Below are 72,089 nucleotides of genomic sequence, written 5' to 3'. Positions count from 1 at the left end.
CGCCGGTCTGACTGTGTTTGTCTTTCTGTCTGTTGAGGCCTCTTTTTCTGAGGAGCGGATAGAGTTATGAAGTTGAAATTTATGTCGAATACTATAGTCTAATGTCCTTTGACGGTGAAAATAAATTTTCACAGTCAATGCAGGAAAGAAAACACCATATGTCTCACGTATTTCGATACTTGCAAATACAGTCAAGAACCTGTAGATGAAATGTTCACATACGTCTCTGTCCCGATGCTCTAGCGGAAAAGCGCGTGCCTGGAAACCGAGATGTGGTGTGACTGAATCTCGGTCGAACCATAGATTTTTCAGTTTTCGTTTCAGCATAGTCTAGTCGCTTCACTGTCCCCCTACTATATCTTGACTGAGCCTTTGCACTTCCTTTTCCAGACTTTCTAGCTTCCCTACTTCGTTCAAGCTTCTGACATTCCACGCCCCGAGCCGTAGAACGTTATCCTTTCGTTGGTTGTTCAGTCTTTTTCTCATGGTCGTCTCCCCTTTGGCAGTCCCCTCCCGGAGATCGGAATGGGGGACTATTTCGGAACCTTTTGCCAATGGAGAGATCGTCATGACACTTTTTCAAGTAGCCACACTCCTTGCGGATACACGTTATGTGTCTAAAATGCAGTGGTTTCCATTGCCTTCTTCATCCTCATGCTGTTGATCATTGCTGATTTCACCGCCTTTTGGAACAGTTTCCCAGTCCAAGGATAAGAGAGTGCCCTGAACCTCTACCCGCTCCTCCGTCCTGTTTAACAAGTCCATTGGCAGAATGAGCATGAATTCTTATTGCGGAAATCTTCGGCCGCCAACGCTGACTGTTAATCAAATTATATGCGATGGCGCATTTCGAACCCGGGACTGAGGATGTTTTGATTACTATTCAAAGACACTACCCCTAGACCAAGAGTGCTTCCTGAAAATTCTTAAAGGATTCTTTTAGTGTTTGTTCCCACTTCAAATGCTTGACCCTCAGCAACCGTAATTCCTCTCGAACGGCCTTCCGCACTTCGATGACTTTATGCTTAGTCTATATTTCATTACATATTAATCGAACTTCCGTTCAGTGTGAGGCTTTATATATCCGCTCTTCTTCTTCTTATACTGCTCCCCTTTCTTGGTAACAGCTATCTCCCTTCAGTTAGGTCGCCTACTCTTTCTTTCATTTGCATTAACCCGTTCATACAATGTCCTCTTCTCAGTAACAGGTATTTCCCCTTCAGTTAAGTCGTATACTTTCTTTTCGAGTCCATTAACCCAATCATTCAGTGTATTGTTAAGTTGCAGAAGGGTATGACAGTACGTCTCTAGTTCCTTGCGTACGACTCCTTCATTAGGTTCGAGAGTTTGAATTTTCGTGTCCATGTATGAGTGAATGTTTTTTCTATGCACACCCATACTATCACACTGAGCGCCCTACATGCGTGTGAATTTATCCGGGTAATGCGCATACTGATGAACACACCTCTCTTCCGTGGCTAAATATATTTAAACTTCTCGAAGTTCCATCTGTAGCAGGCATCATTTAATTTTGTCGTTCTGTCAATAACGAGGAACCCATACTGTGAGAGATACCATGAGTCTGTACAAACCTTTACAAAATCATTGAACGACATATCGGTGGCTATATGAGCCTGGTTCAAAAATGGCTCTGACTACTATGGGACTTAACTGCAGTGGTCATCAGTCCACTAGAACTTAGAACAACTTAAACCTAACTAACCTAAGGACATCACACACATCCATGCCCGAGGCAGGATTCTAATCTGCGACCGTGGCGGTCGCGCGGTTCCAGACTGTAGCGTCTAGAACCGCTCGGCCACCACGGCCGGCTATGAGCCTGGTAAATGTATTTTAAATTAAGACTGTCTTGTTTGAATTCTATAATTAGGCTTACATTAACCCTCACCAACTGTTTTGGGATTCTGGAATATGCCTGACTCGGAGAAAATATATCAACAGCCTATGTGGCGACCACAACAGAAATGCCGTCGAATTTGCTCTTGGTAATCCACAGCAACATCGTCAAATACGATCATTGTGTTTAGTTTTACTTCTTCCTGTAGAAGGATATTACTGCTCTCACTGAATATCGTGTAAGTCACACCATCTACACCCTGCAGTATCTTCTGTAATAGTTGGTATTTGGGCTGAAACAGTGTTTTCTTTTTTTTTTCTAAAGTACACATACGCTTAATGCGGACACCATCCAGATGGGTTAGCAGCGACATGACAAATTTTGTCTTGACGCAGTTGGATTGACCTATAATCACTGCACGTATGTTGTCAGGAAGGCGTACGCCATTCTTCTCCTTGTCTTTTTGCTCGCCCTGACAGCTCAAGTCATTTGCAACAAAGTCTTGATACTTCACCCGCCCTGCCATGATACCGACTACATCAGCTACTGGCGTACAATGATTTTTTATAAAAAAACAATGAACACTAGTCCCTGCCATGATAACGACTGTGCCAGGTACTGGTGTACAGTGGGCTTTTACAGCGAATTTAGTTATATGAAAATTTTGTGCTTTTGCACGATTGCAGTGAAAATAGTGGTACCAATAGCTTTATTACTTGCATTATAATGAGGGGTAAGAAGTAAAAGACATACATGGTTATACACATTTTTATTCAATAGTACACTACATCAACAGGTTCGTTCTTTATCTTAACACCAGTAAAGAATACAGTAAATAAAGCCTTCCTATAAGCACAGAATTCAGCACGTACTTCTTTCAAACTTATTGGCAGTCCATTAGGTCACGTTGGCACCATATTGACCCACTGTTCGAAATCGTCGACATGCACACTGTTCGTACGGTGATACTCAACAATGTCCGTATGCACTACTTTAATACAAGGCAGCCGTCTGTTCAGTCTTTCCAAAACATAGCGTCATCTGTAGACTGGACAAGTTTGTAATGGTGGAATGCTGCAGATAAATGGATGTGTTGCCCAGTTTCACATGGAGTGCAGAGTCATCCTACACTTTTGTAATGGAGAGAGCCGCACACTAAACGTCCGGAGGAGGATGGCTCGGATAATACTCGGTTGTCAACTGCTGCTAGACGTAGGCTTTTGCATGATACAATTCATCCCATTCCACCTCCGTAAACAGCACGTTAACACCTTTAGCTGCATTCTCGATCTCCATCAGAAGACGCTAGTGTCTGTCTGCGGATACTTCCTTTTCCTTTTGGGTGGGGGTGGGGGGGGGGGTTGCGGGGGTCATCAGTCTTCTGATTCGTTTGGTGCTGCCCACCACGAATTCCTCTCCTGTGCCTAGTAGCACTCTTTGCTGGATGTACTCCAATCTCTGTCTCCAGAGCACTCAGCGTGTGGTCTTGTTGACAATTATGCCAGCAGACGCACTGGAAATTGGCGACACCGCTCTTAAACTCCTCCCGGTCTGACATCAGCATCTCTTCGATAGAACACATTCCGCAGAGCACTGAGGATCGTGGCCGGCTGATGATGGGATGAGAGAATGGGTTAGTGTAGCGGAAAGTGGACGACAAAAATAGTTGTGCTCTTCAAAGATATATATTACATATACATACGCTTCCACTGAAGCGAATTAGTATCAACCTCCCGCCTCTTTCGTTTCGGAAGAGTAAATCCTTCAAACGCTTTTTATTTCAGTCTTTGATCACAATATGAATTCTTTAAACGATGAGCGGTTTCAGTCCGTAATGAACATCCTCAGATCGTTTTTATTTATTGTTCATTTATTTATTTATTTATTTATTGTTCCGTGGGACCAAATTAAGGAGAAGTCTCCATGGTTATGGAACGAGTCAATACATAAAATTATAACACGATAGTAGAAACAGATAAAATGAAATACAGGTGACAATTCGTAAGTTTAAATAAAGAAAATCAACATTGTAACACTGGAATTTGCTTAATTTTTCAGCTCTTCCAGGAGCTCCTCGACAGAATAGAAGGACTGAGCCATGAGGAAACTCTTCAGTTTAGACTTAGAAGCGTTTGGGCTAATGCTAAGATTTTTGAGTTCTTGTGGTAGCTTATTGAAAATGGATGCAGCAGAATAGTACACTCCTTTCTGCACAAGAGTCAAGGGAGTTCATTCCACATGCAGATTTGATTTCTGTCTAGTATTAACTGAGTGAAAGCTGCTAACTCTTGGAAATAAGCTAATATTGCCAACAACAAACGACATTAAAGAAAATATATACTGTGAGGGCAATGTCAGAATTCCCAGACTATTGAATAGGGGTCGACAAGAGGTTCTCGAACTTACACCACATATAGCTCGAGCAGCACGTTTTTTAGCCAAAAATACCCTTTTTGAATCAGAAGAATTACCCCAAAAAAGTAATACCATATGACATAAGCGTATGAAAATATGCGAAGTAGACTACTTTTCGTGTTGAACTGTCACTTATTACAGATACTTTTCTAATGGTAAATAAAGAAGCATTTAGTTTCTGAACAAGATCCTGAACATGATCTTTCCACAACAGCTTACTATCTATCCGAACGCCTAGTAACTTGAACTGTTCCGTCTCGCTTATAATATGCCCATTATGTCTGATCAAAATATCAGTTCTTGTTGAATTGTGAGTTAGAAACTGTAAAAACTGAGTCTTACTGCGATTTAGCATCAAATTATTTTCCACAAGCCACGAACTTATTTCATGAACTACATTATTTGATAATGTTTCAATATTACACACAAGATCCTTCACTATCAAGCTGGTGTCATCAGCAAACAGAAATATTTTTGAATCACCTGTAACACTAGAAGGCATATCATTGATATAAATAAGAAACAGCAGCGGCCCCAGCACCGAACCTTGGGGAACACCACACTTAACAGTGGGGTCCTAAAGTGATAAGACCATAATGTCATCGTCAAAACATATAAATATAATCAGCATAGCATCGTCATATAATCTAAAATAAGGTTTAGAATAGTCCTTATTTTAGGTCTATATGACGATGCTATGCTGATTATATGTTTTGACGATGCCATTATGGCCCTATCACTTTAGGACATGGTGTAAAAAAGATCTGAGGATGTTCATTACGGACTGAAACCGGTCATCGTCTAAAGAATTCATATTGTTATCTAAGACTGAAATATAAAACATTTGACGCTATTGGATCACTGTTTGCATACGCGACCATATCGCAGTTGGTGTAAATGCTTCATGTGGAATATTCCGGCAATTTACACATGCGCACGAGCATGTATGAGTTGCAACATGCATCTCTGTTTCATCCGTCTGCTGCATTCCATCACGTCGGGGATATGAAGTGGGTCCAGCAGCGCTGCAGCCTCAGCTGCAGTCAGTCAGCATGAAGTACCAGCCGAGATCGTCTAGCGCTGACCAGCCGTAGCAGCAGAATATGAAAAAGGAGAAAAGTAAGTACCCCTTGCTTAATGTCTGTGTCTACTGTAATTGTGAGAAAGATGGTCACGGTGATGCTATTACCGCTTGTACCACTTTTTTTTTTTGTTCATGAGTGGAATGACATTCTCTAGCATGTCGGGGCCTGCAGCAGCGACATATCCCAGCCTGTTGAGGCCTGCAGCCGTGGCGCCATCTGGCATGACGGGACCAGCAGCGACAGCAGCACCCTGGGATCCTGTAGCTTGTTGGAGTAGGACAGTGAGCTGTTATTGTCGGTTGGAGACACCCAGCCAGTCGCTGACTTGCACAAGTGCACCAGGGGTCCGAAACAGCATGATGTAGGCCAGTACTTGAGCCCATCATACGCGTCATCACAGAATATTCTAGGCATATTGCATCGACAGAGTGACAATATAGTGTATGAAAAGACACCAATCAAGCCTTGTGCGTCGTTGCTGTTCCCTTCAGCACACAATTTTACCGATAGTGGTTCGTCGCGTTTACAGGTTGGTATAGAAGGGAATAATGAGAGTGGACGACCAAGACAGAAGTGCTCGGCTTAAAAAAGGTGTAAGACAGGAATGTAATCTTTCGCCCCTGCTATTCAATCTGTGCATCGAAGAAGCAATGATGGAAATAAAAGAAAGGTATGGGAGTAGAATTAAAATTCAAGGTGAAAGCATATCATTGATACGGTTCGCTGATGACATTGCTATCCTGAGTGAAAGTGGAGGAGAAATACATGATCTTCTTAATGGAATGAACAGTCTAATGACAACAGAATATGGACTGCAAGTAAATCGAAGAAAAACGAAAGCAATGAGAAGTAGCAGGAATGAGAACACCGAGAAACTTCTCATCAGGATTAATGGTCACGAAATAGATCAAAAATCAAGTTAATGAATTCTGCTAGCTGGTCACCAAAATAACCAATGACGGACGGAGGAAGGAGGACATCAAAAGCAGACTAGAACTGGCAAAAATGGCATTCCTCACCAAGATAAGTCTACTAGTATCATACATTGGCTTTAATTTGAGGAAGAAATTTCTGAGAACCTTGGAGCACAGAATTTTACGGTAGTGAAATATGGACTGTGGGAAAACCGGAACAGAAAAGAATCGAAGTATTTGAGATGTGGTGCTACAGACGAATTTTGAAAATTAGGTGGATTAATAGGGCAAGGAATGAGGACGTTCTGCGCAGAATCGGAGAGGAAAGGAATCTGTGGATAACATAGACAAGGAGAAGGGACAAGGTGATGGGACATCTGCTAAGGCATCAGGGAATGACTTCCATAGTACTAGAGGGAGCTGTAGAGAGCAAAAACCATTGGTTTGTATGAGTTGCAGAATGCATCTGGGTAGCACTCTGCGGTATAGCCATTATCTGCTGGAGAGTATTGCTCTTCATCTTCAGGCACTCATCCAATATTACTCGTTTCTATTCTGCGTTTAGGAGGCTATGGACGCAGTTCTCAGCTGTATGCTACAATGTAGCGTGGTGCCAGGTGTTCGAAATTCCTGCAAAAATGGTTCAAATAGCTCTGAGCACTATGGGACTTAACTTCTGAGGCCATCAGTCCCCTAGAACATAGAACTACTTAAACCTAGGAACCTAAGGACATCACAAACAGCCATGCCCGAGGCAGGATTCGAATCTGCGACCGTAGCGGTCGCGCGGCTCCAGACCGTAGCGCCTAGAACAGACCCGCCACTCTGGCAAAAATTCCTGCAAGTGTGGTACGTGGGGGGAGGGGTGTGTGTAGAGGAGGTGTGTGGCAGGTGGCGGGGGAGGGCTAATTTGAATAATTAAATTGATTAATTTGCATAATTATATTGTGACATTGCCCCATCTACCACTACAACCCTGTACCAGGCTGGAGGAGGGGGAGGAGACTTGGCAATAATGCACACTGCTCTTAATGCTTAGTGATACAAGTGCGATCAAAAAGTTTCTTTTCGCAGCCCACACTAAACTCTTGCCCACACGTAGGCGCTTGTATATTCGCGTCGTAATACCGCGGAGTTGCATGTACGCTGCAGCAATGTTCTCAAACGGAAACATTTTGATCAAGCTTTGTCATATTGCGACGTTGTTGAGTTGCAGGTTGAAATTCCAGAAAAATAACCTAGTTTCGTTTCAAAATTTTGCATCACTTTAAGTAAAACGAAATTAAGCGTAAGGGAATGTTTCTCATCACATCCCTACATTTCGTGAAACAGAAAATGCTAGGAAGTAAAACAGTTGCTATATTCTTAATGAAATACATAAGTTCGGCATTTTCTGTAAACTTCCAAATATAAAGCAGTAAAACCAGTAGTTCTAGCCTAGGGCCACCAACATACACCAGTCTTGCTAACGTGAAAAGGAATGAATGACTATTATAATTTATTATAACATTGTCTAAAGAATAAGAGCTGGTTGCGTATGTTACCCCTTATATCGGACCCCTATCAGTTTTCCGGGTACTCAGTCCTCCGGTGGGCGATGTTAGGTGACGGTTCAGATATCCTTTGCCTGCCAGTTACGTGCAACATATTGTGACACACGTTCTACTAAAAGGAATTTCCCTGCTTGTTCCGCTTTTGATATTACTCAGCGAAGGATCATATTTTTATATTACCTCTTCCTTTTCAAATTATTGTTATAATGGACTAAAGCATCAGAAATAACTAGAACACTACGGAGAACATGCTACACGTACCTATACTGCTGTGTCTTTTCTTCGTAATTTCCTTGCCTCTTTTCAATACCCCCCGATTATCAAGATATGTCAGTTCGTACTGTTCATGTTTCTACAGAATAAGGGGCAAGATACATCGTAGTATTCTACTATTAAAAAATTTCATTGGACTTGCGAAATGTTCTTGCAGTTATTGATTGCGTTGCTACGATAACAAGAGATATTTATCGACTGCAGCGTAGTGACTTCAGATTATCTCTGTGTTTCAAAGCGATTATTTAGTAACAAGCTCGTAGCACTTTCACTTCAAAATATCTTTCTTGTGTGATCAATTATTAACAACTGACGTCGTACTTTCTGTAATACGTAGCTTATAGGTCATCTTATCTCGCTACAGATTGAAGAACGTTTCATATAAACCAGTAGTCGCAAAATCAGAAAACCAGAGATTACTTTAGTGTAGTATTTCGCCCTATTATTTGGACTTCAATTTCAATTCTGATCTATTAACGCCTTAAGGATTATTCCTTGGACAGTTACAGTTCAACAATTTTTCTGGTAAAGGCTTTCAACTAATAATTCATCACATAACAACAGATTAATTTTCAACACAAATATTTACTGCACTTTTGCAATATTCATCCTCACAATTAAAAAAAAAAGAACTTAATTCACAAATATGTGCAATCAAACGTGGCTAAAAGTGAACCGACACAGAATTTGTGTAGTACCAACAACATTCTTTTATTTGTTATTTTATAACAATTTGCAAAGATGTCTTCACACAGCTGGAAGCTGTGCGGGGAATGGCTGTGGGGTGCACATAATTTGATCTGGCATCTCAACGTCTACAAACCGCGCCAGAAGATTTCTTCATTGATGCCAAGGTTCATTGTTGCACAAGAAACAAACGAAAAAACACGCATGTTCGAAATATTTCACAAAGCATACTTACTGTAACAAGATGATTTATCTATCAACGAAATAATTAGCGATAACTTACTGCACCATATATCATGATGGCAGCGTAGCTCATAGTGGAGTATCGTCGAATGTTGTTAAACACTACAGCAGTTTGGTAACTGATGAGGCCAGCATGCTACTGAAACACATCGTGACAATAAATATTGGAAAATGAAAGTGGCTTAAGCTGAGAAAGAGTTATTGTACACATTTTTGTAATACAGTTGCAAATTTCGTGGAATACCATGCGACATGGACAGCTTTAATCCTTTGACTACCATGGGGACGTATTGGGTCCCTCGACAGTTTATCAGGGAACCAGTTGGTATTTGCTGCCTGATATCGTTAGTGTTTTACAGGTGAAGGGAAGCCTGTTAATGGTTTGAGAACGATGTCTTTCGCAACGGCAGTGTTGAATAAAATATTCAGGGACTTCTTGCCGCGTCATTTCATGATAAAGCCTAGAACTTTCGACGATTACCTCCATCGTCTTCGTCAGGTGCATCTGACTGTCTAAATGCTGCTACGGAAGACCTTACCTAGCCCACAGACGCTTGTGATTGGTCGTTAATTACGTAATACTATCATGGACAGTGTCAACATCTGCGCTGGTGACGCCGCCGCTCTTAGCCGGCCGAAGTGGCCGTGCGGTTAAAGGCGCTGCAGTCTGGAACCGCAAGACCGCTACGGTCGCAGGTTCGAATCCTGCCTCGGGCATGGATGTTTGTGATGTCCTTAGGTTAGTTAGGTTTAACTAGTTCTAAGTTCTAGGGGACTATGACCTCCGCAGTTGAGTCCCATAGTGCTCAGAGCCATTTTTGACGACGCCGCTCGCATAGTAGTGTAAGCATTGCGCTGATTACCTCTTGCCTCTTCTCTGCATCAAGAATTCGCTTCCATGCACCCTCAATATTATATCTGCTGTCGTGGTTGAAGTTCTTCTCTCACTTTCTTAATCCTACAGTAGCTCTAATCACAGAATCCCAGTATGTAGGAGCCTGAGAGATAAATGTTTCGCCATACAACATGTTTTTTTTTTTTTTTTTTTTTTTTTTTTTTTTGCAAATTTAACCGGTTCTCGAATTTTAGTATGTCTTTGATGTTCTGCACAGTGGTTGGAAATGGTACAGATGGACTCACTGATGCAAATACTGCCGCACTCATAAGGCATGTTATAAATTCCAGGGATCCTGGCGCCGAGACTGTCCTTAGCAGGAGTAGCATTTCATTTACTTTCTTAGAAGGTCGGAAAATGGGTCTATACCCAGTCTTCTCAGAACTCTGCCTATTTTTCTGGAGGAATACAATAGGAATAAAATAGGTGGCCCATAACATGAATCTTCAACATTTTCACGTGTTCTTTTTCTGGACAACGCTGACTTCATATCATCTGAACCATAACCGTTCTTTAGAATCACATACTTCAGTTGATTAATTTCGGAGTTCATATGGTCCTCGTCAGAAACAGTTTTTGCTATGTGTACCGATGTATTTAAAACTGCTCGCTTCTGCGCTGGATTATGAAAACTCTGGACGCAAAGATGTAAATCAGTATGCGTCGACTCGCGATACACTGAGTGGGCAAGACATCCATCCGACTTTCGTTGTGGTAAAACATCTGAATATGTCAGCCTTCCTTCTTTTCTCACTCGACTGTGAACTGGATGTTGGGTATATGCTGTTCGTATGTATGTTCAGGGAAATGGTCAAGGGATTCTCCACCGTGTGGCCTGATCATAAATTTGTCATTAACATAGTGCTAATATGAAGGTGAACAAAGGGGAGCCAAATTTATTACGCACTACTGCAATTTTCCATAAAAAAGTTGACCATTGCTGGCGACAAGGGAGAACCCACAGCCAATGCTTCTGTCATTCCATAAAATTTATCACCATGCAAGAATTAGGTGGTCGTCGTAACATGTTGGGGCAAATTTATCGTCTCTAGGGGAAAAAGCTCCGTCAACAGTTTTACTGCGCTTTCACAGTAAGTTTTGTAAATAGTGAGACCACATCCAGGATGATTAAAACACCGTTAATAGCCTACACAACTCCTATAACTGCCGCCTGCACCTGGAGGTTCTATTGCATTGAAGTTTCGTATTTAAACCTACGTTCTGTATCGTTGCGTCGCATTAGTTCATGTCTGCAGATAGGCACCCCAGTGAACAGACTTGCGAGGCGGGCTGATGTCGCACCTTCCTGGACAATTCGTGTCTATGAACCGCGCGCACGTGTTGACGTTTGCCGCGTCACAAATGGTGCTTACATTGAGCACATGTAGTGTGAGTTCAGAACTTGGAGAGTTGCTCTATCCACTTATGTGTGTCTAGTTTCTGTATGTGTTGTACTTTTCCCGCTGTTTTCTCAAATGCTGGAGGTACTTAGGATTATGTAACCCTGTGTAAGGTAGCAGAATAAATGAAGGGCAGATTCGCACCTTACATGAGAGCTTTATACATTGCAATGGGAAGGTGAGTATGACGCCTAACTTAATTCGGCGGTAATGAGCAAATTTGCCTAGCAGTATATTATGCAAAAAGGGATGACACTCAATCGACGGTAGTTAACACACCGTTATCATAATGCATGTTTGAGCAGAAGGTCAAACAAGCAGTGAGAGGCGTTTTAGTTTCGAATTTCGGAGGGGCGGGCAGAGGCAAGGCCGCACTACAGGTGGTACCATGAAAACCACTTAAAGGGGAGTCCCAGGCTGAAAGTCAACGACCCACCAGGTGACAGATGGGGAGAGAGAGTATAATGACCCATCTGAGGGAGGACAGGAAAGAAAGCCTTTAGAAAACTGCATTTAGGAATTCCAAATGGGTACCAGTGAAGCATTTTCGATCACATGTCCAGCAGGTGCTACACACATGAGAGAGTCAATGTACGCATTTAGGCATCTAGAACGGGCAAAAAACGTCCGACTGGCGGAAACGCGCTAGGAAAGAGAAAAGAGCCAAAGTTTCGACGCGATTTAATGGTAGGGACCTTGCGATTGGTAGAGAGAGTTTCCACAATGTAAGAGGAACGCACTTATTGGTCGAAAAAAGCAGTGACGTGAAGAACGAAAGAACCCAGGTGGGGAGACAGTTCGGATACGAGTAAGACAAGACGGAAATTTCGGGGACTTTGAACTGGCTTCAAGTGCACAACGTAGCGCATAACGCTCTGTACTATGCAGAGTAGAAATTTGGAAGAACACTGCGTTCACAGCGGCTGGTATACAGATAGAAATTAGTTGTAGCATCGTTTAGCTCCAACTGTGGAGAAACGAACCAGCCAATTTGTTAACTGTTTTTGCAAGAACTGATAGGGCATTGTAATATGCACATTGCTCCAGCCATGTGCCTGTATATCGCCACTTTATAAGACTAGGGATGAGTACATAGGGAAAGTTTCTGATGGGAAATTCAGCAAAGGTTTAATTAGTTTTATAGGAATTTCAGTGGAAGAGAGCGGCCTAGCAGATGACAGCTCATCGCAGCTTAAGGTAAATACCGCATGCAGAGGTGTAAAACTGTTGGTTCACCAGCTTGCATCCATTGTAAACTCGAGGTACCTTGGGTAATCTTTTGCTCAATTTGTCACATGAGTAACCATCCACTGCAGACTTGATTGTCATCCTAAAAGTAGTACCGAACTCTGCATCAGACTCGGACGATTTTCGTAGCACTGACCAACATCATAATGTAAGCATAGGAACAATTTTATAAAGAAACTTCTTGTTAAACTTTAATATCGTTGTGCTTAGAATTACCTAACTTTCTGAGCGGTGACATTTAATATTGTTGTGTTTAGGATTATTAGATTTTTGGATGTTCACGAGATGCGTTGTCCTGACAACTATTTTTTGTTGTCACATTGAAAACGGTGTAAAAGAGTGTATATTTCTGCTAATATTGCGACATTAAACACGTCGTTTCAACTTACACAGTTGTCTTCAGTTCTAGAATAAGTAAACCACAAATATTGCACCTTACAACTGCTACGGGATCTGAATCGTCCTGAACTTTTTAATCCTACCCATTCCCAGATTAACCAAAAAATATGGCACCTTACACCTGTATGACCCAATTCCTCCCGCATTGTAAAATAAAACGGTGGTAGATAGCTTCTTGATACTGTTACTTCTGACTACAACAGTAATTAAAATTGCTCCACATTAATATATTTCACTCCAAAAAGTCAGTCCCTGGTAGCTGAGAGGTCAGCACGACGGAGTGTCATACCTAACGGCTCGGGTTCGATTCCCGGCTGGGTAGAAGATTTTCTTCGCTCAGGGACTGGGTGTTGCGTTGTCCTCATCATCATCATTTCATCCCCACCGACACGCAAGTCGCCGGAGTGGCGTCAACTCGAAAGACTTGCACCAGGCGAACGGTCTACCCGACGGGAGGCCCTAGTCACATGGCACCATTCCCCCCCCCCCCCCCCCCAAAAAGAAAAAATAAAATAAAAAATTTATAATCTGAGGGTTAAGGTGAATGTACCGTCGCATGGTAACAGGCACTGTAAGTAGTGGCCAACGCTCGGATGTTGAAAGAAATGAACTGGTAGAGTCTTGAAGATAGGTGGGAACTATCCCGAGAAAGTCTACTGACAGTTTCAATACTGAGTTTGAATTATGGCTCTGGGAATATATTACAACCCCCAAGATGTCGTTTCGGTAGGCGCGTGAGAATAGTATCAGACTAATTACATTTTCCCGCTCTCCATGTGTGAATGAAACGGGAAGAAACCATAATAACTGGTACATTGGGACGTACCCCCTGCTATGCACTCCGCACTGTATAGATGTAGATGTACGCCATCGCGTGGCGCCTTACGTACAGTGTACTTGTATTCCGTTTCTGTAATCTTGGCTAATCTGACGTGTGCCGCTAACACGAATACTGGAAAGGCGCTTTCTCTTGGTCGTTAGCGGCGAAGAGGCCGCATTTCGCGACCACGCCTGTGCGTGGCAGAAGCTGGCGTCCGCCCACGCCCTCCCGCGGCCAGCGGCACGCGCGGACCCAGCTCGGTGAGGGGGGGGCGGGGGCGGGGGACAGGGGCGAGCGGACGCCGAGCGGCGCTCACTTTCACCCGCGCGCAGCGGCCGAGCGGCGGACACGCCCTGCAGCACTCGCGGCTACGGCGGCTACGACGGCCTCCGATGGCGCAAGGTTGACAGAGGTGAGGGCCGCCCGCTCACGGCGCTCCGCTCTTTGTCATTACGCCGCGGCGCAGCGCTACCGATCCCCTTTTTAAAAACAGGCCGGCGGTCGGTCGGCCGGCCCGTCACGACGCCTTGGCAACTGTGCCGCGTCCTCCGCCGGGCCGCGCGATCACCATCATTATGACCTCAGCGGCCCGTAACTCGAGGCGCTCGTGCTCGCACCGCCGCCGCCGCTCCCGCGCGCTCTTTTCATTTCTGTTTCCCCTCCTCCTCTCACTGCTACTTACTTCTCGCCCGGGATGCGAGCGGCGCCTATTACGTCCGGCGGACGTGACGCATTGTCAGGGCGGCCCCTACCCGCCAATTTGCAGCGTCGGTGAAGAGAGCGGACGGGTAAGCGAGATACTGGTATCGATACGGCGAGTCGACGCGACGGCGCGCCGGCGCCGCCGGCGAGATCGATTGCAGGCCGCTTGCGGTCTCCGAGCGGCACAACAGGTGTGAAAGCGGGCCCCGGCAGGGTGTGGCCGGTAGCGTAATGGCCAGCGAGCGGCAGCGCCGCACTGCCGCGATTTATGGACGGCCGGTTACAGAGCGGAGCAGCCGGCGTGTGCTGCGACTAATGGGATGTGCGGGGCTCCAAGCAGCGGCAGCTGTCTTCCCTGCTGTAGCCACAACAGACACACTGCAGGAAGGCGTACCGTCACTAGTTGAGAGACTACGTACTGGAAAAATGTAGTCATTTTACAAATTCTTTTTCATAAATCTCTTCGCCTAACATTCCGCGTCAAATTTTCATAAAACCTCAATCTTTCGATGATTTTTTCATTCACGGTCGTCTAGGGCTAGGTGTGAAAGGCACTAACTATCTCATTTTTTATACTTGTTTATTGTTTTCTCTGTGTCTGAATGAGTAGTACCGGCGTTGCCCGACAGACTGGACTGCTCTATCGTAGTTGCCTGTTGGATTTCCCAGGTGTTCAATCCGGAAGTCTGAACTATGAAACGTTGACTTCTTGGCGCCCTTCGACAATGATAGTTTGATACTCTTACCCTCGTGTTATGAAGTTATAATACTACATTCCTGAAATGCTGTCTCTCTTCCCCCTCTTCCTGCTCTGTAGTTTACCTAACGCCCCTCTTTCCCTCTCCTGTCTTCTACTTTTACCACCACGTTCTTGTCTCAGTAAAATTCTGTACATCTTGTAGGACTTGTAGAGATTCTTGCATTTATTGGTATCCATTCTTTGCAGTCGCCCCTCTTTGACACGCCTTTAAATCAACTATACATTTTCCTGCTGCGACTTAAATTGTTTCATTACCTTGCTTTAGTATTACCCATAGTATGACATGAATGGATTTAATTAAATATTCCCAGTCTTCTGTAATCTTTAACTATCTTTTATGAAGTCGCGAAACTACATTTTTGGACTGCTGTAATACATTAGCATTCATATAAGCATACTCGTTATAGCCTCGTGTTTCGTGTTTTTTTACGTTTTCTTATGTAATCTCCTTGTCTTACCTACCCCTCTCCTCTCCATAAAGCCTCCCCCTCCTCCTTTTTTACATTTTTGTTACATCTTGTATATTCCCATTCAGATTTCCAATATAGCGTATTACATCGCTGTTCCTTTTGCCCCTGCCATTCCCCTTCCCTCTTCCCCTCTTCCCCCTATTCCGCCCCCTTCTAACACTTTCCTACACCATTTCCTCCCTGCCGGCCGCGGTGGTCTAGCGGTTCTGGCGCTGCAGTCCGGAACCGCGGGACTGCTAAGGTCGCAGGTTCGAATCCTGCCTCGGGCATGGGTGTGTGTGATGTCCTTAGGTTAGTTAGGTTTAAGTAGTTCTAAAATCTAGGGGACTTATGACCTAAGATGTTGAGTCCCATAGTGCTCAGAGCCATTTTTGAACCATTTCCTCCCACTCCACCGCCCCCCCCCCCCCACATCCCATCCTCGTATCGGTATATTCATTTACATTACTCTTTCTGTCACATCTCTTTACTGCCCCCCCCCCCCCCTCTCCCTTTGTTTTTCCCCCTCATTCCCAATACCCCAACTCTCCCCTCCTGTATGTATATTCCTTTGTACAGCTTAATTCTACTACAGCTCCCTACTATCCCTGCCCTCCCCCCCCCCCTCCCCCCCCCTCCCCCCCAACCCTTCTGCTTCTCCAGCTGGTTGTAACACTTTGTAGGGATATGAAACAGATGATCAAATCCTAGAACATTGCTCAAGTGTTTGGGACCCCCACCAGACAGAATTAACAGGGGAAAAAAATGGTTCAAATGGCTCTGAGCACTATAGGACTTAACATCTGTGGTCATCAGTCCCCTAGAACTTAGAACTACTTAAACCTAACTAACCTAAGGACATCACACACATCCATGCCCGAGGCAGGATTCGAACCTGCGATCGTAGCAGTCGCGCGTTTCCACACTGCGCGCCTAGAACCGCTAGACCACCGCGGCCGGCGACTAACAGGGGATATTTAACGTGTACAGAGAAGGGTCACAGGTTTGATTAAACCAAGGGGGAGTGTCACAGACAGACTGAAGGAACTGATATGGCAGACTCTTGAAGACAGATAAACTACTCAGAGAAAGTCTATTAACAAAGTTTCAGATTAAGTTTGAATGATTAATCTAGTGATGTACTACTGTCCTTTCCGTATCTCTCACAAAGGAGTTGTGAGGATACGAAGTGGATAATTACTGCACGCACAGAGGCATTCAAACAATCATTATTCCCACTCTCCATACGTGAATGGAACAGGAAGAAACAATAATAACTGGTACAATGGGACGTAACCTTTGCCATGCACCACACTATATTTTACAGGCTATGGATTCAGATGCAGAAAGTATCCAGAGGCCGAAATCTTGGTTGCACAATAGAATAGACAGTTCATACAGTCCAATGGTGGAATTTGAATTTGAACTGTGGTACCTTTTTCCGTGAAACTGGTGAAGCTCTCACTTTTATGCCCAAAGAATGGCATCTGTTTGGCCAGATCATATCATGATAACATAATAGAGTTGGTGATAGCGGAGTTAGCGCCATCTGCGTCCACAGATTATGTTTGCGCTCGCTGTCCAGCGCTGCTTGCAGCGCCACTACTCGTATCATGTGGTGGTAAGCAACGAGAAACCTTCCTCTGCGATACTCTGCACACTCCAATCTTACTGGATAGCATATACGTGAATTTTTATAGCGGCGCAGAATCTTCCTGTTTCATTGCCAATGATCAATATGTTGGTAAATGAGAACACTTAAACACTTTACTTAAACATTTTTTATTTCTAACAATTGGTGGCTGAGCCGGCCGCGGTGGCCGAGCAGTTCTAGGCGCTCAGTCTGGAGCCGCGCGACTGCTACGGTCGCAGGTTCGAATCCTGCTTCGGGCATGGATGTGTGTGATGTCATTAGGTTAGTTAGGTTTAAGTAGTTCTAAAATCTAGGGGACTTATGACCTAAGATGTTGAGTCCCATAGTGCTCAGAGCCATTTTTGAACCATTTCCTCCCACTCCACCGCCCCCCCCCCCACATCCCATCCTCGTATCGGTATATTCATTTACATTACTCTTTCTGTCACATCTCTTTACTGCCCCCCCCCCCCTCTCCCTTTGTTTTTCCCCCTCATTCCCAATACCCCAACTCTCCCCTCCTGTATGTATATTCCTTTGTACAGCTTAATTCTACTACAGCTCCCTACTATCCCTGCCCTCCCCCCCCCCTCCCCCCCCCCTCCCCCCCCAACCCTTCTGCTTCTCCAGCTGGTTGTAACACTTTGTAGGGATATGAAACAGATGATCAAATCCTAGAACATTGCTCAAGTGTTTGGGACCCCCACCAGACAGAATTAACAGGGGAAAAAAATGGTTCAAATGGCTCTGAGCACTATAGGACTTAACATCTGTGGTCATCAGTCCCCTAGAACTTAGAACTACTTAAACCTAACTAACCTAAGGACATCACACACATCCATGCCCGAGGCAGGATTCGAACCTGCGATCGTAGCAGTCGCGCGTTTCCACACTGCGCGCCTAGAACCGCTAGACCACCGCGGCCGGCGACTAACAGGGGATATTTAACGTGTACAGAGAAGGGTCACAGGTTTGATTAAACCAAGGGGGAGTGTCACAGACAGACTGAAGGAACTGATATGGCAGACTCTTGAAGACAGATAAACTACTCAGAGAAAGTCTATTAACAAAGTTTCAGATTAAGTTTGAATGATTAATCTAGTGATGTACTACTGTCCTTTCCGTATCTCTCACAAAGGAGTTGTGAGGATACGAAGTGGATAATTACTGCACGCACAGAGGCATTCAAACAATCATTATTCCCACTCTCCATACGTGAATGGAACAGGAAGAAACAATAATAACTGGTACAATGGGACGTAACCTTTGCCATGCACCACACTATATTTTACAGGCTATGGATTCAGATGCAGAAAGTATCCAGAGGCCGAAATCTTGGTTGCACAATAGAATAGACAGTTCATACAGTCCAATGGTGGAATTTGAATTTGAACTGTGGTACCTTTTTCCGTGAAACTGGTGAAGCTCTCACTTTTATGCCCAAAGAATGGCATCTGTTTGGCCAGATCATATCATGATAACATAATAGAGTTGGTGATAGCGGAGTTAGCGCCATCTGCGTCCACAGATTATGTTTGCGCTCGCTGTCCAGCGCTGCTTGCAGCGCCACTACTCGTATCATGTGGTGGTAAGCAACGAGAAACCTTCCTCTGCGATACTCTGCACACTCCAATCTTACTGGATAGCATATACGTGAATTTTTATAGCGGCGCAGAATCTTCCTGTTTCATTGCCAATGATCAATATGTTGGTAAATGAGAACACTTAAACACTTTACTTAAACATTTTTTATTTCTAACAATTGGTGGCTGAGCCGGCCGCGGTGGCCGAGCAGTTCTAGGCGCTCAGTCTGGAGCCGCGCGACTGCTACGGTCGCAGGTTCGAATCCTGCTTCGGGCATGGATGTGTGTGATGTCATTAGGTTAGTTAGGTTTAAGTAGTTCTAAGTTGTAGGGGACTGATGACCACAGATGTTAAGTCCCATAGTGCTCAGAGCCATAGTGCTCAGAGCCAATTGGTGGCTGTGACGTTCGGATCACAGATTTACTTTGTACACTTTTAATAGTCCATTAGGACAACATGATGTGCAAGTGGTAATGGTAAGGCGCAATACTTACGTGTTTCAGAGAAAATCTCAAGAGACGTTTTACGCGTCCACTATGCACCGGTGCATTGCGACAATGAGCACCAGATGGCGGCGGTCATGTGGTTAGCAATTGAATCTCGGTCCCGTTTATAAAGCTTTTTTCTAACTTATATTTTTTCAATACTAGTCGTATTGTGCGACAAATACTGTATTTGAAAGGTAATATGATGAAAAGACACGTGTATTTCCATGAACATTTATTGATTTTCCAATGTTATTACGTTCTTTGGAATATCATATTTATAACTACCGACAAGTAAACGACCAAACGCATAAAGTTTTCCTAAAAATGTAAGCATGTCGTGATTTCAAAAATCCCTTACACCTGCATTCGGGTACCGAGAACTGATTCGCACCTGGACGCTTCGATCTGCAGACACAGGTTTAAACAACCGAGTACATTGTTGGATAACCCAGGTCAGACATCGACAAATAAAGGTGTAAATAACTTGATTCCACAATACAATGACATACGGTATGCCAGAATATGAAGTTAATTTACGATTGTCTTCGGAAGTGCTTTCGACATTACAAGTCGCTTCTGATTTTTCTTTTTCTGGCACCGGTATGTAATAGTAAAATGCGACTTACCGGTATGTGTCTGAAAGTTACATCGCTTGTACACTAAGTTCCTAAATGAAACGTGGAACGTCAGGAACCCAGAAAAGATTGAAGCAAGGAAGATAGGGATATCCGTCCCTTCATCAGAGTGAAAGCACAAGCGTAGAACCTAAAATCATTTGGATTAAAATTAGCTGTGTTCATTCCAAAAAACCTTTTAGATTATTCGCCTTTAATGATTTAGGTTAACCATGACGACGGGACGAAGACTTGAACCCTATTCCCCTTTAACCAGATTCCCTAACACGCCAAAACACTGGTTAAAACTGAGACGCCCTGCTAAACCCGCAGGACAGGAATGTTAGTTTAAATTGTGGAAAGGGGGCAAAATAAGCGGCTGTCAGTTACACTCGAACATACAACTTTATTTACTTGACAAAACGTTACAAGAGCCAGGAAAATTAAAGAAAGACACACAGCATTAATTTTTTGGAACTTAATAACCGGCTGAATACGCCATAGAATCTCATGCCTTAAGCGCAAGACCACTTTAATGAATAAGGGGCTGAAAGCCAATAAGTTAAAACTCAAAGCAAAATCGGAAATTTGAAAGGCAGGAGGCCTTATCTTAAATCAGTTCTTTCAATTAGGCTAAAGGTCCGAACGATCACACACGTTAAGAGCAAAATAGCTTTCATTTTTTAAAAAATTGGCTGAAGGTCCATCTCTTAAGACTCTAACTCCAAATTAAATTTTTAAAAGGCAAAGAGGCCTTAACTTAAAACAGTTCTTTAATTAGGCGGAAGGCCCAAACAATCTGACACATTATGAGGAAAGCAACTTTTATTCAAAATCGGCTGAAGGTCCATCACTTAAGACTCAACAAAATTATATTTTTAAAAAAGGCCAAAGGCCTTACTTAAAACAGATTTTAAATTAGGCTGAATGCCCAAACAATCTAACGCCTTAAGGGCAAAATAACCTTAATTTAAAAATCGGCTAGAAACCATACAAATACCAACAAGAACAAATAAGAAAAGACAGTACACCCAACGGCGCTCAGAAGTTTCCGAGGGTCGGCCTGGAATTCAAACACTAACGGTCGCTTAGGTGAGACAGGCAGTCGGCCCAACCAATCTCGATCCGACGACAACCCAACCGACAGACAGTCAACGAACCCACCGACAAAGTAACTTCCGCTCCACCCGACCAGCACACAACAGAGAGTTCAATGGAACAACGTAGAAAGTGTTGGCGCCCACAACCGATTATACATTGCGCTGTCAAATACACACTGGGCTGGACAGCGACAACACCATGAGGAAAAATTCACTGCCAGAATTTACATCGATGGCCAGGGCAGGTAACCGGAAAGTTAAAGGCCACAAGGCAGAAGATTCCGCAGGTCCACTTCAATTCAAAATAACCAAGTACAGTTAAACTCCACCGGAGGGTGGCTAAAATTTGCCAACTTGAAACACACGTTGTTGCTCGCGGGAATGTCCCAATAGCCGACAACGAAATCCATGCGACACACTGTGAACAGTCGTGACTTGTTGGTGGATTGAGTCGAAACTTAACTTTCGTTTCCAGGATCGGTGAGCCACGGAACTCGTAGCAATGGGAACCGCACCATAGATTCCGACCGCGCGTAAACGCCGCCAACGGCCCCGGCCAAACAACGCGCCGCAGACACTTCCTCGCTGCTCCACGCCAACCGACCAACTGCTCGCACACAGCACAGCTGGAAACTATAGGCGCCAGGCCAAATATACACTCCTGGAAATTGAAATAAGAACACCGTGAATTCATTGTCCCAGGAAGGGGAAACTTTATTGACACATTCCTGGGGTCAGATACATCACATGATCACACTGACAGAACCACAGGCACATAGACACAGGCAACAGAGCATGCACAATGTCGGCACTAGTACAGTGTATATCCACCTTTCGCAGCAATGCAGGCTGCTATTCTCCCATGGAGACGATCGTAGAGATGCTGGATGTAGTCCTGTGGAACGGCTTGCCATGCCATTTCCACCTGGCGCCTCAGTTGGACCAGCGTTCGTGCTGGACGTGCAGAACGCGTGAGACGACGCTTCATCCAGTCCCAAACATGCTCAACGTGGGACAGATCCGGAGATCTTGCTGGCCAGGGTAGTTGACTTACATCTTCTAGAGCACGTTGGGTGGCACGGGATACATGCGGACGTGCATTGTCCTGTTGGAACAGCAAGTTCCCTTGCCGGTCTAGGAATGGTAGAACGATGGGATCGATGACGGTTTGGATGTACCGTGCACTATTCAGTGTCCCCTCGACGATCACAAGTGGTGTACGGCCAGTGTAGGAGATCGCTCCCCACACCATGATGCCGGGTGTTGGCCCTGTGTGCCTCGGTCGTATGCAGTCCTGATTGTGGCGCTCACCTACACGGCGCCAAACACGCATACGACCGTCATTGGCACCAAGGCAGAAGCGACTCTGATCGCTGAAGACGACACGTCTCCATTCGTCCCTCCATTCACGCCTGTCGCGACACCACTGGAGGCGGGCTGCACGATGTTGGGGCGTGAGCGGAAGACGGCCTAACGGTGTGCGGGACCGTAGCCCAGCTTCATGGAGACGGTTGCGAATGGTCCTCGCCGATACCCCAGGAGCAACAGTGTCCCTAATTTGCTGGGAAGTGGCGGTGCGGTCCCCTACGGCACTGCGTATGATCCTACGGTCTTGGCGTGCATCCGTGCGTCGCTGCGGTCCGGTCCCAGGTCGACGGGCACGTGCACCTTCCGCCGACCACTGGCGACAACATCGATGTACTGTGGAGACCTCACGCCCCACGTGTTGAGCAATTCGGCGGTACGTCCACCCGGCCTCCCGCATGCCCACTATACGCCCTCGCTCAAAGTCCGTCAACTGCACATACGGTTCACGTCCACGCTGTCGCGGCATGCTACCAGTGTTAAAGACTGCGATGGAGCTCCGTATGCCACGGCAAACTGGCTGACACTGACGGCGGCGGTGCACAAATGCTGCGCAGCTAGCGCCATTCGACGGCCAACACCGCGGTTCCTGGTGTGTCCGCTGTGCCGTGCGTGTGATCATTGCTTGTACAGCCCTCTCGCAGTGTCCGGAGCAAGTATGGTGGGTCTGACACACCGGTGTCAATGTGTTCTTTTTTCCATTTCCAGGAGTGTAGTACAAGGTGCGAATATCGATACACACAGCTGCTGCCACTCTCGGAGAGAGAGGATAACAGCAAAATCGCAATAACCGCGGGAGACTAAATACAGAATGGCAAGCAAAGCTTAATTCAACGCATAGCATGAGCCAGCCACGGCTCAAAAACCATAGAAAGTGTGTGAAACCGAATTACATTAAAAATTCACTGGTCGTATTATCTCAGTATTGTTGCTGAACTGAGTACGCAATGAAGTAAAGCTGAGGAATATATTTACGAGTAGAAGAAATAGTTCTGCCGAACACTTGTTATTTTTTTTTTTAGAATGACAACATTGTTATTACCTTTAAGATGCGCCACTATTTTGCAATTCATTGACAATTTTCGTAACAACATTCTGTTTTCAACAGTCGTGCTGATGAAGAAGAATAACAAGATATATGCACAAATGGTATCCATATAGAAAAAACTAATTTTATTTTGCGTGTTCTAACTTAGGTGAATGAAAATATTTATTTTACTTAGACGCCGGGACCTTGGAGACTGATTGCTTCGGAATGGATGCACTGAAAAACCTGCGGTATTACTAACGCTTAGTCGATAAAATTCAATCATAGGATTTTCATATAATGATCCTTCACTTGCCCTAATTGCTGATATATGTGTGGAAAGTGTGTTTATGAATTGAAAGCGACTTAACAGTGGTGTCATTACAACGAGTATCGCTCACATGGCTATTCAGAACCAAAGACATCGAAACGTAATCATCAAAAAGGAATTGCTCAAAGATCTTTCGAACATCAGAAACTAAACGGGAATAATAATTTATCCTCCATAACACCCGCAGGGAAACATCTCATCGATTAATAGTGGTTTACCGTACTAACACCTGTACAATATTTTTTCATAGAATGGCTCTTGGAGGCAGAATATGTTTGCAAAATAGGTCCAATATGTGAATAATAAAATAGCTTAAAGGTGATTAAAAATGTTATCATTCGAAATGGATTTTTTAACTAGACGGTATGACCTCAGCAAATCCTTCCTAAGTGTCACGAACAGTCGAGCAGTTATATGGCACGGAGAGAAGGGAAAAGCGAGAAGCTAGTTATCCCAGATACTGAGCGGAAGTTGTTAAACAAGTTAAATGGACGGAAATACTAGCACAAGTCAAGAAGACATGGAATAAAGCATCAAACTTACTGAAAGGCTAATAACCTGAAAGCGGGAAAAATTAATCGGATATACGTCTGGATTTAAGGGAAGACTTTCGTGTTGTTTTCGTAACGACTTTCATTAAATAATTTCACTGTGACTAGTTCATCTTTGACTAACTTCTTATGCATCACTGTTTACGGATCACGTTTTCCCAGGGTGTGAGACGCATAAAATGCCTGAGAAAGAGATTGAATCAGGTGAGGGAAGTATTCCACAACCAAAGAAATCTGTTGATGGAAAAAATGACATAGAATTAAAGAATAATATCCTGAAACTGTAAATATTTATAAGTTAACGTGTGGATGGAGATTGCAGTATAAGGGGCAGTGAAAGAGAGATATTTATCCGAGACGGAAGGATCTATCATACGTAGCGTCAACTAATGCTGAAGCTGGGCATTTTAAGAGTTGAGAGGCGGTGAGTTATCACAAAAAAAGAGAAGGAACTCTCATTTTGTTTGTACGTTTCAAATTGAAGTTAAACATTGTAGTTTTTCGTAATACTATGATATGCCTGTCCTAAAAGCAGTGTCAGTTTCTAGCAACTTATGAACCACTTCTGTAATCATGCATTTAAAATATGTGTGCGTTAGAAGATCAACGAGTTACGGTTAATTGATTAGCTGATGATACAAGCTTATCAGAAAAATGATACATATTCCAAGACAGACTTAATGGCAAGAAAGTTGTAAGCAAGATAGGTTGAATGAACAACAAGAGTTAACAGAAAGAGAAGCAAATTTCCAGAAGTATTAGGACATTTTGAAAGCAGCGAAAGTAAATATTACTATTATTATCATTGTTTGGTTAACTGTGACATTACTAAATAGCTGAACACCAAGAATATGGTAATAATGTCATTCGATAGAAGCCTGTGATTCTGCGTCAACAAAGAAATCGGTTTCTTTTCTCGGAGAGGTTACCGACACTGCTTTTTCGTGTGCAAAGAAATTATTGCTACTAATTACCTTGGAATCTATAAAAGAATAAGTGCGGAATGCTACGCAAGTCTTATGAACTTACTGTTTGAAAAAAAAGTCAAAGGGAGGCGTTTTTCATCAGAACACTGCACATCCCCACGAAGTTGTTTCGGCTATGAGGGAACTGAGGGGTTTGCTGGACGTGTTGATGGAGCGCCCACCCTCATCCCCATGTTCAGCTCGCTCTCACCTCCACCAGTTCCCACATCTAGAGAAATAATGAGCTGGAAAAGTTTTTATTCCAGTGAAATTTCCACAACATCCGTAGACGAATGCAGAGTTTACAGATTCTCACTGTATGACACCTGCTCTCTTGGAAAACAACGAATGATGTACACCGGAGTTTCAATACGTGCAATTTTGATATAACACGGTATTGCTCTTACTGATCCTCCTTTATTACACCTCGCACTTTTTTAATAGCAATGTTGAAAGAAGGAGGTTAACGAGGAAAGTGATTGGTTTCGTGACTGGCAGTCTTGCCTATCTGGAATTACGATGATGAGACCTACATCTACATCTACATACATACTCCGCAATCCACCATACGGTGCGTGGCGGAGAGTACCTCGTAACACAACTAACATCTTCTCTCCCCGTTCCAGTCCCAAACAGAACGAGGGAAAAATGACTGCCTATATGCCTCAGTACGAGCCCTAATCTCTCTTATCTTATCTTTGTGGTCTTTCCGCGAAATGTAAGTTGGCGGCAGTAAAACTGTACTGCAGTGACCCTCAAATGTTAGTTCTCTAAATCTCCTCAGTAGCGATTCACGAAAAGAACGCCTCCTTTCCTCTAGAGACTCCCAACCGAGTTCCTGAAGCATTTCCGTAACACTCGCGTGAAGATCAAACCTACCAGTATCAAATCTAGCAGCCCACCTCTGAATTGCATCCATGTCCTCCCTCAATCCGATCTGATAGGGCTCCCAAACGCTCGACCAGTACTCAAGAATAGGTCATATTGGTGTTTTATAAGCGGTCTTCTTTACAGATGAACCACATCTTCCCAAAATTCTACCAACGAACCGAAGACGACATCCGCCTTCCCCACAACTGCCATTACATGCTTGTCCCACTTCATATCGCTCATATCCCAAATATTTAATCGACGTGACTGTGTCAAACGCTACACTACTAATGGAGTATTCAAACATTACAGGATTCTTTTTCCTATTCATCTGCATTAATCTACATTTATCTATATTTAGAGTTTGCTGCCATTCTTTACACCAATCAGAAATCCTGTCCAAGTCATCTTGTATCCTCCTACAGTCACTCAACGACGACATCCTGCCGTACACCACAGCATCATCAGCAAACAGCCGCACATTGGTATCCACCCTATCCAAAATAGCATTTATGCAGATAGAAGACAACAGCGGACCTACCACACTTCCCTGGGGCACTCCAGATCATACCATCACCTCCGATGAACACTCACCATCGAGTGTGATGACTGGTTTACTAACTTTTACAATACACCCTCATACAAATGTACAGTGGAATATCTATGTCTGGAACTCTCACACCCACAGGTCCCTTTATGAGTGCAGGTAACAGTCTTTAGCTAGGGAACAGTGCTGGGATTTGTTTACGGCATAATGGTTTATTAAAATACCACGTATCAATAACATTCTGATATAAATAAAACAATGTTTTTCTTTTATAATTATTTTGTTACGTCACTAAAACACGAACACAACTAGCTCCTTCATGGTTAAGTTAGTACCTTTTCCAGGTTATCTGCAGAAAAACGATGTTAATTTTTTCCGGAGGTTCACCCTACCTTTCATACAAATTGCGTATAGGTGAAGAATGAGCAGAGGATGGACGCCTAGAACCACGTCTCTTGACTGACAAAGAACCCAGTAGATTGGCCAGCAGATAGTCAGGTTCGTTCTCTGCCTGCAGCAGGAACGTTGTCGCTGATTGACAAGAGAGACCGATTTACGATGACGCTTGCGAGAGTCGTGAGGCTGGTCGTGGACCTTCCTGGCTGATGGTTGGCAAATCGTGATCATGAAAATCAGATTGCACAGTGAGTCATTCCGGGAAGCCAGCCGCAAGTCCGCTCTAAAAACAGCTGACAGCAACACATCTGAGTTCGCTCGTTATCGCATTCCATTATAATTGTATCGTGTCTACTGTCATTGATCTTCAGTGAAGTTGACGATCGTTCTCGTAAAGCTTTATTTTCCACATCTTCCTTGTACTTCCTCACTGTATTCATATTAGAGCGTTTGGAACTATATGCACATTTTGCCGATTATTCATTTCCATTCCGTTTCCGTGCGCACAAAGGAATGCCGCACTGCCGGTCCAGTCTGTATACAGTTCTCCGTTCCCTAAGTCCAGCTAATTTATGCAATGGCTTGGTTGTAACAGTATAAATAACTGTGATGACAGAAGATTAAGAGCAGTATTAAATCTGTGTTGTTGTAGATAAATATGGAGAAGCAGAAGGTGCAATCTGGGTAGGAAACGGAGCCAACTGCTGCAAACAGCAGCGCTCGGCTTCCCAGCTTAACGGCGTCATCTCATGATAAATCACCGACAACCTTTTACTACTGCCGCTGTATATGGCGCTGTAGAAATATTGCATGTAGTGTTGAGCAGCGACTCTTCCCGTACAGGAACGGGCAACGGTTGGTGAAGACTGTCGTTACCGTCACTGGAATTCAGTTCGACTAACTTTTGCACAATCTTCAGTAAGTTAGCGAGGTTAAGCGCTCTCAGAAATAGAGACAAAACACTGTGTGAGATCAATAATATTATTCCAATCTACGGCACATAATTATTTCGTTTGGTTGCATCATAATCCGCTTATTCAGTCTTTGCCGGCGATTACCAATAGGCATACCGACGAGGTTACACATTTGGACTCTTTCCACGAGGATGACGTTTCAAATCCGAGACGACCCATCCAGATCTAGGTTTTCGGTGATTTTCCTAAAATCGCTTAAGGCTAGTGCCTGGATGGTTCCTTTGAAAGGGCACGTCCAATTTCCTTTCCCCTCCACACAAGATACGGTTGTGCGCCCCATTTCTAACGATATCGTTGTCGACGGGACATTACATCGTCACCGTTCTTTGATACATGAAAGTATCGAGCTAGCATTTACTTCAAATAAGAGTTGAAAGTTTTCTGATTTTATTAAACCTTGATGTCACTTACGTGACATTCTGTTCTGCCAGATTTTTGTTATTCCGCTGCAAATGTTTCTCTCTTTTATAAATATAGTGTCCCTCCTAATATCGTCAGGCACACTTTCTCTGGTGTTGTGACAGATATTTACAACTTAATTTTAGCAGTGTGTAAGTGGAGTAATCCCAAAAAATACTCATTACGTCTTTCATGCGACCCCAGTCCCGACGGAAAGCGTCGGTTTGTTTCCCGTTATAAGGGAAGAAAAATTTTCAGTGGAATTTTAGATGCTGCGCGTTCGACAGACAGGCCCCAAATTAGTCTAGTTGGATATCAGTTTAATCGGTATGTGTTATCTGGGACAGTGAAACACAGATAATAACCAATACTCCAGCAGCTACTCAGTCCCTGCTGGAGTACTTGTTATTCTCCGCATTTTACTCCTCCTGTTAATACATAGTGATAAAAGAAATACTAATCAAGATTAATGTGGGACCAATGGGCACGTTAAATTCAACTTTATAAACATTTTACTTGCAACAGGAAACAAACCGACAATTTCTGACGATATTGGGTGATGGATGAAAGATGTAATGAGCAGTATATGTCGAGGTTGATATCAGTTACACACTGTAAAAACGAAATTGTAAATATCTGTCAGCCAGCCGTTGTGACCGAGCGGTTCTAGGCGCTTCAGTCCGGAATCACGCTACTGCTACGATCGCAGGTTCGAATCCTGTCTGGGGCATGGATGTCTGTGCTGTCCTTAGGTTAGTTAGGTTTAAGTAGTTCTAAGTCTAGGGGACTGATGACCTCATCCGTCCCATAGATCTCAAAACGATTTAACCAAATATCTATCGAAACACGAGAAAAAATGCGCCTGACCACTTTTAGGAGAGAACTTTACATGTTGCTCGGAAATAGTCTGGAAAGCTCTGAGATATTTAGAAAAAAAATCGATGCATTGGGTCGTTTCCGACTTAATCCTACTTCTCCATCTACATGGACTCTCTTCGAATCACATTTAAGTGCCTGGCAGAGGGTTTATCGAGCCACCTTCACAATTCTCTATTATTCCAATATCGTATAGCCCGTGGAAAGAATGAACACCTATATCTTTCCGTACGAGCTCTGATTTCCCTTATTTTATCTTGGTGATCGTTCCTCCCTGTCAACAAAATATTTTCGCATTCGGAGGAGAAATTTCGTGAGAAGATTCCGTCGCAACGAAAAACGCCTTTCTTTTAATGATGTCCATCACAAATCGTGTATCATTTTTGTGACACTCTCTCTCATATTTCGCGATAATACAAAACGTTCTGCCTCTCTTTGAACATTCTCGATGTACTCCGTCAGTCCTATCTGGTAAGTATCCCACACCGCGTAGCAGTATTCTAAAAGAGGACGGACAAACGTAGTGTAGGCAGTCTCCTTAGTAGGTCTATTACATTTTCTAAGTGTCCTGCCAATAAAACGCAGTCTCTGGTTAGCCTTCCCCACAACATTTTCAATGTGTTCCTTCCGATTTAAGTTGTTCGTAATTGTAATACATAGGTATTTAGTTGTATTTACGGCTTTTAGATTAGACTGATTTATCGCGTAAGCGAAGTTTAACGAGTTACTTCTAGCACTCGTGTGAATAACCTCACACTTTTCGTTATTTAAGGTCAACTGACACTTTTCGCACCATCCAGATATTTCTTCTAAATAGTTTTGCAGTTTGTTTTGTTCTTCTGATGACTTTATTAGTCGGGAAACGACAGCGTTTAAAAAATGGTTCAAATGGCTCTGAGCACTATGGGACTAAACTGCTGAGGTCGTCAGTCCCCCAGAACTTAGAACTACTAGAACCTAATTAACCTAAGGACATCACACACATCCACGGCCGAGGCAGGATTCGAACCTGCGACCGTAGCGGTCGCGTGGTTTCAGACTGCAGCGCCTAGAACCGCTCGGCCACATCAGCCGGCAATGACAGCATCATTTGAAAACAACCTAAGGCGGCTGCTCATATTGTCTCACAAATCGTTTATATAGGGAAGGAACAGCCAAGGGCCTATAACACTACCTTGGGGAACGCCAGAAATAACTTCTGTTTTACTCAATGACTTTCCGTCAGTTACTACGAACTGTGACCTCTCTGACAGAAAATCACAAATCCAGTCACATAACTGAGACGATATTCCATAATCACGCAATTTCACTACGAGCCGCTTGTGTGGCGCAGCGTCAAAAGCCTTCCGGAAATCCAGATATACGGAATCGATCTGAAATCCCTTCTCATAGCACTCAACACATCATGTGAACAAAGAGCTAGTTGTGTTTCACAGGAACGAAGTTTTCTAAACGCATATTGACTGTGTGTCAATAGACGGTTTTCTGCGAGGTAATTCATAATGTTCGAAGACAATATAGTTCCAAAATCCTGCTACATATCGACTTTAACGGTATGGGCCTGTAATTTAGTAGATTACTCCTACTACCTTTCCTGAATGCTGGTGTGACCTGTGCAACTTTCCAGTCTTTAGGTATGGATCTTCCGTCGAGTGAACGGTTGTGTATGATTGGCACTGAAGTTAGTCATTCAGGCTGACTCAAGCGGCTCGCCAGATACATTGAGTGTCAGTTGTTCTTGTAGCGTAGGTCATAGCGCACGAGACTGTCCAGGCTTTGCCCTGTGTTCGATTCTTACTAGCGTCCTATGTCCAGTTTCTGTATCGTTCTCTCGTTCCAAACTACGAACACGTTTTTTGACGACATTGTCTCTGGCGGGCTGCTTGAAATCGCTCTCGCAATTACCTCACTAGTTAATTTCAATGCGAATTAAGGCGGAAACGGCCCAATGTATCGATTTTTTCTTATCAACAATTATTTCGCAGCAAAACCTGCCCTGCAACACCCTACAAGCTTTTCAGACTGTTTCCTATACGTATATACAGGGTGAGTCACCTAACGTTACCGCTGGATATATTTCGTAAACCATATCAAATACTGACGAACCGATTCCACAGACCGAACATATGGAGAGGGGCTAGTGTAATTGTTTAATACAAACCATACAAAAATGCACGGAAGTATGTTTTTTAACACAAACCTACGTTTTTTTAAATGGAACCCCGTTAGTTTTGTTAGCACATCTGAACATATAAACAAATACGTAATCAGTGCCGTTTGTTGAATTGTAAAATGTTAATTACATCCGGAGATGTTGTAACCTAAAGTTGACGCTTGAAACCTCCGACGTTCAGTTGCGTGTTGTAACAAACACGGGCCACGACCGGCGAGCAGCATCTGCAGGGACATGTTTACGATGACGACCGTGTTGACGATTGTGGCTGTAGTGTACTGTTGTGGTGTGGTCTAGCTGTCGCAGTGTCCACATGTAGCGCTTGCTGCTATTGTTATTCTGGATTCGTCTCCGCACGCAGACCAACTGTAGTACACCGTGTTACCAGACGTCTGTGATAGTGTAGTGTTGTAGGAACTGTGACCATGTTGTATTCGAACTCTGAAAAGGCGGAGATGATACTCATCTATGGCGAGTGTCGACGAAATGCAGCTGAAGCCTGCATGGTGTATGCAGAAAGGTACCCGGACAGAGAGCATCCAACGTGCCGCACATTGCAAAACATCTACCGCCAACTGTATGCAACAGGTATGGTCATAGCACGCAAACGGGTCCGTAACAGGCCCGTCACAGGAGAAGCGGGTGCAGTTGGTGTATTAGCTGCTGTTGCCACGAACCCACACATGAGTACACGGGACATTGCGAGAGCCGGTGGACTGAGTCAAAGTAGTGTCATGCGCATACTGCATCGTCACCGCTTTCACCCGTTTCATGTGTCGCTACATCAGCAATTACATGGTGATGACTTTAATCATCGAGTGCAATTCTGTCAATGGGCATTAACAGAGAATGCGTTGGAGTTCTACCTGTTTACCGATGAAGCGGGTTTCACAAACCACGGGGCAGTGAATCTACGGAACATGTATTACTGGTCCGTGGACAATCCTCGCTGGCTCAGACAGGTAGAGCGGCAGCGACCGTGGACTGTAAATGTATGGCGCGGAATCATTGGCGAACACCTCATTGGTCCTCACCTCATTACAGGGGCCCAAACAGCTGCAACATACATCGAGTTTCTACAGAATGATCTGCCAACGTTGCTCGAAAATGTCCCACTGGAAACGCGTCGACGTATGCGGTATCAGCATGATGGTGCACCTGCACATTCCGCAATTAACACTAGGCTGACCCTTGACAGAATGTTCGACGGGCATTGCATAGGACGTGGAGGACGCATAAATTGGCCAGTCCGTTCTCCTGATCTTACACCTCTGGACTTCTCTCTGTGGGGTACGTTAAAAGAGAATGTGTACCGTGATGTGCCTACAACCCCAGAGGATATGAAACAACGTATTCTGGCAGCCTGCGACGACATTACACCAGATGTACTGCGGCGTGTACGACATTCATTACGCCAGAGATTGCAGTTGTGTGCAGCAAATGATGGCCAACACATTGAACATCTATTGGCCTGACATGTCGGGACACACTCTACTCCACTCCGTAATTGAAACCGGAAACCACGTGTGTACGTGTACCTCACCCCTCAGGGTAATGTACATGTGCGTCAGTGAAAAAGACCATTAAAAAGGTGTTAGCATGTGGACGTAATGTGCTGTTCCAGTCTCTTCTGTACCTAAGGTCCATCACCGTTCCCTTTGGATCCCTACGTAATTCGATGCTTTCCGATACACACGATCGAACAGCGGAGGAGTGGTACTCAAGCTTCAACTTTAGGTTACAATATCTCCGCATGTAATTAACATTTTACAATGCAACAAATGGTACTGATTACGTATTTGTTTATATGTTCAGATGTATTAACAAAACTAACGGGGTTCCATTTAAGAAAACGTAGGTTTGTGTTAAAAAACATACGTCCGTTCATTTTTTTATGGTTTGTATTAACCCATTACACTAGCCCCTCTCCTCACGTTCGGTCTGTGGAATCGATTCGTCAGTATTTGATGTGGTTTACGAAATATATCCAGCGGTAATGTTAGGTGACTCACCCTGTATATGAAAAGCAACGAAATTTTCGTATCAACATACATCCGGATATGGACTTTGGGACTGAACTAAAGCAGTTAGTACTGATACACTTTTTAGTAGTAATTTCTAGCGTGTTACAACAGATGTTCAAACTGACCTACATAGGATGCAGTGCAAGCGTTCAAAAGTGCCATCGTGAACTGCCTCACTCTTTCCAATGTTGCAGACTGTTGCCGAATGGCGACACAGGCCACACGGGGTCTGCACATTCGACAATGGATCAGCATCAGTACTTGTCAGATGATCTCCCAAGTTAAAGCGTAAGTCGGAAGATCAATGTGCTCAGGTGCAAAGGCGTCGTCTTCCAACCCATCTCCAGCAGAAGACGTTGTTGGCGAGTTGCGCAATAGTGATACGGAAGCGGACGGGTGCTCCATCATCCATCAGCGAATCAAATGTCCAATTGCTAAAGGTACAATTTCCAGCAAAAGGTGTAGGAATTCCACACAAGTGTTCCCATTAAAGCTTTACACAAAATCAAATGATCCAAGTTCATGGTCAGCCGTATTTCCTGTCCATAAATTGATGCTGAACCGTTGCAAATACAACGAATCAACCTCTCCCCAAGGATTTTCTACAGCTGACACATGGCCATTATCCAGATTTGCGATGCAGTATCTGGCATAGGTCGCTTCGCCAGTGGAGAAGAAATGCGAACCAATGACACTTGTTCACGTTTCAAATAAAGGGAATGATATCGGTTTTAGGGTCTGGCAGTTTGGGTCAGCAGATTCTATGAATTACGTAAAGTATCGGTTTCCATTTAAGATTCACAACTCCCGTTAGCTTCCCCCATATCGGGCCACGTGTCAGGAACATGTACTGAGGTTGCCCTCAATACCACGTAGAACCTGTTGTTCAGTGACAGATACGTTGACAAATGTAATTTTATTAAATAATGACTGAAACCAGGTAATTTGCAACCTAATGTACCGGTATTAATTGATTTATTGAAGATTCATTGTCCATTTTGGTGCATACTCCGCTTGATAACGGGTAAGGAACTGCTGACACTTGCTAACCACTAACTGAGGGTTGCTACGGAACACACGACCAATCACAGTAAAAGGAAACGTAGAGGGCAGGAAGTGTTAACTTCTGCGAAGTCTGGTGCACGAGCATTCTGTGTGCAGTCGACAGTTCATGTTTTATGCAGATTGTCGTCAAAACGATTAGTGCAACACTATGTGCGGTAAGGCAACGTGTCCGCAAGACATCATTTGAGTGCCTACGATCGTGGACGGTCACTTTCATGGTTCGAAGTTGGTCAAAGAGTCGCTATTGTGGCCACAGTAACGGGTGTGTTCAAAAGTGTCATCTCGCTATTAAAAAAGGCGGCTGAAGGTGGAAAATATGTACGAAAGCATAGCGGAGATCGTAGACGCACCCTCACACCACAAGATGATTGATACAAAGCCCTAATGGCGAAAAGGCACCAACATCCATGCCGGAGGTCGTAGACGGACCTTCACACCACAATATGATCGATACAATTCCCCAGTGGCGAAAAGGAACCAGCATCCAGGCAGATCGCCGCAGACCTTGTGACCACTGCCGGTGCTCGTATCTCTGCCACAATTTCGCAGTGATTAAATCTGGCTGATTTTTATGCTCGGAAGCCTGTTAAATGCAGACCATTTCAGCTTCACCATCGTCGAGGAAGCGTTCTTTGGTGTGGGCTGTATGTTGGTTGGGGTCAGCAACGGTCTTCCAGATTAATGTTCTCCGACGAATACAGCTTCTCTGTGGCAAGTGACTCTGGCCAACAATTAGTGTGGAGGGATAGGGGAACAAACGCTTTACAAAACACAGTATGTTTATGAAAGTCATCTGTAGGGTCTAGGTTTTACTGTGAGGGAAGGCATTATACCATGGACGAACACCGCTGCGCATCTTTGCTCGAAGTACCGATACAGCACATCAGTATTGCAGGGAGATTATTCCTGATCATGTCCATCTGTACAGGGGTGGGGTAGGTCCGCAATTTATATTTAAGGACGACAGTGCTCGCCCACAGGGTCCCGCCGAGGTATCGGATACACTGTAAAGTGAAGATACAGAACGTATCGAATGATCTACGTACTCCCCAGAGTTGAACCCTATAGAGCAGTTGTTTGATGTAAGGTTCGCCAGTTACGCAAACAGGTCGTAAACGACGGGCCATTCCGTTGCAGCACAAGAAACTTTCATTCATGTATTCACCATTACACACCATCCTAAGGAGCAGGAGAAGCGCGCCCTGTACTGGAACCACATCATGTGTCACATATTTCAGTGCCCAAGGCCACCCCGTACATTCAGCATCACGTCGAGATCGCACCAAATTTCAGGTTATAACGAAGTCACATTGTGACAAAACTGCACATGACAGAAAATGAACTGAGATGACAAGCTACCAGTACGAAATAATACGCAAGTGGTCCTGCAAAACCACGCAAACCGAATGTAAAGATTAAATAAAACAGAAACCCACTGATGATGGCACAGAGATGCCGAAACATGTTTGGGAATTTGAAAAGACGGTGTTTTGCATAACTGTCGGACGTTACATCCAATGATTTTAACTGCAAACACGAAAAATAAAAGAGCTGCAAATCGAAGTGATGATACCTATAGAGCAATCCTGGGATGCTCCTGGGATACATATTTCTCAACGAACACCTCCTGCCTGAACCGTGTAAGAACTGAAAACCGCCTTGAGTGTGACAACATCTCCCAAGGACTTCTCAGTAGTTAGATAGCCAGCATAAATAACAGGCGCAATATGTGCGCTAGTGCCCGAGGAGGGCATACATCTTACCGAGGTCCGATGTCGACCTTTATGTTGCGAGTACAGGGTGTATATGAATGAATATCGGGGTTTTAACGTTTATAATATTTATTATATTAAACTCACAGCTATAAACGATATATCAAATGAAAGAGCAACTCAAACAGTTTTACCAAGAACCTTATAAATGTTCAATGTGAGCACCATTTGTCACACGGCGCACATCAAGACTGTAGGCGAGTTCTTCCAAAATGTTGATAAGTGTGTCTTCAGTGATTGTAGCAACAGCTACTTCAATCCGGTTTCTTAATTCAGGGAGGTCTGCTGGTAGCGGAGGCACGTACACACGATCCTTGATGAAGCCGCAAAGGAAAAAATCGCATGGCGTTTGGTCGGGTGAACGTGGAGGCCATGCAAAACAAGCCCTGTCATTGGGCTCCTTGCGGCCTATCCAGCGCTTGGGTACAGTGAAGCTCAACCAATCGCGTACTTCGCTATGACAGTGAACATTTATAAGGTTCTTGGTAACACTGTTTCTCTTTCATTTGACGTATCATTTATAGCTGTAAGTTTAATGTAATGAATATTATAAAGCATTGAAATCCCGATGTTCATTTATAAAAACCCTGTATTAAGTGCGTCGAATATGAATGTTATACCTGCCTGTTATCCTGCTTCCCATGAGGTGAAATATGTACCATTTTCCGTTATAAATAAAACTTCAGCACTTTTTGTCCCACAATGCCTCTGTTCCATAGCAACTGTTAAGTAGTGTACGTGGAAATTAATTTATTTGCTCCTCTTCCTCTCATCCTCAAGATTGTCGTCGTATACATATATGAAGCAAAGTTGAAGCCGCCAGCAACCCTAAGTGTAACTTGAACACCTCAGTGCTTATCTAGTCATAGTCTTACCTGAGATGTCAAGCCTTTGGCTTCCTCCTACCTTCAGACTGATTTATCCGGACAGTTATAGGGGGATATACATTCGAATAACTGCCGTGAGATAACGCTGCTACTCGGCTCACATTTCCTTTTTTGTGTCATTAGGATCGTGTCACCACAAGTGAAACTGTTTTGTGTTTCACAATTTAGAAATAACGAGTCTATTCAGTACCAGTGATATAGTCTACCTAATGTGGACGGCTAGTTTTACTGAGTAAATAGCTGCTTGCCAAAACTGGATGATTTGCACCTATATAATTCTTCATAGAAACATGCAGGGTTTTTATTCCTTTTGAAGTCAGTTGTGAGTGACATAGCATATAAAATACGTATTATTTCCGTAAAGCAAGACGATTCGAATAAATTTCTCTTCTTTCACTGTGACAGCGTTCTGTATTCTTTTCGACAAATCCAGCGACGTAGCGATCCCTTGGCAACGGAAATTCCAAAAAGGAAAGCGAGGTCGTTCTTCCTTAGCCATGATTTCGCGATAAACTGACTCAGACTGGTTTACACCATTTTTTTTTTTTTTTTAGATTTGGGACCACTTCAAACAGACAACTGAGAACTCGCCGTGACGTCTGAGGACCAAATGACGTAATGGCATTTCGATGTGATTTTGGCTATACTGCACATGCTGCGCGTGCAGAATGCATAAAAACCTATTAGTTTCAAAGCCTTTTATATCGTCTTCACCAACGTGAATTTAATTCTTCTTTAGGTATTCATTGCTCACAATAAAGTTTTAATCGCTCATATCCGAAATGTTCTAAGGTATCTATAGGTAAACTACATTTTTTTATATTTTTCGCAGTGATTTGTAAAATTCCGTAGTAAAATTGCTGAAAGTCACGAAACTCGGATTTTATTCAGTTAAAATGCGTTCTACTCAAATTCTGCCCCGAGGTAAAATATAGGTTAAGTGAAGTGGTATAAAAACAGCCGGTTTGATATTCCAGAAATCTGTGATCGGAGTATTTCGTTGCTGAACAAGCAATGCATTAGCAAACACGAATGGAATACGAAGCAAGTGGATTCCTTAGAACTCACCAACCGGTTCAGATACTCATCTCGATTTGCGCTCGCTCTTAGAGCGGGTAAACTTGTTCCAACACACTTCTGAAAGATATGTCGATAGCTAGAGTGGAGATATCATCTTCCGTTTTTCCAGTCATCTTTCGATTGTTGTGGCTACAGAAAACAAACACACAGGACGGGCGAAACAATGAGAACATGTTATTAGGCCAGGTATAACCAACGCAAACCACAGAGTGTAGAGTTCTTGAGTTTTGATAGCTTCCTGCCGGTCGTTTTTTACTTGTTCGAATGCCTGCTCGTGTTCACGTACCAGCCATTAAAGCGCAAAAGCGAACGCGATGTAGAGTCCGTAAGCCACTAAGGCCGCTCCATTCACATGCAGTCTGCTAAAAGCTCCCTCCATATGGAAGAGAAATAAAACTCTGTTAAAGGCACAAAAAATACAATTAACGAAGTTCCGCTTTCTCGAAACAGTAAATAATTGAAGAGAGAAATCAGTGCATCGGACGCTGTTTAGTAATGAAGTAACGACTGTGAAATAATGCAGGCCGGATACATTCTTTACTAAAACTAATAGTTTATTTCCTTGTGGCAGTCATTTTTTCTACGAGGGCAGTTCAATAAGTAATGCAACACATTTTTTTTCTCGGCCAATTTTGGTTGAAAAAACCGGAAATTTCTTGTGGAATATTTTCAAACATTCCCGCTTCGTCTCGTATAGTTTCATTGACTTCCGACAGGTGGCAGCGCTGTACGGAGCTGTTAAAATGGCGTCTGTAACAGATGTGCGTTGCAAACAACGGTCAGTGATCGAGTTTCTTTTGGCGGAAAACCAGGGCATCTCAGATATTCATAGGCGCTTGCAGAATGTCTACGGTGATCTGGCAGTGGACAAAAGCACGGTGAGTCGTTGGGCAAAGCGTGTGTCATCATCGCCGCAAGGTCAAGCAAGACTGTCTGATCTCCCGCGTGCGAACCGGCCGTGCACAGCTGTGACTCCTGCAATGGCGGAGCGTGCGAACACACTCGTTCGAGATGATCGACGGATCACCATCAAACAACTCAGTGCTCAACTTGACATCTCTGTTGGTAGTGCTGTCACAATTGTTCACCAGTTGGGATATTCAAAGGTTTGTTCCCGCTGGGTCCCTCGTTGTCTAACCGAACACCATAAAGAGCAAAGGAGAACCATCTGTGCGGAATTGCTTGCTCGTCATGTGGCTGAGGGTGACAATTTCTTGTCAAAGATTGTTACAGGCGATGAAACATGGGTTCATCATTTCGAACCTGAAACAAAACGGCAATCAATGGAGTGGCGCCACACCCACTCCCCTACCAAGAAAAAGTTTAAAGCCATACCCTCAGCCGGTAAAGTCATGGTTACAGTCTTCTGGGACGCTGAAGGGGTTATTCTGTTCGATGTCCTTCCCCATGGTCAAACGATCAACTCTGAAGTGCTACTCTTCAGAAATTGAAGAAACGACTTCAGCGTGTTCGTAGGCACAAAAATCTGAAGGAACTTCTCCTTCTTCATGACAACGGAAGACCTCACAGAAGTCTTCGCACCCGAGAGGAGCTCACTAAACTTCAGTGGACTGTTCTTCCTCATGCACCCTACAGCCCCGATCTCGCACCGTCGGATTTCCATATGTTTGGCCCAATGAAGGACGCAATCCGTGGGAGGCACTACGCGGATGATGAAGAAGTTATTGATGCAGTACGACGTTGGCTCCGACATCGACCAGTGGAATGGTACCGTGCAGGCATACAGGCCCTTATTTCAAGGTGGCGTAAGGCCGTAGCATTGAATGGAGATTACGTTGAAAAATAGTGTTGTGTAGCTAAAAGATTGGGGAATAACCTGGTGTATTTCAATGCTGAATAAAACAACCCTTGTTTCAGAAAAAAAATGTATTGCATTACTTATTGAATTGCCCTCGTATATGTTCTCTTGAAATGTCCTGTAATTTATTTTCCCTCACTATAAGCGGAGAAGGGTATGGAAAAGAGCACCGATAAGAATTTTGGTTAATTTCATTCATAACGTACTATCTTACATCGTCAATGGGAATTATTAATAGCGGTGGAACAATAGCTGTTTAAAACAGTAAAATCCACTACGCCGCCCTGCTGGACGAGCATATTAGATCCAACAAAATCAACAGTACCTCCGAGCCACACTAGGCTCTATCAAACGCCACGTCTCTCTTAAATGCTAAAAATATTTTTTAACTACTGAAACGCTTCCACTAGTTTCTAGCTGATTTGTTTCCTGTAGATTAAATTCTGCCGCGTTTTAAGATCAACTCAACATGTTGATTCGATCTTAGGACAAGAACATGTCAGAAATAATAGCGACCGGATATGTTGCCAACAGCCTTACCCCGTCCGTTTCTGTATAGTTCGGTGTTCATCTTATTACGGCAATGTACGAGCAATTTCGACTTTGTGAAGGTACGGTAGTAAAAGTTCTGCCATCTATCGAGGATAGATATTCGTGTTTCGTTTTGGTCGGTCATTTCGTGCTTTCTCTGGGCAGAGGAATTAGGAAGGGCAGTATGCTGTAATGTTCGTGAAGGAAGCGAAGGCTCGACGCCGCAACTAACCATTACGCTTAAGCACGCCTTATCTTTAGCGGAGGCGCCTGCTATTCACGAGTGGGCTTTATCCTAGTGAATCTTTGTGCATATGCTTCCATCTGATTGCTCATTACGGCCATTACAATGCCTTTGCATGCCTTCCTGGTACCCGCCCCCCCCCCCCCCTCTCATAAAATAGTCAACGCAGTTATTTCTGCAGTGTCGGTGAATGCAATTTCGAGTAATTATTGGAGGCAATGCTTTTCGTTTCGTTCCCCCAGCCCCATGAAGTTCACTTGTAAATGTCTAACGCTTGACCCATGTAACCTAATACTTTTGCACTTTCCCATGTATACTGAATGTATTCAAATGTAAAACTTCTTTTTGATGCAGTTTTCTGTAAGTGCGTTTATTAGAGTAGATAAACAGGGCATTGACTGGACTTCGTCTATTAAATCTGTAGTTAGATAACCCCCGCTCCAATTACATAGTGATTTTGCAAAGCCGGCACCCAGTATTTATTTACGAGGGCCTTTCCTTTTCAGTCCGCTGCATAAATATTAAATCACATCATATGGGAATTACCTGGAGGGCGGTCTGGCTGGCAGGAGGTCCAGCCGGTATCGGACATTAAATCGACAACTTAGGTCGACGCTCACATGCGGCCTCTTGCATCACCACAGGCAGTAAGGATTTTTTTCTTTTCCGGACGAAGTTTATTACACCATCTGTTAAATCATTAGCCAGTTTCGACCTGTAATCAGTAACGTAATACATGATGTAATAAAGTTCATCGGTATGAAACGTTTATCGTGGCCTATGGTGACACAAAAAGTGAACCCTAAATTCATAAATTATTAGTGGACTTGGCAATGCTTCGCACTTGCTAAAGATGTACAGGTGTTGGTTGTATGTTCTAATTTCCTTCTTCCCTCCCTCCACCCTCTATTTCTGTGTATCTCCTCCTCCCACCTCTCTCTGGTCATCTACTCCTTCCCCCTCTTTATGTCCATTTCATCCCCCCCCTTCCTCTGTCCTTCCCCACTTCACCCTCTCCTCTATAACCTTGACACTTGTTTGCTGTTATTGCCGACGAAATCTTGATTGGTAATTGACGTCACTTAAAAAAGAATGGGTAAGGCAGTTGGGATCATTGGAACAACGGATATGAGAAACCTCTCCTGCTACTGGATGTGTGAGAATAGTAGCTTCTATTGCAGTATTTCGAGTGGTTTTAATTTGCAAACGTGTAAGATTACAAAGTTTCGGGCGATTCACAGTCTGTAGTAGTGTTCCAATCATAAGCCAATAACTTTCCTGTTTTCTGTTAAAACTGACTGCGAGGAAGAAAACAAAACACCACGTAACTGAGTAAATACTTTTTAATAAAAATTATACCTGAGAAGAAAGAATATATATGGGAGGAACAATTTCTCTAATGGTTTAAATGCCCTGCTATCGTAGTTGAAGCTGACTATGTGAAAGAAGACGTAAACGCGCATGTTCACTGCACACCGTGATCTTCTTCGCACTTGTTTCCAACAATAAACGTGTACATTTTGTTTCAAAAAATATTAATCCAAATTCAATCTAAGTGTTTATTATTCTTGTAAAGAGAGCATTACCACATAAAGAAAATTTTTCCTTCGTCCAGAAAACATTAAAGTCTGAAAGGATTAAAAGAGTAGACCACCACTTATATTTATCTTCTGTACTATATAGATTTCGGCATCTCTTCCATTATCAAGTGCAATGCTAAAAGCTGATAGACCATTATTACGTCATACCTGTTAAGGCATCCGAAGAGATATGCCCTAACAGTGTACCAACAAGTTTTAGCATTATATTTGACAGTGGCATAAAAGCCGAGATCTAGATAGTACAGAAGGTAAATATAATAGCTGGAGTACTGCCTAAACATTTGAAGTATACTGGACAAGAACTTTTCGAGAATTTTGGTAACAACGTTACACAACAAACTTTCTTAATATAAAAGTACTGATTTATTTATTGATGTATATACGATAAGTGTTAAAAGAGACATGTAGCCCATGTCCGTCCGAACGTTTATTAGAGTGTCGCACAAAAATTGTATGTAAATCGGTTAAAGGGTTTTCAAGATGTTTGATAACAACGTTTCACATTATACAACGTATATATATTTATTTATACTCAAAATATGTATCGTATTTCCATCCTAACGTTCATTAGAGTTCGTGTAAAAATTTGTAGATTGTCTAGAACTAAAAGAGATTTTTGGTAACAACGTTAACAACGACTTGTCTTTAAATAGCAGAGTAGATGCCCAATCTGTGAACCCACAGATGGACAAATCAAAACCTAGGAGTGCTATTCACTTGGAGTGCCAGTGTGCCATCAGAAACAGGTTTCCCCATAGTGTTCCATGTTACCGGCCTTCCACGAGCAGAAACATTTTAAACAGCCCGAAGTTTCATTAAACTGACCAGTCAACAAGTTTTCCAGAGGCCGTTTATGGTGGAGACTCACTGGAAAATAAATTGCATTATTAGCAGGAATGTTTTCCGTTTGTTTTGGCAAAACAGAATTCTGTCTCATATCTTCCCTTCAGTGATATCTTAATTTTGATGCTGTCATAAGTCTGCACTTAGTATTAAACTTAGCAACATATTATTATCAAGGCATGAAGTTAACAAAAAGGGTAAATGATACAAATATTGAAGTAGTTTTTTTTATGTGTACAAATAGCGTAACTTTATGTTAACGGAATGCCCTGTTTTATTATTGTAAGATTAAAAGACGTTGCCAGTTTTTTGAGAAATGTTTCTTATTTATGGGTTACATACTATACAGTAACAATGTCCTATAGTTAATTCAATTCGCAGTTCACTACGTTATTAATGAATAAATTAAATAAGGTGGCACTGAATGCCTGTGTTCTTACAAAACATTGCTCTGTGAAACATTGCTCTTCATGTCCACATGAACTGTAAAATTTCCAGCTCCCCAACAAGTTTCAGGCAACTGTCCTTAGATGTTACCAGTTTGTATACTAATATAGCTTTTGCCGATTCACTAGTCATTATAAAACAGAACCTAATAAAATACAAGAAACTTTCGAAGGGAGGAATAACTGAATTTATACATTTTCTGCAATAAACTTCTGCATCTACATCTACATACATACTCCACTAGCCATCAAGCGGTGTGTGGCGGAGGGCACTATTCGCGTCAAAGTCAAATTTCCCCACCTCTGTTCCACTCGTGGATCGCGCGAGGCAAAAACAACTGTCTGAATGCCTCAGTATGAGCTCTAATTTCCCTTGATCTTTGAATGGTGATCATTGCGCAATATGAAAGTTGGTGGTAATATATGCTCTGCATCCTCGGCGAATATCGGATTTTCGATTTTAGTGAGCAGCCCCTTCCGTTTAGCACGTCGCCTATCTGCAAGTGTGTCCTACTTCATATTTTCCATGAGATTTGAACGCCCTCGCGATGGCTAAATGCATCAGTCACGAATCTTGCAGCTCTTCTTTGGACCTTCTCAATCTCTTGAATCAGACCCAACTGGTAAGGGTCCCATACAGACGAACAATACTCTAAGACTGGACGAACTAAAGTATTGTAAGCAATTTTCTTTGTTGAAGGACTGCATCGCTTCAGGATTCTACCAATAAACCGAAATCTAGAGTTAGCCTTAAACTTCAAATATAATTCCTCCTTCAGTAATGAAATGTACGAGCAGGTCATTAAGTTAGCAATTTCTGGAACAATATTTGAAATATTTCATAATCACATTCAGCAAAAGTTACTCAGATAGTACCTCCAATGCTCAAAAAGATTCAATTTCACAAAGGGTATCGATGACACATTCTTTATTATCAATGGGCCCATGACTATTTCTGAATAAACTGCAGCCATGTTAAAATCTTACAGTGATAGAATAGATCTTCCAGTAATAATAAGCTACACTGAGGTTCCTCCACAACATGGAGTGCATCCCTGATGCTGGTTTAAACTCAGAATCTTCATAATAATCTTTCAAATATGCTGTTCAATTATAGACCAAACTTGATATAACTGCAAGATCTGGTCTAACAAACGTATCAACACGTTTAGAAATTATACACGTGAGAGATCACCAACCGTAGTACACATCAAAAACACAGGACATAAATTTGAAAACAAACAGTAATTTGGAAATACTGTATAAGTTAAACAAAAGGTCATAAGATGGATTTACATGAAAAATTTGAGATTTTCATGCAAAACAAACGCATCGGAGGGAATTCAGTAAATGAAAAAATGAAAGAAAAAAGCAACTTCTGCAAAATTTCGCAAGTACATTAAAGTAATTTCAGTAAATTGCGCGTAATATTTTATGTATCTCATTTATAATTGTAATTTTCACAGAAACAATATTTGTAACTACATTAATGTACACGATGCAATAACTTAAATCCACAGGTATCTACAAATCTTAATTGCTCACGATCACCCTAGTGATTTAAAAATAAATTTAAAATTATCAAAAAAAGAGAAAGAACAACCGAAGGTATCTCAGGAAATCGTTTCCAGTAATATGGTTACCAGACAGTAATACAAACGCGAAGACTATTAGAATGGAATTAACGCAATACGAAATGTGCCTGAGACTATAAAGCAGCTATCGTGGTGTTCACACAGGTAAACGTTTCGCTGTACTCGCTTTGTAAGTGGGCGGAGGGTACATATTCAGTGCGTTTAAGATAAGAGGGTTCTTGGCGTAAAGACACTTGTGAAACAGAATACTGAAAATGGATAGACTGTAAATGCTTGAAGCTTCATAGCACATAGTATAAGAGTCTTGATGTCGTGTAAGCATAAGTAAACAGAGAACTGTTTACTTTCCATTGCCTGGTGTAGTTTTGCCGTGATGTGGATTCTATCTACTTACTAACATAAAATAAAGAAAAGGCGATGTATGATGTTAGACGCAGAGAATGAAGTCAACTAGGGAACGTATTTTGACTTTGGTTTTCATTCAAACGATTTCAAAGTCCACAGAGCCTTGCGTAAATGTATTACATGATAGGTGACAAACACAAAGTATTTGCATTGTTTCAATGTAAAAAATTGTGTTGGAAAGAATGAAGGCGGTCAGAACATCAATTACTGCGGGAACTGCAGAACAGAGAGAGGGAACCCAAAGGACGTCACGTTGATAATGTTCGTCTACTTTAATCTCACGCAACAATCACATACAAACAACTGAATGCCTCTAGTAGGCAATAGGCGAAGTTACAGGCTCACAACTGGATGTCAATATGGTGATATATTTCGATCATAATACGCCGGTGTAGCCGGCCGAAGTGGCCGTGCGGTTAAAGGCGCTGCAGTCTGGAACCGCAGGACCGCTACGGTCGCAGGTTCGAATCCTGCCTCGGGCATGGATGTTTGTGATGTCCTTAGGTTAGTTAGGTTTAACTAGTTCTAAGTTCTAGGGGACTAGTGACCTCAGCAGTTGAGTCCCATAGTGCTCAGAGCCATTTGAACCAATACGCCGGTGTCAATCTAGATTTTTTGTACGTGCTTATTTAAGTAAACTCAAATTTCTTTCCAATCTCCTTCTCTCGTTCACGTATCACTTCCTGGATATATTTGAGTTTAACTACAGGAAAATACCCGATTTATGAACTAGTCAGAGCCACTACATTTATTCTTACAACAAGAAACAGTAAATACATTCTGGGTCTATTAAAAATAAGTCCGCTCTTGGATTTTATTTCTCTAGAGAATAGAAAAGGTACAAATCCCCAATCATAAAATAATTTGTAACGGAATTCTACTACCAGCTAGTAGACCTTTATGCAGACTTTTCTAACTATGATAGATCATTTTTTACCAATGTCTCTGTGTTACATAATTTCACGTATGATCACATTAATCACTTGTCCACAAAATGCAAGAACCTATTGCCAAACACACGCAGTTCTCTCTCACTATCTATACTGTCAAGGGATTATAGTCATTAACATATTTAATAAACTTCGTTCAAACTACTACCAGCAAGCTAACGAGCACGTGCAAAGTTAAAATCGGGTATAAGCAGCTCCTTCTTCGTTTCTGGATACTTGGAGCACGGTGGCTGTTTGCTGCATAAGCAATGAGAGCAAGCAGCTATATTCTACCAGTAAAAATTTTCCTCGCACTACCAACCTACCATAATGGTGCATAAGCAGAGCTCACAGATTTAGAGTGGGGATAGACCCAGCGTGACCGGTGTTTTGTTTGTGGCGGGTTCATCAGCCAACTATTTGACACTTAACATTCGTCCTTCATGTAAAGTAAACATTTCACTTATTTCTATAAAACCACCTTTTGATTGTAGAAGAGCAAAATAACTGCAGTTGATTGAAACACGCAAGTTACAGCTGTCATTTGTTCCAGGTTTCCAGCGAAACGGAATCGGATTTTCTATCTAATGACGACGAGTTGGAAGTGTTACACCGAACCAAAAGACAAGAAGTCGAAAACTATTTCGATAATGTGGTGCTGCAGTGCAGCGACACTGAATTTGTGGACGATTTCCGAGTGCGTCATGTGGCCTACGAGTAAAGTGAAAAAGTCAGGATCTCTAGCCATTATACACTGAGATGACAAAAGTACTGGGATGTCCCCTACTATCGTATCGCATCTCCTTTCGCCCGGCTTAGTGCTGCAACTCGACGTGACGTGGATTCAACAAGTCGATGGAAGTCCCCTGCTGAAATCTTGAACCATGCTGCCTCAATAGTCGTCCATAATTGCGAAAGTGTTCCCGGCACGGGATTTTGTGCACGAAGTGAACTCTGGTATATATCCCATTAATGTCCGATAGGATTCATGCCAGGTGATCCAGATAGTCAAATCATTCGCGCGAATTATCCAGAATGTTGATCAAAACAGTTACGATCAATTGTGGCCCAGTGATTGGCGCACTGTCATTCATAAAAAATTCCATCGTTGTTTGGGATCATGAATTCCATGAATGCCTTCAAATGGTCTCAGTTGGTTCAGTTGACCAGAGCACCCAGTCTATTCCATATAAACACAGTGCACATCATTATGGAGCTACAATCAGCTCGCACTGTACTTTGCTGACAACTTGAGCTCATGGCCTCGTGGGGTCTGCACCACATTCGAACCCTACCATCAGCTCTTACCAAATGAAATCGGGACTCATATGACCAGGCCTAGGTTCAACCGATGTTGTCACAGGTGATTTGGAGCTGTTAGCAAAGGCACTCGCGTCGATCGTCTGCTCCCATAGCCTATTAACGCCAAATTTCGCTGTAGTCCTAATGGATACGTTCGTCGTACGTCCCACATTGATTTGTGCAGTAACTTCATGCAGTGTTGCTTGTCTGTTACCACTGAAAACTCTACACACAAGCCGCTGCTCTCTGTCTTTAAGAAAAGGCCGTCGGCCACTACGTTGTCCATGCTGAGAGGTAAGGCCTGAAATTTGATGTTCTTGGCACTGTCTTGACACTTTGGGTTTCGGAATACTAAATCCCCTAACAGTTTCCGAAATGTGCCATGCGTCTGGCTCAAACTACCATTCCGCGTTCAAAGTCTGATAACTCCCGTCGTGCGGCCAAAATCACGTCGGACACTTTTTCAGGTGAATCATCTGCGTACAAATGATACTCCGCTAATGCATTTCCCTTGTGTAAGTGATACTACCGCCATCTATGTACGGGCTTATTGCTATCCCATGACTCTTGTCACCTCAGCGTTGTATCAGGTAGGGTGAAATGGGAAACTGCGGCACAGTTCTGATCTTCTTGTGGTTTTCCGTCCACAAGGCGACAGTTTCAGAGACGTGGCAGACTCAGCACCATCTCACGGGAAAAGTGATTTACTTTGTTAGTGAAAATGTGACGTTATAAAGTCGCCATCTGCAGAGGTACGCTATGTGATCAAAAGTATCCGGAAACCTGGCTGAAAATTACTTAGACGCCTGTGGCGTCCTCCATCGGTAATGCCGAAATTCAGTTTGGTGTTGATCCACCCTTAGCCTTGATGACAGCTTCCACTCTCGCAGGCATACGTTCAATCAAGTGCTGGAAGGTTTATTGGGGAATGGCAGCCCATTCTTCACGGAATGCTTCGCTGAGGGAAGGTATCCATGTCGGTCGGTGAGGCCTGGCACGAAGTCGGCGTTCCAAAACACCCCAAAGGTGTCCTAGAGGATTCAGGTCAGGACTCTGTGCAGGCCAGTCCATTACGGGGATGCTATTGCCGTGTAACCACTTCACCACAGGCCGTGCATTATGAACAGGTGCTCGATCGTGTTGAAAGATACAATCGCCATCCCCGAATTGCTTTTCAACAGTGTAGGCCTGTGCTTTAATCGTCCCACGAAAAACAAGAAGGTTTGGAAGCCCCTCCACGAAAAACACTACCACACCTTGACACCTCCGCCTCTGAATTTTACTGTTGGCACTACACACGCTGGCAGATGATGTTCACGGGGCATTCGCCATACTCACACCCTGACATTTGATCGCCACATTATGTAACGTGATTCGTCACTCCACACAATGTTTTTCCACTGTTCAATCGTCCAGTTTTTACGCTTATTACAGCAAGCGAGGCGTCGTTTGGCTTTTACCGGTGTGACGTGTGGCTTATGAGCAGCCGCTCGAGCATGAAATCCAACTTTTCTCACCCCCCGCCTAACTGTCATAGTACTTGCAGTGGATCCTGAAGCAGTTTGGAATTCCTGTGTGATGGTCTGGATAGATGTCTGCCTATTTCACATTACAACCCTCTTCAACCGTCGGTGGTCTCTGTCAGCCAACAGACGATGTCGGCCTGTACCTTTTTGTGCTGTACGTGTCGCTTCACGTTTCCCCTTCACTATCACATCGGAAACAGTACAACTAGGGATGTTTAGGAGACTAGAAATCTTGCGTACAGACGTAAGACACAAGTGACATCCAATCACCTGACCACATTCGAAGTCCGTGAGTACCGCGGAGCGCCCCATTTTGCTCTTTCACGATGTCTTATAACAACTGAGGTCGCTGATATGGAGTACCTGGTAGTAGGTAGCAGCACAATGCACCTAATCTCAAAAACGTATCTTTTGGGGGGTGTCCGGGTGCTTCTGATCACATAGTGTATGTTCACAGACATTCCCACACATCTTCCCCACAGGATATTATACAACTGCAGCTGTTGATTCACTACTACGAACAGGAATCCAACCAGAAATGATACTAGAAGTGTGTAAGCAGAGCAAACACTAAACACAGGTTTCTACGTCATCGTAGCTACGTATGTGCGGTAACGCTTATTATTTGGCCCTTGAGGATGCTCTCTGGCATCCCCTTGAACAAACCTGCAATTATTTGTAACGAATCACCGGAACGTCGCTGATATACAAAAAATGGCAGAATAACAGAGAAGGCTTTCGCAACTGGTCTGTGCAGTCTGTCAGTACTAAGTATACGTTTCTGTGCATTACTGTTTAAGGATCTCGTATCATTTTTAACCATGTTCACATGTACTTTGATTATTTAACACCATGGTTGATGATTGTGTTCCAGTAGTTTCAAATGTGAGCTAAATCCTGTGTCTGTCCGAAAAAGATTTTTTGCTCATTCGTTAGGCTCTGTTTACAAAGATCATATTTTTAAAGATTTCACTACTGTCCGGGCCGTTGACGTTCGGTGCAGCGCTGGGAAATGGTTCAAATACGAATCTCACGTAACAAGTACCACATTCACATGGAATATTGTAAACACCGCGGAATCTGAGTGCTTGACAGCGTGCCACGTCCGTTTTATTTTGTTAGGCTACTGAAAAGTCGTTTTCACCACATGTCCGTTTAACATTCGTCCGATTTTACTCGATGTTGTTTTCTAGAAGAGATGAAACGTTATGTGCCGATATTTTTGTGGTGATTGAGTCGCTTTGAATCCGTGTTTTTCAGAAACACTTTTTTCCTACAACTGTCTTGTCTGAACACAGTGGTTGCATCATTTATTTCGGCACCGAGATGTTTCTCGTCCGATATACAATGTGCTCTATGTACCAAAATATTCAGCACAACTTTCTGTTGTGCAGGTTGGTGGAAACTGTGCCCATTGAGAGAGCTGTATTTGTGAGTCTGTTTCCGACACACTGAGTGTTCAAACCAACCGTATAAATTTCTCTCAACTAGAACGTCTAGGAATAATAGCTGTCCCTACCTCTCCATTTCCTCAGAGAACGTAATGTTGCGATTTATGACATTCATATGATAATAAATTGCTGTAATGTGTCTCCATGAAATAAAATCAAAACGTCTTATGGTATAAGGATAATAACAAGACGAGTGAAAAGAAACATTGTTTTAAAACCCATTCTTCAAAATTCTCCACGAACAAATTTGCTACAGCTGTTGACAAAATTGAGACCATGACACTGAATCGGTAATTTTATACTGTTTGCCATTATACAGAAAGCGAGTCGTGACCAACGTTGGAACAATCCAACGATTTTTAGAGACAAGCAGTTAGTGAGCATATTCAAAACATCTTCACCAGATACTTTAGCAATTAGACATTCCGCATCGAGATTGATCGTAATGTCGTCTGTGCCTACCCTTATTTGACTGAAGTAGTCCGCGAACATCTGGGAGTTCCTGATGTGGCTTTCACAGCAGCCAGCAGCAGGACTCGTTAATTTCGCTCAATATCTTGCCTCTTTGTGTTGCAAATTGTCCTAAAATGGGTCTTAGTGGTACATGTCTTCCTGAAATTTAGAAAGGTCGTACTATCGTCAAGGCTTCGGATCCAGTGGTCTCAACATCGAGTAAAACAGAATTAAAGTTAAATTAAAACCATTTTTCCGCCACCTAAGAATATCATAGGGATATTGCACATAATGAAGGATAGTCATGGACTCAGAGTCTAGAGTGTTTACAATAATCCACGTCAATGTGGAACTTATTGACTTATTTATCTTATAGCCATACATTACTTAGCATATGTCAGTACAAGTTTAGCGCAACTAGCATACACCAATTGTAACATTAAAAGGCAAACACTTCGTAATGTTCTGCAAAATTTGTAAAAATGTGTTGTTTTTCTTATTAATATTATTATAGTCAATGTTTATAGTGATTCGAGACTCTCACATATCAGTGCAAGGGGGTGGGAACTTCTTACTGATGGACTGCAGAAGAGCAGCCCGTATTATACATCAAGATGCAAACATAGAGGATGCAACATTTCAAACATTTCATCGTTGGCGCCTATGAGATCGCTCGTCGCAATTTGTACTATTACATCAGTTACATTAGTGTTTTATTTTTTCGAGAGTCAGTTTTCCCGTTCGATGGCTGTAGTGAATATGATTTAAAGCTCAGATTTTCATCGAGTTTTAATGCGACAAGTTAACAGAAACAACAGCTCTTGTGAATTTTATAAACACAATATTTTCTTCTATATAGCTTACGCATTACAAAAACAAAGGAAAATCGATGTGTTATGTTATTTTGGGGCAAACCAACATAAACAAAACGCGAGTACAAGTTACAAAGTGTCTCGAAACGGAAATTAGCAACACAACAGTTGCTAGGCCACATTTCGCAAACAATAGTTACTACATGTATGACGATGCCACTCTCAGAAAATTTAAGGTATCTTAGAGATGTAGAATGGAAAAAGTCCTGAGATGAAAGGTTGACGTCTCCAGGAAAACCGAATAAATAGAACAAATTCAGTATTTAGGTGTTATTGTTACTGGAGACTAGAATTCCGCGATAACTGTTCGTTCAGTTGTTATATTACTTGGTGGTAGTGTTTTAAGACACAGTACGATTTACGAATTGCTGAAAAAGAGTCACCACTACTTCCTCACCTAACGGACGTCATTTGTTGGGGGGGGGGGGGGGGTAAAGCCAACCTGCAAATTAGAATATGCTAAATGAAACGAACTCATTTGTACAGCTGAGAACGGATGATGTCCAGATAAGAACGGAAATGCATCCATCAGTACGAAACCGGCACAAGCACAGCCATGCTGCAATGGATTGCCGAATTGGTACATATGTGTCCTGCGATTTGTTCGTTGTCAGACCATTTATCGTAACACTTAGACTCTTTATTACACATGGTTTCATGCATTACAATAAAGATGTGACTTTATTAATAAGAAAGCCTTACACCTAGCTACTGAATTCACATTTACTGGTCAGGTATGCGTTTCTTGACGAAGGGCGTGAACTCTTCAGGCAGTATTCTGAAAAATTTATTTGGTTAAGTAAAACGTCATTTACTGGTCAGGTATGCGTTTCTTGACGAAGGGCGTGAACTCTTCAGGCAGTATTCTGAAAAATTTATTTGGTTAAGTAAAACGTACCCGATTTTATTGGAGTGCTCTGAGATACTGTTATGTACTAAAGAGCAAGTAGTTGAACGTTTCTATGGTGACTCATTCCTTTCCTCTAATGTCATTGGCTGCCATCAAGAAAGACTGGACTCTGTACATGGCGGTACCGTAAGAGAAGGTTCCCACTTGCGCCGCTAGCTTCACTGCCAAGAAAATTCTCTTAAAAACATGGGTCGAAACATGGAGGAACAATTTAAGCCCATGCTTTTTTATGATGGCAGAATAAAGTCGCAGTGCCGGCCGAAGTGGTCGAGCGATTCTAGGCGCTACAGTCTGGAACCGCGCAACCTCTACGCACGCAGGTTCGAACCCTGCCTCGGGCATGGATGTTTGTGATGTCATTAGGTTAGTTAGGTTTAAGTAGTTCTAAGTTCTAGGGGACTGATGACCTGAGAAGTTAAGTCCCATAGTGCTCAGAGCCATCTGAACCATTTTGAATAAAGTCGCAGTATAAAATAGATTTATGTAAAGAGTGAATTCATATGTTACGTGTGTGAGGTAACATTTACGTCATTAAAGTTGCCGATTTTCTGATACCAGATGTATCCTCCGCCACACATCGTCAGGTGACTTGCAGAGTATTGATTCAGATGATGCATACTTTCTTGGCTTCTGCGGCGCTTCTGTCCTTTTTCGTCCATTTGTACAAAGTTGCCTTGTTTATATTTTATTGCAAACTGAACGCTTTTAAGAATAGTGCTCATCACTTTTCGAAATTTTCACGAACCATCCTCCATTTGTTTCCGTTTGGGCGAATATTCGTGAAAATACGTTCATTGGATTATCCTACTTAGCTTTCGGATGTCCGTATAATACGGTGTCACATACAGTATCAATTAGACGTACACTGCTACCGCAGAGTTTTAAGTCACAACAGAATCCCAATATCAAGTGAAGCTATTTGATTTCAGAGTCCTTTTCAAGTTTCAGACATGAATGATGAATAAACGCAGACTGAAGCGACGAATGAACACTTGTCGTTTCTGTATACATATACACATGAGAGACCTAATACAATGCTGAAAAAAAATCCCCCATTTAGAAGTTTCCAATTCACTCAGTATTTATTGTTGCTACACTGCATATGAAGCGTATGAAATTATTACATTCAGTAATAAATAACATAAGTGGTTCAGAGTTACCAGGTGTCGACGCATGCTCAGAAACTCATAGTAGTACGTGGTGCGCCCCTCACAGACGGCAATGCAGGCTCTGGCATCCAGTCGACTGTACAGATGGTGAATACTGTCCTGGGGCACGTTACGCCAATCCAACTCGAGCTATTGACGTTTTTCTGGAAAAACCGTCGGTTGAGAAGTCTCACAAACCATTTCTCGTCCCACCGTATCCACACGTGCTCGATTGGAAACATGTTTGAGGAGTTTGCTAGCCGGGGAAGCTGCTGAACGTCTTGCAGAGCACTTTGAGCTTCAAAGGCAGTGTGCGACGATCATTATCTTTCTGTGGCAAGAACTGCTAGAAAACAGGCCTAACAGCAGTCTGTATGTACTGAGCGCTGGTTAGCGTCCCTTCCAGAAACACCACAACTTAACGAGAGTTGAAGCTTATTGCACTCCAGACCATAAGGCCTTGGGAGCGATGGTGGTGGTGGTGGTGGTTAGTGTTTAACGTCCCGTCGACAACGAGGTCATTAGAGACGGAGCGCAAGCTCGGGTGAGGGAAGGATGGGGAAGGAAGTCGGCCGTGCCCTTTCAAAGGAACCATCCCGGCATTTGCCTGAAGCGATTTAGGGAAATCACGGAAAACCTAAATCAGGATGGCCGGAGACGGGATTGAACCGTCGTCCTCCCGAATGCGAGTCCAGTGTGCTAACCACTGCGCCACCTCGCTCGGTACCTTGGGAGCGACCACTGTGTCTTGGACGAATGCACTCTAGGACACAGCGCTCGCCAGGTCTATGGCGTACTCGCAAACGGCCAACACCTGCGTGCAAGCAGAATCTTTATCGCTGAAGACAGCGGTATGCCATTCCATCTTCCATGTGATCCTCTGACAGCACCAGTCGAGCAGTGCACGTTGATGCTGTGACGTGAGTCCTCGGGCTATAGATGTGAATTCCCGTAATACCACTGCTAATAATTGATTCGCAACAGTGTAGACACGTCTGGGATCACAACCACTCTTATGCGTACTGTGGTAGTCGTCCGATCTGCCACTGGTGTCTTTACAGTACTACGATTGTGGTAGGCTACTGCGCTTCGTGGACTGCCAGAACCTCGTCTACATGTGTGAGAATGTTCACCTGTCCATTGATCAAGCATTGTTGCGTAGGTGACGCATTACGTTCAACTTGTGTGTCAGTTCTCCGAAAGGGCCTTCCCGCTAATTGGAAGACCACAATTTGACCCCTTTCAAACTCGCTCGGTTGGCAGCAGGAAGAAAAGTGAATCTCCACGGCTTGGTTGCCTGATTGTTTCGGGCAGGGAAGGGCCTTCTGGATGCGGGCATTCCCTATTAACGTAGCAACGCCACTACGCTAGCTCTTTTCGGGCGACGCTGAAACTACTATGTCTCAGTTGGCATACACCATCATCGGATCAAAACTGACGCCATCTCACCAAGTGTACTATTTTTTTCGGTAATGTGTTTGCTAAAATGATATCATGCCAATTTAGCAACAATTATTTCAGCAATATGACAGATCTACTACTTAGTCTTGAGTAAACTGGAGGAAACACATCAGGCCAGCCGGGGTGGCCGAGCGGTTCTAGGCGCTTCAATCTCGAACCGCGCGACCGCTACGGTCGCAGGTTCGAATCCTGCGTCGGGCATGGATGTGTGTGATGTCCTTAGGTTAGTTAAGTTCAAGTAGTTCTAAGTTCTAGGGGACTGATGACCTCAGATGCTGAGTCCCATAGTGCTCAGAGCCATTTGAACCATTTGAAACACATCAGGTAATCTTAACGGAAGATGTGGATGCATACAGAGATTATAGGACCCAACGCTTCGAAAATTTTGGACCTCGGATTTCGGTTGTTCAAATGGTTCAAATGGCTGTGAGCACTATGCGACTTAACTTCTGAGGTCATCAGTCGCCTAGAACTTAGAACTACTTAAACCTAACTAACCTAAGGACATCACACACATCCATGCCCGAGGCAGGATTCTAACCTGCGACCGTAGTGATCGCGCGTTTCAGACTGTAGCGCCTAGAACCACTCGGCCACTCCGGCCGGATGAGACACAAGGGACAGTGTTGTACCTGGAGGATAGTGTACGTAGGAACACCTGACGTTTCTTGGCCAGCGTTTCTATCTACTGACTGATCGCATGGAGGAGTGCGTTCTGGAAACCGCAATAAGCAGCTTCTGGAATTTTCTACTGTTTCTGCTGTTGTGAGCCAGGAGGTTGCGTTGTGTGCAACGTTTGCAAGTGTTACTGGTTCTACATACCTAAGTGCTGTATAATGTACTGAAGTTACTTTGAGACTGTGGTTAGTTTTTCAGTTACACAGTTACAAGGTGAAGAAAATTCCGTATACTTTTAGAACTAGTAACATAAAGTTGTGGACGGATACGCCATATTTCGGCACTTGGGCATCATTTCGTTGCTTGAAACGGTAGGTCTATTTCGCATCTAAAACGTGATAATTGCAAAATATCTAAGTTTCTTTAATGTCTTAACAGTTTTCCCTGTCTTGAAATTGGAAATTTGAGTTAGCTCCCAATAGCTTCTTTCTCAAAATGTTTTTAATGTATAACAGGTTGCTTATAATACTCCTTTTTAATTAGATGTTATTAATTATTGGTATGCAGTAGAACAGTAGTGGCCATGGACATAGCCGCAGTGGTAAAACCGGTTTCCGTCGGATCAGCGAATTTAAGCGCTGTCGGGATTGGGTAGCACTTGGATGGTTCACTGTTCGTTCTGCCGAGAGCTGTTGGCAGCCAGGGTGCACTCATCCCGTGTGAGTGCAATTGAGGAGCCAATTGATGGAGAAGCGGCCGCTCCAGCCACGAAAACTGACAACGGCCGGGAGAGCGGTGTGCTGCCCTTACGCCCCTCCATATCCGCTTTCAGTGACCGCTATACGCTCGTAGACTGACAAGGCGGTCGGTCAGTACCGTAGGGTCTTCCGAGACCTGTTCGGATGGAGATTATTTCAGTTCAGTAGAGTATTAATGTAAGATACAGATTATTAAAAACAATTCTTACAAGCTTTTCTTGATTGCGACACTTCTGGAATGGGTCGGAATGTTCCTTCTTAGGTACTGTTTTAGACTAGAATACATTCTGAAATTTGAAATATACCATACCTTTCCAGAGTAAATTTTGTTATTTCATAAGAAGATTGCTGGACACACAAAGTGAACACTATCATAGTAAAACATGAAAATATGTTAAACATATTACAGGTTTGACTGGCTAGAGGCGAAAACCTGAAATGTGTTCCAAGATATAACACCCACTCCTGTATATCATATATGCTTAAACATCTCATGAAAATGTCTTCTCTGAGTTACAGGTAGTTCACGCAAAATCACAGAAATTACTTCGTTGTTAACTACGCAACAATAAACGAACTAATTAATAACACAACAGTAACTAAGTAATTGCTGTACGCTGCTATATGAGCTACACACTATGTAGTCAATCACAAAACATTAGCAGCCGGAAGTCTTCTTGTATATGCCATTTCAGAAGTACTGAGTCCAGCAATTATCTGATTTACGAGCAGTAAGTATAATTCGCAGATTCTAACTACGTTGATTTTAAACATAGGTGCACGGTGAAGTGAAGAAGTGTCGGTAGAAACAGTAATGGTCCAAAGGAAGCACGTTTTCTCGCAATTGTTTCCCTTCAATGTGGATAGTTAGTTTTGTTTACTGAGGAGAAGTTGCAGGTAGCATTCGCACTGCATTGAGAATTGTTTCATCATTCTCTGAGAAAGCAGTACCAATTTCTGCATTGGCTCATTAGTTTGTCGTTTAATGAAACATCTAGAAAAACTAAATGTCATTTATTATTCAACATTTTACAATAAAAGTGTTAAAAGAATTTTTTTTTAATTTTAAGGTTTAGTTAGACACTAATGTTGATGATAGTGCAAGGTAGGAGGGGTACTAGCCAATACCTGACCACTGTTTTAGTCGGACGGATGCACAAGCATTGCGCAGAATTATGGCGTGGTAGAACAGGTATATATTCTTGATTGTTTTGACGGAATTGATTTCATAGTAGAAATTGAATTGCTTATGAGACATACTTGACTCATAACGTACTTAAAGAAGAGGATGTTCAACACTGGTTCAAAGAAATTGTTATGTCCAAATAAAATTAATGTTGAAACTTGTCTTTGCCATAAAGACTGTCAGGCATGCCGGACGAGTGTGCTTCATGTACAGAATGACAATCGGAGAAGTTTACGGATGATACCGAAACGTACGCATGTTAAAAGCATAAACTGGAAGTACTCGTATAAAATAATTTATAGCATTTAAGGGGAAAGAGATCGTTTATGGAGAAAGAGAACGTTTCACTTGTTTTTTCACTGTTACAAGCAACCCATTGATTGGTAGGTCGAAAGTTCAATCTTTAATGAGGCACTGTGAAAACCAAATGAAAATGGTGCGCCACAGTTATCACTAACGTTCGCACCATCAAGATGCAAGGCAATCGACTTGGAAGATACAAACCGTGCAAGACGTTCAGCTAGGTATCCACTATTAATGAATGCATATACAATAATATTGGTGTAAAGGGGTGATGAGCTGATGAAATGTGATGGCATGCAACCGAATACAAAACGATCTCTCGTGGAGATTTTCGTGGGAACGGCTGTCCTTTAAGGCATAGCTGCAGATAAAACTAAACTCCGCCAGGACAGGCCATGAGGGCCCAACGGTACCGACCGACCGCCGTGTCATCCTCAGACCACCGGCGACACTGGATGCGGATACGGAGGGGCATGTGGTCAGCACACCGCTCTCCCGGCCGTATGTCAGTTTAGTAGACCGGAGTCGCTACTTCTCAATCAAGTAGCTCCTCAGTTTACCTCACAAGAGCTGAGTGCATCCCGCTTGCCAACAGCGCTCGGCAGACCGGAAGGTCACCCATCCAAGGCAGCTGCAGATAGAGCAATAATATGTTTTGTAAATATGGAAAAAACAAACATCCAGAGGCTGAATTGGTTCAGTGTTTCCAGGTGGTACGAAATGCAATGTAACATCCTTTTCGGGAGGGACAGTATGCTCTAAGGGAGTATGATATCTGTAAGCAAACCAGGAATAAAGAAGAAGCAAGTTTTTTGATCAGCTATTTGCCAAAAGCAATGCTCATACCATATTTGTAGTTCTCTTACACCAATTTTCCTAATCTTGCTTGCTGTAACATCCATATTCCCTACTGCCCTTGCAACATCACGAATACCAGAAATTCCCTTAGGGGACAGAGTACCTCCATCTTCTCGCAGCACAATAAATAACTTTCAATTTACCATCCAGTTAACGGTCGGCAAAACAGTATATGAACGCTTTAAACCATTATTGTTCGCTGATCTTCATATTACTCTCTTGGAACCTCTAATTTCAAGTGTTCCTTTTATATGTGTTTCCTCACCAAATCCCGATTGGTCGGTTCCTTATTGAACACTGGAATAAGTTGATTTATCTAATCCACAATTTTCCGGCCGATTCTGCAGTTCGCTGTGCATCTTCAAGTTGACGTTTTGTCTGAAACGTCGTTATCTCATGTCCTCCAATTCTGTAGCACTATTTGAAGTTATGCAACTATCTACTCCTTCCATAGAAATCACTGTAATCTATGTCGCGCGGCGTTTGATGTGCAGAGGGCAGTAGGTCACTACCATGCACATCCTGTAAACTGTATAGGCAGCCACTGTGGCCGAATGGTTCTAGGCGCTTCAGTTCGGAACCCCGCAGCTGCTATGGTCGCAGGTTCGAATCCTGCCTCGGGCATGGATGTGTGTGATGTCTTTGGTTAGGTTTAAGTAGTTCTAAGTCTAGGGGATTGATGACCTCAGATTTTAAGTCCCATAGTGCTTAGAGCCATGTGTAAACTGTATAGAGCATCCTGGAAACGCGCAAACACCAGGTTTTGTAACAAGTGCGCCTTGTCCTCTCTTGAGTGTAAATAATTTTTCTCATGGTCATATTACTCCGGACATATTCGAAATCTGTTCATGACTGTTTCTTTACTATGCTGCGGATAATCTCCCATGTACGTAACTATGTTTAGTATCTGATCCTTCGACAACGATTGTCCTTTACTGCGTTTCACTGGAGACGGAATTTGGGGCTCTGTGTCCGACACGGATGATGAACTACACTGGCGTGCAAAATTAAAGCAACAAACCGCTATTTCCTCGTCCTGTGTCTAATGCACGATGTAATCATACAAACTGTCAACCAGATGTCCGTACGATCGTGCTCTGCAAGATGGCTTTCCGGTCAATCGACAACCACGTCAACGATGACGTCGGGGCACATATGAAACGAGGTAGTGTTTGCTGGCTTAGCCCATCATTCACAATTGCTGTGTACACAGTCACAGACGGTCCAGTATGGCACAAAGAAGATGCCTACTAGTCTCTCTGTAGTGGAGGGCCATAGAAAGAAAGGAAACAAGACAGTAGCAAACTGATTTCTCCCAGTGGTTTAATGTGAATAATTCTGTTGTTTCTCGGATGGGGCGACATTTAATAGAGACCTAAGATGTATCCCGAAGACCAGAGCAAGATCGACCACGTGTGACTTCAGAAAAGGAGACCGTTATTTAGCTGTAAGGCGTCGACAATTACAGCCTTAGTACTGCACGGCAACTTGCTTGTGAGCTCGCAGCATCCACTGGACGTGTTCTATAGAGGCAAATGGTGTGCAGAAGGCTTCGGCAGAGTGGCCTTTATTGTCAGAGGCATGCTGTTTGTCCACCTCTGACGAGTCTTCACAGAAGAGAACGTCTAGAGTAAAGTCATCAACATGTCACCTGGACGGTCAAATAGAGAGCCAATGTTGTTTCACAAATGAGTCTCTACTTCGTCTGGAGAGTGATTCTCGATGTATTCTGGAGGGAACGTGGAACATGATTTCGGGGCCCAAACATTGTGGAAAGACACAGAGATCTAGGAGGATGCCCAATGGTGTGGGCAGGAATTATGTTGATCATTCGAACTCCTCTCCATGAAATCGTACGGGTGAATAGGCAATGTTTAACTGTTGTCAGGGATCGTGACGAGATCTTGGGACCTAATTTACGGTTGTTGCAAGGTACCGATGGACGATAATGTTCGACCTCATAGTGCAAGGGTGGTATACATTTTCTGGAAATGAAAGATATTGCATACATGACGTGGCCTGCTCGATCTCGCGACTTGAATGCCGTAGAACATGTCGGGGATGCACTAGGCAGATGGCTTGCATTACGTGAGCATCCACTAACCACTCTCCAAGACAGCGACCAGCTATGCAGGAAGATTGGGTGTTACTGTCTCAACATGAGGCTGATGACATCATTCACAACATGCCCCGTCGTTGTGAGGCCTCTATTGCTTCCAGAGGACGTCACACCCCATACTGAGCACGTTAACCAGTTGTCGAAATGTGTGTACAAATCCGTTAGGTTGGAAAAAACGAAGAACATTTTGTCTACCATTACGCATGTTGCAGTTGTTTGCGTTTTGTATTTTTTACTTTGTTTGTACTTTGCTATCAACTTTTTATGCTGTTTTGTGACAAAAATAAACGCAACCTTGTAAAATTTCCGATTGTTGTTTTAATTTTGGACACCAGAGTACATGGCTCTACACTTGTTTCAGTATCACTTTCAATTGGTAATCACCCTTTATCGTCGTTGTACCGCTCATGTACATTGTCCGCGCAGTCGAGCGTATACGACGCCACACATTTGACTGAATCATCTTGCAGAAACGCCGATATTTCATCTGACACTTCTTTCTCACTTTGCGAAATTCCTTGGGTTCCTTTCTGACGAAATGTCAACTTCGGAAATTGTTGTTGTAGATATAATGCAATGCTTGCTTTATTTATCATTGCCATTGCTCTGCTCTGTATCAACACCACTAGCATTGTAGCACTGTTGTGAGTCACTGATCGACTAAGCAGTTCAACTGCGTTCCGTATCTTCATGACGTGCTCACCATTGCCTATCTCCAGTACCACCCCTTATTGCTATTTGCAGTCAATATTTTGGTTGCTTGGGAGACAATATGTGGGGCGTCGAAGGTCGTAAACATCATCAGTCCAGTGAGTGTCAGTGAAAAATTGCTAAATTGACGAAGACATCCAGAACTTACACTGAAGGTCCAAAATACAACGAAGACTTGGTTAGCAGTAAGTTGGTCCTACTGGGAACGTAGAACAACAGCAATTCTGAGTGTACTGTTTACGATGTCCTTCCGGAGGTATGTGGTATCAGTTGCGTACGCAAAACTCACATAATTCTCGTAATTACTGGCCGATATTGTGCCTGACAACGTACCAGATGAGTTCCACTGGGCTCATACCAAGTGAGTTCTTTAACTTAGACGTCAGTGTTAATACACAGTAATGGTCCTCAAGCAATTGTAACACGATTCAGGCCTTGTGACACTAATAGTTATCCTGCTGGAAGATGATATAGCCATAATTGAAGCAGTCAATCAAGTATGCTAGTGGCACGCAGTAATATTCATCTACTTCACAGCTGTCATAGTGCTTTCGATTACTATCGCAGGCCCCATGTAAAACCAAGTGAATGTACTCCATCGGAAAATACCGCCTCCATCAGCTTGCATCATTGGCGTGGGGCACGTTTCGCTTGAATGACGGCGTACTCGGGCACGACTATCGAAACCTTTTAAATCATAAAAGGTGAATCACCCAATCAAACGACATGTTCAATTTATCAAAGGCCAAATCTGGACTATCCAGTACCTACATTAATCGTAACTATGACGGAACGCTAAACCCTAATTCCTTCGTTCCTTCATTTGTAACTACGAGGCCAGTTGATGAAGACTTGCGGTTTGTCTGCTGAGGAGCCCCAAGTTGAACAGCGTGCGCTGGACGGTGAGGTCTGAAACACTTCCGTCTGCACCAGCGTTGTATTCCGCCGTCAGATGTGCCTTAACTTTACAGAGCGGGCAAACGTTCCACCTCTACGTTCTTTTTCGAGGCGAGGACGCCTAACATCATATCACTTGCTGATGGTTTCACCGTCCTTCATTCACTTTCAGTAAGCGCTCATGACAGTATAAATAAGAGTCGCTCAGCGTCAACGTTTTGAAGACGGGCGTTTCCAGACGCTTCGCCTAAACAATGTGGCCTTGGTCAAATTCGCAAGTAAGAGGACCTGCAGAAAAGTAAGGTCTCCAAAAAATGTTCAGATGTGTGTGAAATCTTATGGGACTTAACTGCTAAGGTCATTAGTCCCTAAGCTTACACACTACTTAACCTAAATTATCCTAAGGACAAAAACACGCCCATGCCCTAGGGAGGACTCGAACCTCCGCCAGGACCAACCGCACAATCCGTGACTGCAGCGCCTTAGACCGCTCAGCAAAGAAAGGTCTCCGTTCTGAATGTCGGTTGAGGTATTACTTATCATGCATATTACTCGATCGACTTTACCACTTCGCTGATGCAAGCTGCGATCCTCAGCCGCTAGAGGGCTCCGAATTGTAGCGTTTAACATGGTGATGTGTAAGTAACTGTGTCGATACGTGAGACCCAGCGTACTGTAAACGAGTTTCGAATTCGAAGAATTTGACCACACATGGAGCACCCATTCATTCAGCATGACAATGCCAAGCCACACACGAGCGCTGGGAATACCGAAACCTTGATTTCAAAAAATGTCTCTAAGCACTATGGGACTTAACATCTGAGGTCATCAGTCCCCTAGACTTAGAATTACTTAAACCTAGCTAACCTAAGGACATCAAACACAACCACGCCCGAGGCAGTATTAGAACCTGGGTCCGTAGCGGTCATGCGGTTCCAGACTGAAGCGCCTAAAACCGCTCGGTCACAGTGGCCAGCGATTTCACTGTCGTCGATCATCCTCCACACAGTCCCGATTCGCTCCATACGATTTATTCCTGTACTTAAAGAATAACATCGAGGACTTCACTTTGGTAGTGAGGAAGCTGTGCAAGTGGATGTGAGATTGTAACTCTATCAAAAAGCAAACGTTCTGCAGTGACGGCATCAACCAACAGCTCACTCGTCGGGAGAGATATGCTCGTCGCCAGGGTGACCATATTGAGAAATAAATATGTAGATGAAGATAATAAAGTTCGTATTATGTAAAAAGCTTAAGAGCTTTCATATAAAAATTCGCCCTTCTAACAGTGGACCGCCCATTTATGCCATGTAACGTCGCTACAAAGATTCTCCCCTGCGGTCCATGTACTTTCCTTAGTACATCACATGCCCTCAACGTCACCATGAGACATTTAGTCTCTCAGTGAGCGGTGGTCGTAATGATTTTTGGCTACTAGTGTCTAGACATTCTTCTGAATTCGGCAGAGAGAACAGTAAATTAATATAAGACTTCCAGTATCATGAGAGTTATTCCTTGTACGTATTTAAAAACATTTTAAATAACTTTATAATGTTGTTGTTGTTGTTGTTGTCTTCAGTCCTGAGACTGGTTTGATGCAACTCTCCATGTTACTCTATCCTGTGCAAGCTTCTTCATCTCCCAGTTCTTACTGCAACCTACATCCTTCTGAATCTGCTTAGTGTATTCATCTCTTGGTCTCCCTCTACAATTTTTACCCTCCACGCTGCTCTCCAATGCTAAATTTGTGATCCCTTGATGCCTCAGAACATGTTCTACCAACCGGTCCCTTCTTCTTGTCAAGTTGTGTCACAAACTCCTATTCTCCCCAATTCTATTCAATACCTCCTCACTAGTTATGTGATCTACCCATCTAATCTTCAGCATTCTTCTGTAGCACCACATTTCGAAAGCTTCTATTCTCTTCTTGTCCAAACTATTTATCGTCCATGTTTCACTTCCATACATGGCTACACTCCATACAAATACTTTCAGAAACGACTTCCTGACACTTAAATCTATACTCGATGTTAACAAATTTCTCTTCTCCAGAAACGCTTTCCTTGCCATTGCCAGTCTACATTTTATATCCTCTCTACTTCGACCATCATAAGTTATTTTGCTCCCCAAATAGCAAAACTCCTTTACTATTTTAAATGTCCCTCAGCATCACCCGACTTAATTCTACTACATTCCATTATCCTCGTTTTGCTTTTGTTGATGTTCATCTTATATCCTCCTTTCAAGACACAGTCGATTCCGTTCAACTGCTCTTCCAAGTCCTTTACTGTCTCTGACAGAATTGCAATGTCATCGGCGAACCTCAACGTTTTTATTTCGTTTCCATGGACTTTTATACGTACACCGAATTTTTCTTTTGTTTGCTTTACTGCTTGCTCAATATACAGATTATATAACATCGGGGACAGGCTACAACCCTGTCTCACTCCCTTCCAAACCGCTGCTTCCCTTTCATGCGCCTCGACTTTTATAACTGCCATCTGGTTTCTGTACAAATTGTAAATAGCCTTTCCCTCCCGGTGTTTTACCCCTGCCACCTTTAGAATTTGAAAGAGAGTATTCCAGTCAACATCGTCAAAAGCTTTCTGTAAGACTACAAATGCTAGAAATGTAGGTTTGCCTTACCTTAATCTATTTTCTAAGATAAGTCGTAGGGTCAGTATTGCCTCACGTGTTCCAACATTTCCGCGGAATCCAAACTGATCTTCACCGAGGTCGGGTTCTACCAGTTTCTCCAATCGTTTGTAAGGAATTCGCGTTAGTATTTTGCAGCTGTGAGTTATTAAACTGATAGTTCGGTAATTTTCACATCTGTCAACACCTGCTTTCTTTGGAATTGGAATTATTATAGTCTTCTTGAAGTCTGAGGGTATTTCGCCTGTCTCATCCATCTTGCTCACCAGATGGTAGAGTTTTGTCAGGACTGCCTCTCCCAAGGCCGTCAGTAGTTCCAATGGAATGTTGTCTACTCCCGGGGCCTTGTTTCGACTCAGATCTTTCAGTGCTCTGTCAAACTCTTCACGCAGTATTGTCTCTCCCATTCCATCTTCATCTACATCCTCTTCCATTTCCATAATATTGTCCTCAAGTACATCGCCCTCGTATAGACCCTCTATATACTCCTTCCGTCTTTCTGCTTTCCCTTCTTTGCTTAGAACTGTGTTTCCATCTGAGCTCTCGATATTCATACAAGTGGCTCTCTTTTCTCCAAAGGTCTCTTTAATTTTCCTGTAGGCAGTATCTATCTTACCCCTAGTGAGATAAGCCTCTACATCCTTACATTTGTCCTCTAGCCATCCCTGCTTAGCCATTTTGCACTTCCTGTCGATCTCATTTTTGAGACGTTTGTGTTCCTTTTTGCGTGCTTCATTTACTGCGTTTTTATATATTCTCCGTTCATCAATTAAATTCAATATTTCTTCTGTTACCCACGGATTTCTACTAGCCCTCGTCTTTTTACGTACTTGATCCTCTGCTGCCTTCACTACTTCATCCCTCAGAGCTACCCATTCTTCTTCTACTGTATTTCGTTCCCCCATTCCTGTCAATTGTTTCCATATGCTCTCCCTGAAACTCTGTACAACCTCAGTTTATCCAAGTCCCATCTCCTTAAATTCCCACCTTTTTGCAGTTTCTTCAGTTTTAATCTACAGTTTATAACCAATAGATTGTGGTCAGAGTCCACATATTAATTATGTATCTTGAACGTACAACAGTGATGAACCGAAGCACGTGTGAAACGAGACAAGAAGTTCAGTACGAGGTGCTGTTGTTGCGCTCAAAAATGACATGAGGGAAGCACGAGTGAGGCCGACCGGGGATTAAAGGGATATCATAGCCCTTTCTGAAAGGTCAGACGGGATGCCACTCTTCGGATTTCGCCGACAGTATGGCGCCAGGCGGGGGTAGGAGTCAGGGGTACAACCAGCCTCGTTAGCCTTAAAGATACAGGAATCTGCCAAAAAACGGATTCAACAAATCAGAGCCATTCATTTACATTGTATTTATCCGATTTACTACAAAATTTAATTGTTAAGTTGAAGACTTCTAGACAAAAGAGGTTGGTCTCCCTTTTTCAGACGGGCAATTACTATAAAATGACATTAAAAGCTATAATAGCGTGGAGGGAGGACCAGCCTCTGATTGTCTGGCACGAACATTCATTGTGCAAGCTAATCTCGAGTCGATACCGCTTGCAAAGGACACTTTGTGATAGGCACTCGTGAGCGACAAACTGCCAAGACTTCATCAACGTTTCTCGTGAGATGGCGAATACGTTTTAATGTAGTTGTGATGTATAGAGGATCAGTTACGGTGCTCCATTGGTATCCATTTTTCCTATCCAGGATCGATTCGTGGCCTAAAATTTTTAGTCCAAATAATTAGTGTAAAATATAAAAAGTGCTTCCAAAATGTAAATAAGAAATGCATTACCGTTGCGTTGTAACTGTGGAATAAAAACAAGTCTTACTTTGGTAATCTTATCGGGACCATGGCGTATTTTTGTTCCTGCTGACGTACAGGCTGTATGCATAATACGGGCTGTACCCATTGCGCGTTAAGACTCAAAGTATAGGTGAGAGCCAATCGTGCATTTCAAAGCAGATCTCGAATAACTGGTTTCTCCACGTTAAATAAAGCGCACACAGAAATACAGAGAGAGCTTTTAAAATATTTAAAGCCAGAAAGGACTCACACAATCACTCCATTAACGACGTATTTCGAAAGCTATGTACACAATAAGAACGCTGTTTGTCAGCGATTTTAGTCTTAGACGGACTTCGAAATATTTATACAGAGCTCTGTCATAGTGTTTGACCTAGTCTGTGAATATCTGCGTGAACTACGCTCGGATTTGATCAGATTTTGATCCAAGGTGATGTAAACTAATAATTTACATTGCAAAACAGCAACTTCAGAGTATTATCATAAGAGGAACCGGAACTCCAGCGGTAGTACGACACTAATTTTCTCGTGTATGATTCTGTAAAATGCTTCTAGTGACAAAATAACCCTTGGTCTCACTATTGCGGTATATTCGTTGTGGCGGCTGCTGTTGCCGAGCGGTTCTAGGCGCTTCAGTCCGTAACGGCGCTGCTGCTACGGTCGCAGGTTCGAATCCTGCCTCGGGCATGGATGTGTGTGATGTCCTTTAGAGGTTAGTTAGGTTTAAGTAGTTCTACTTTCTAGGGCACTGATGACCTGAGATGTTAAGTCCCATAGTGCTCAGAGCCATTTGAACCATTTGATTAATTATTGCAGCTATTCTGTAATCTACAGGTAGTGTGTTAGTGATTACCTGCTTCGGGTAATCTACATTGTTAGTTTTGGCTACTGACTACGCATTAACATTATTCTACCGTAACCAGCTGCTACACTGCCTGCAGCGTAGGTGAAAAATTTCTACGATGTGAACAACACTCTAGAAGAAAACGCAGGAAGAGGTTAGTGTATAAAATATATATAATATGGTACAGGAGAAACGTGGCGTTCTGAATAAAACGCCAAACTTGATTGTCGATACCAGTGTTGGTACAAGCAAGTTTCAAGAGTTAAAACAGACTTGAGTGTCGTATCTCGTTGCTTTCACACGGCAGTTCAAACATGAGTTTTCAGTATTGTATATTGAGAAATAAAAAATAGGTATTTGTTTGAACTGTTTGAGAGACAGTGTCATATATGTTGAATGAGAGATGACTCTTCCATACTGTGATGAGGTCACTACAACCTTTTCTGAGCAGATGGTTCCGCTTTTTTTCCTATAAAAATAAGTAAATTGTTATCATTTCCTTTATTCTTACATATTTCATCAAATTTGTATTTTGATAGAGTAATTTATACACTCCTGAAAATTTTATACGTTGGAACGTTGTTAATAAACAACATCTTACATTTTTCTTGCTAACAATGTGCTTTTTATTTTTCTATTAATTAACAGCTCGTTGCATTTGTGGAACAAGTACTAGCCTTACACGCAGAGAAACAAAATGTTTGAAAATAAAATGACAAACTATTTTTTTGCTCTCTTTTCCGGGATCTCAACGTAAGAGGGTGAAGCCACGGCGGGTCTGTGGCAAGCAACCTCAGGCGTTGCAAAACCTCATAAGCAGCCAGCGTGTGCGGACAATGGCCGCGGCCGGCAGTGTATAAGGTGCGGTGCGTGCTCCATTTGTGGCGCAGCCGTGAGAAGCCGCCGGCTAGTTCCCCCGGCCTGCTGCCGCCGCCGCCGCCGCCGCTGCCGCTGTGCAGGCTTGCGCCACGCCGCTGCGCTGCGCCCCAGGGCGAGCACGTGTCCGCCGAGCTGCGTACGCTCCCGGCAGCGACAATGAAGCGGCTCAGCTCCACAGCTGCGGTAGCTCACATCGAGATTCTGGAAGGTGGCTCTCCGCTTGTCACACTTCCCTTGAAGAACACTCTAGAACGGGCTCATCCAAGCTCATCCAGTGTAGTTCAGCGCCCCGTCCGCGACCGTGTATCGCTAGGGTCGCCATACGAGCGAGAGAGAGAGAGAGAGAGAGACAGAGAGAGAGAGAGAGAGAGAGAGAGCTGCAGAGCGAGTGAGACCGCACAGCACTGCTCTGCGCTGGACTGTCCCGCGGTCTGGTCAAACGTAAACAAAATATCTGTTTTAGAATTAATTTTATGTAAGGGATATAGAGTCTCATTCTTACTGTTAATAGTTACAAGTAAGTATTTTTTGCTATACTTCGTGCTATAATTATTTGTATCCCTTTTCAGAGTTTAGAAATCGGATCCTTAGTTTGCTGTTTTGAACGTAATAATTTTAACTGACCAAGTTTGAAAACTTATTAAAATAGAATTAAGGTTATAAAGCTCTTTAATTCTTACAGTCAACATTGTTATAGAAGACAATTAACATTTTACACGTTTTCCTTTTTCGACGAAACGATTTTGTCTAGGCTTTTTGGTACAATATTCCGTGAGACTGCTAACCACAAAGAATTGGTCAAATTTTTATCGCAAAGGAATGAACGGTTCTTAGTTTTAGCAAGGTTTAAAAGAGAGAAAAAGCGCTCACAAATATACGTGATACCAAACATTGAGAGAACTTTGGCCGCGTGCTTGTGCAAAAGAGGATTTTTCTCTCGTGGAAGACAGCTGTAAAAGTCATCCATAGTTTTACACATAAGAAAGCGGTCCTTCAGACGGATATGGAGCTGTAGGTCGATCAGCTTTAGTTGAAGCACTTATGAGACGTCCTCTGTCCGAAGGGAAAACGGGCGAACAAATATATCTATCGGCTGGCGTTCGGCCGGTCCGCACGGCCAGCTGAGCGGCACGGCTCGGCCACTGCAGCAACATACGAATTCGCCCGGGGCGCTGGCCACGGGCGATCGCGGGCGCTAGCGCCCCAGGGGCACAGTTTGGACGAGCCTGCTCTAGAATATACAACACATAAGTGGAAATCAAAAAGTATCCGTATGAGGGCGTTGCTGCAGCTTATACGCAACGGAGTGCGGCACCGATGCGGGTTAATAAGGATCGACTGTCTCTCCGACGTGAACTGTCAGTCCCTAAGCTTACACACTACTCAACCTAAATTATCCTAAGGACAAACACACACACCCATGCCCGAGGGAGGACGCGAACCTCCGCCGGGACCAGCCGCACAGTCCATGACTGCAGCGCCTACTACCGCTCGGCTAATCCCGCGCGGCGACGTGGTGTTATCTTTTTCTTGGCTGCCAATGAACAATCCATCAGGGAATGAAGAATGTGTATGGGACAGCATGTCTGTCAAAAAATGCGGTTGTGGAATGGGGCCCCAAGCTCTGGTAGCAATTCGTCAGAAGACGTCGGTCGGTCTTGGAGGCCAACTCGTATGGGAGGCACTCGAGTACTCTCCATATAGTCCTGATCTCTCTCCATGCGATTACCGCGCCTTCGTTCCCTCACGTGTCGACGATTCCTGTCGGACGAGGATATGCAGCAGGCAGTTACGAACTTCTTCAGGCAGTTACCAAAGAGATGTCCGCACCTCGTGGTCTAGTGGCCAGCGAAGCTGCCTCTGTATCACGGGGTCCCAGGTTCGATTCCCGGCGGGGTTGGGAATTTTCTCTGCCCGAGGACTGCGTGTTTGTGTTGTCCTCATCATTTCATCAACATCATCGTCATCATCATCAACAATGGTGCCGGTGGCTCGACTGGACTGTGAAGAAATTGGGATTCTGCATGGGCCCTGATGACCACGCAGTTGAACGCCCCACAAACCAAACATTATCATCACCAAAGAGATACATTCAACCTGGTACGGCGATGGGATGATTACCTCAATACTAGCAGCGATTTTGCCTGATTGACACACCGATTCTGAACTGTACGGACTTCGAACGGGAACTTTTTGATCGCCTCTTACACAATCCCAGCCATATAGGAACATTTCGCACCTTAAACAAGTTATCGACTTTACACTGTAGACTCCTTAGCAAATGTACTTTCACGGACGCTGCTTTCCTGGTACGGGTTTATTCTCCCAGAATTAAATTAAATTTAGTTCCTGTCCCCCAGTTCTGAACAAGATTTTCGGTGGTTTCCATCAGCTACAAGGCAATTCCCGGACATTCAAATCAGACTTTCTTTCAACCGGACTCTGTCAGTCGCACTAGCTCGCGTATTATTTGGCTGAAATGTCAGTACCG

The sequence above is a fragment of the Schistocerca serialis genome, chromosome 2 (genome assembly GCF_023864345.2).
Source record: "Schistocerca serialis cubense isolate TAMUIC-IGC-003099 chromosome 2, iqSchSeri2.2, whole genome shotgun sequence".
In the NCBI taxonomy this organism is placed as follows: domain Eukaryota; kingdom Metazoa; phylum Arthropoda; class Insecta; order Orthoptera; family Acrididae; genus Schistocerca; species Schistocerca serialis.
This window is presented reverse-complemented; position numbering follows the sequence as displayed.